This window comes from Sminthopsis crassicaudata, chromosome 3 (genome assembly GCF_048593235.1).
Source record: "Sminthopsis crassicaudata isolate SCR6 chromosome 3, ASM4859323v1, whole genome shotgun sequence".
NCBI classification, from domain to species: Eukaryota; Metazoa; Chordata; class Mammalia; order Dasyuromorphia; family Dasyuridae; genus Sminthopsis; species Sminthopsis crassicaudata.
Genome location: NC_133619.1, coordinates 503,635,497 through 503,707,585, shown reverse-complemented (window position 1 = coordinate 503,707,585; position 72,089 = coordinate 503,635,497). Strand labels below are relative to the sequence as shown.

The following is a 72,089-nucleotide window of genomic DNA, read 5'->3' as shown; positions in this document are numbered from 1 at the left end:
CTGTTATGCTTGCCCTTATTTGTAACCCTAATATTTAACACAGTGCCCAGGACATAATAAGGACAATATTTTCCATTTATTCATTCATAATAAATCTTGGCTATGATCACTATCCTAGCACTAATTATATGTGATCTTGGGTAGATCATAGTTTCTCCATTTGCAAAATGAATAGATTGCTTTCAGGTCTAAATCTGTTATTATATGAAATTAAAATCCATATATTGTATATAATAAAAATGCATATAGATAAATGTTTCCATTTTGTCTGGAAAAATAAAGGACATTAAGAATAGATTTACAGAAGCTATATTTACAAAACAATGAAGAAACTATATTTTCCTACCATGATGCATTTACAAAAATTTTAGTTCAATTCTATTAGATTAATGGAAGGGAAAAGGTATACAAAGTTGCTAAATTGCTCAATAGGGAAGGGTATAAGAATAGATGGAACAGCCTATTTCACACACACACACACACACACACACACACACACACACACACACACACACACCCCAATGAATTTCAAGTATATCCAGAATTTGAGACTATGACTATAAATCTTTGGTAACTGACAGCCATAATGGCAACTCCTTCTAAATTCTAAAAATTCAAATAACAGTATGACAAGTACAATAAATGGGGGACAAAGCTAGTACCAAATAGATGACAAACTACAAAATTATCATATTAGCTCATATTCCAAGTAAAATGTAAATCAACATTTGTACAAACTATTATAAGCATCTGGCATTTTTAGAAAAGGCATCCAACTAAAGTTAATGTAATTAATGGAAATGTCAGCCTTTGGAAGAAAAATTCTCTCTGAACTCTTAAGTACTTCCAAAGTTCTGCCTGACAGGTTTGAGTTGCTTTTGGCTATAAATCAAACAAGTTTTTAGCTTTTGGGGCACTTTTAATCTTTCACCAACATATTTATTTATAAATACATTAAGTGCAAATTTTGAACAATTTAATAGAAAGTTTAATTTATAATGAAGTAATGCATATTTTTATTGCTAGTACATGGATCTAAAGATCGAATCCATGATTTCTGAGTTCTAAAATATTAGTTATAGCCTTGCACATAAAAGGCACCTAATAAATATTTATTCAATTTAATTTTTAATTGAAGTTTTGTTGAAATTAGTCTTTTTCAATGCAGTTCAAACTAAGGTGACATCATTAAACTTACCCTTTAATCAGTTATCAAAAAATATTTAACAAAAAGTTGAGTGTCAGAGAATAGACACATAGTATGAGAATTAAAATAAAGAAAGGAAGTGCAAAATCTCAAGTCAGGGTAGAACAAGGGGAAGAAAAGAGGACTTTTGGAACTAAAACAGACTAAGTTCAATTAGACATTAGCAGTTTTAGGCAAATTTTTTTCACCATTTTTTTTATAAAGAGAAGATTTGAGGATAAAGGAGAAGAGAAAAAAAGTACAAAAGTACTCAAGATGTAGGGAATTAGTAGTCAATAATCATAATCTTTAAAAATGGGATTTATTCACAATAAAATTGAAGTGAATAATAGAATGGATTTGAAAACAAAAATCTAACAGTTTATTGTTTACAAAAAACAATGTAAAGTTTCACACAGTTAAAATAAGACATTAAAGCAAAATATGGTTCAAGTAACATAAAAAAAAAAAAAAAAAAACCCAGGGTAGTAATAACAATCTCAAATTCAAAGAAAGACATATAATAAAGTAATAAACAAGGAAGTTTTGTTGCTTTAAGATAACATCAAAATCAATTTTACATATGTTTATATGTATATGTGTGTGTATCTTTATGAAATGGGAGAAGAGATGAGGGAATATGTATTCATTTTATATGTGGTTATAGATATGTATGCCAAGTAGCTTAAGTGAGAGAAACTCAACATACCTCATTTCAGATCTAGATAAATCTAATAAAAAAGATTAGTACTGAAGAAATTAAAGTCAGAAAAGACTTGAGGAAACAATAGAAATGGTAGATGTTTGATAGTTTACTGAGTAGGAACGGAAGAGCTTCAATATATCATATGGGCATGGAATCTTTGCAAAATTGATCAGTTATTAAATCATTAAAAACCTCACAAACAAGTACAGGAAGAAAAAATGTTAAACACATTTTATTGACCAAAATGCAATAAAAATGATGTTCAATAAACAAGCTTTTAAGAAAGACCTAAAAATTAATTGTAGACTAAATAACTTAATCCTTTTAAAAAAAATAGTGGGTCAAAAACAAATAATGGAAACAATAGAAAGTTTGTATCAAAGAAAATGACAATAATGAAACAACATACCAAAACCTACCGAATACAGCTGAAACAATCCTTAAGAGAAAGTATATTCTTCTAAATGTTTTCATCATCAAGGAAGAGAGAGAAAGAGACAGAGGATCAGAGAGAAAAAGACACAGAGAAAGAGAGACAAAGAGAGATACAGAGACAGAGAGAAGTCAATGAAATAAAAAGGCAATAAATAAATTATGAAACTTAAATGCCAAAATAGACACTCTGAAAATTTAAACAGATATTATCAAAACTAAAAGCAATCACTGAACCAATAAATCAAACTGGAAAGTGAGATGTTTTATTATTTATATACTAAAAAGATATTCCAATTTAAAAGAAAGAAAAAAATCAAAATATTTTTCAATCAGGATTGAAAAAATTAAATTACAAAAATTGAATATGAAATAAATGAAATAATTAGAAATCATTTTGCCCAATTAATCTATAGTTAATCTCATTTATCTATATTGAGAAGAAGAAGACAAGTGGTTAAATTAATAAATTGTGTTATTGACAGATTTGAGCTTAGGTCTTAATAACTCCAAATCTTACACTATCACCCATCATATCACTTAGTTGTCTAATCACTCAATTTCACCTTCCAATCGAACAGCAGGGGCCTGAAAGATGTCCTTATGACCCTAGAATGAGAAAATACTCAGTGATGGACCACAGAAATCAGAGTGCTATAGCACTAACACCAGTCACGGAAAGTTCCTACAATACAGTTCCTGTAACCTTAGAGGAGAAATCATAAATTATGCCTAGGGCCCAGAATAAGGCTTCAATATTATCCTGACCCAAAGAGGAAAATGCAAGTTCTGACCCCTTCAAAGAACTGATATGAGCAAGTAGTAAAGTTGCTCTGAACCTGTTGAAATTTTTACATTTTTAAATAGTTTATTTTTTATGAAGTACATATAAAATATTTTAACATTCACTTTTTTAAACTTGAATTTCAAATTCAATTTCTCTATCTCCTCTCTCTTCCCTGAGATGATAAACAATCTGATATAGATTATACAATTGTAATCATGCAAAACATATTCCATGTTGGTCAGTTTATGAGAGGAAGAAACAAAAAAAGAAAGAGCAAGAAGAGTGAGAGGGGAAGGAGGGAAGAAAAAAATGAAAAATTGTTTTGGTCTGCATTCAGACTTCATCAATTCTTTATGTGGAGGCAGATGATATTTTTCATCTTGAGTCCTTTGGGATTATCAAAGATCTTTGTATTGCTGGGAAGAGTTAAGTCTATCGTAATTAATCATATACAATATTCTAGTTTTGCTCACTTTACTCTGTATCAGTTCATATAAGTCTTTCCAAGGTTTTCTTCTGAAATTATCTGTTTGTCATTTCTTATAGCATATTAATCTTCCATTAAAAATCATATACCACACCTTGTTCATCCATTCCTCAATTGATAAGTATTTCCTCAATTTCTAATTCTTTTACCTGTGTGCTGTAATTCTAGCAAGATTACAAACCGAAGCTCCACCAGGAGTAAGGTTCAACTTTGTTGGCTAGACCCAATGCAGGATCTAGAGCCTAGAAAGCTCAGGAGGTCAGTGATCATAACATGTCTTTCATCAGACTATTTTTAACTGAAATTGGTACAAAATTATATGTATATACAAATAAAAACATACATGCATACATATATACATATATAAACATTATAGACTAAAGAAAGAATTTTTCTCAAAACATGATTATTTCAATAATTGTATAAAAAGATTATGACAAAATACAACCACCATTTCTGTTTAAAAAAATACTAGAAAAGATACAAATAAATGGATCTATTCTTAACATTGTAAATAGAATTTAGCAAAAATATAAGCATTTTATGTAATGGGGATAAAAAATAGCTCTTTTCCAATAAGATCATAACTAACACAAGAATGACCATTGTCACTATTATTATCTAGCTAAGATAAAAAAAAGAAATTGAGAGAACAACCATAAACAAAAAAACAAAAAAAAACATAAACATAAAAACAAAACTACTGCTGTTTATAGAGAATATTATAGGATATTAAAAGAGCCATAGAGAGGCAACTAAAATTAATTGAATCAATTAATTACTTCAATAAAGTTGCAGGATATAAAATAAATCCTCATAAATCATCAACACATGTATATTACTAAAAGAACTAAATAAGAACAGATACAAAGAGAAATAATATTCAAAATAAGCATAAAATAATTAGAACTATGTCTAACAAGATACATAAAAAAAACTACAAAATATATTTAGAAAAATAGAGGCCCAAATAATTTGAGAAATAGAAATTGATGATGGATAGCAAAGACAATATAATAAAAAATTAAAATATTATCTAATACTACCTATTATTCTACTTCTTCTATTTATTGCCATACTAATCAAAATACCAAAAATATTATTTTATACACCTAGGAAAAAATGATAACAAAATTCATGTGAAAAAACAAAATTCACTGAGTTTCACACCAGTGCCCCAAAGAATTACTTTTTTAAACTATTAAATAGAAAAAGGTCCTATAAGTACAAAAAAAATATTAATAGTCCCAATTTTTTTTGTAGTAGCAAAGAATTATAAACTAAGAGACTTTCATCGATTAACGAATGATTAAACAAATTATGGTATATAAATGTAATGGAATTCTATTGTGCTGTTTAAAAAAATTTGAAAGGGACAATTTCAGAGAAATTTAGGAAGACATATGAAATAATGCAGTGTAAAGTGAGAAGGAAAAGACCAATTTATAGTATACTAATATCATTGTAAACATGAACAATTTTGAAAGATTTAAAAATTCTTATCCAGGAGGCAGAATCAATATGATACAGCATAAAAAGCAGTAAAGCCAGAGCTTTCCTCCACAAAACTCCTCTATAGAGAATAGGAAAATGCATCAGAATGAATTCTGATGGGGAAATCCAAAAAAAAAGTCACAGTGAACAAAGAGATCTACAGACACTGGGATTAGATCAGTTCAGGAGTATGCTATATATTAAATAATCCAATGCCCAGAGAAAGCCTGAGAACCAAAGTAAGAGGTCACAGACCCATAGCAATACATTTTCATAGGGATGCCAACTTTTCCACTACCCAGGCCTGGGGTCCAGATCCAAATGAGCCATGGTTGATTTCTCCATTTTGAGAGGCTCTAGACTGTGAAGGTAGTTTAGAAACAAGCAGCAGCTGTGTAGCTGGGACTCTAGGAGTAGATCAGGGTCTCTATTTCAATATCTAGCCCAATTTGCAGTAGAATAAGAAGGGAGAAACAGCCAAACCACAGGAGAGCCTACAATTCTGTCACTCTGAATTAACTAATATTCTCCTAATAGAAGCTTACTCCAACAGTATTCTGATTTTGTTCAGACTAAACCCAAATCAGGAATTTGCAAAGATCAGAATGTTGCATGATGGGAAGTGAGAGAGCAGCAAACAGACTTTGCCTTGGATGAGACCATTTGGGGAATACTGAAAACTTTCAAGTTCCCAACTTGTCCCTTAGTTCCTAGAATTACAACATATTCAGTTCTCCCAGAAACAAGACAAAGACAATAACAAGACCAGCCCAGACATCCTTTTCAAAAGGAGTCCAATCCTAACATCAAGTCCAAACTAAGGAAATAGCCTGGAGTATTGAGCAAACAAACAGAAAAGAAAATCACAGCCAAGAAAACAGCCACATGATAAATGCAGCAATGTAAGTAGAAAGAACTATATGCTCCAAGAAATAAAGAGTGAATATATAAATGTATAAAAAATGTTAGCTATCTTTCTCTGATGTGTCAGTTAGAAGGAATACCAATCTATCCAGGGGTTCTCAAACTACAGCCTGAGGGCCAGATGCAGCCACTGAGGGGGGTTATGGCAAATGGGCTGGAGGTGGAGACAAGAATGTGAGGTTTTGTTTTTACTGTAGTCCGGCCCTCCAACTGTCTGAGGGACAGTGAACTGGCCCCCTATTTAAAAAGTTTGAGGACCACTGAATTCTATACTTTTATTTAAGACATTGAAAAAATGTTTTGCATACAACCCTGAAACTGTATTTTTGGAGATTTCTTTCTGGCATCAAGCTATTAATAAGTATTTCTTGAGTATGGACTTCTGGTTTTGAATCCATATGATTTTATCATCAAATCCATATTCCTCTTTTCTTCACATTAAATTATGAGGTTCTACAGCAAAAGCTTAGATAAAATCTAAATAATCTAAATATAATCTAATCTAAATAATTAACCTAATTCCCTTTGTCTACTACTTTTTAGCAATCTTGATCAAAAATAAATAAAAGGAAATAAGAATAGTCTGGCATGACCTATTCTTAAAGCCTTGCTGGCTCGTTGTAATTACTACTTCCTTTTATGGTTCACCAACCATCTCTTTAATTATCTGTTTTAATTATCCCCTTTTTGAAAATGTGAACAGTATTTGGCCTTCTCCACTCTTGTGATACTTCTCATTTCTCCATAATATTTCAAAATCTCTGATAGGGGCAGGTCACAAAGATGTAGTTCTTCTGGGTCAGGTGTTTTGAATTCATTTGGGACAACTAGGTGTTCTCTTACCAACTCCTTACTTATCTGGCACACATTCCTTTTCTTTCCTTTTTATTTGTTTATTTACAATGTACAGATTATTTTCCTTGGCAGAGAAAACACAAAAAATAATTTAACAGCTATTCATTCCTTTATTGTCAATAATGATCTTCCTTATACTCACCAGCCTAAGTTCTATTCTTTCTTTGATCTTATTTTGTCTCTCAATAGAAATAAGGAAAAAAAAGAAAAGAAAAGAAAAGAAAAGAAAGATCCTAGGTTTTCATATCTTCCTTGTTCAGGGATTTTCTCAGAACATACTTCCTGCCAGAAGTCATCATTTTTGGACTAGTTAAAAAGCTTGTGGATTCTATTAAGTCTATTTGGCCTTGAGTAATGAAGTTTAGTGGTATCAATAAGTTGTGATATAGCTTTTTCATCTTTCTTCCCATTAACCAAGTTGAGGACACTCAGTTTTGCATCTGCAATACACCCCCTAAAATATTTACATTTTCTTTCTCTCATTCTTCTAGAGCAAGAATGACTCTTACTGAGCAGCAGGCAGAGACATTCATAAGCCAAAATACTCTACTTGTAAGGAAAACCTTGTTTGTTGCTTCCAACAATAATACAGATGATATAACACTTTCATTCTTCACCTAGAACATGAGGAGAAATTTCAGTAGATCCTAAAAGAAGGCTGTAATGCTAGAGAAACTGAGGCAAGATAGAGCTTAGAGCGGATTTAATAATGGATCTATGGTTTGGTCCCAGGGCTGAATGAGACTATAGGTCTCCAAGAATCCAGCAAACAATGTGCCCTATATAAGGGGGCAGCTAGGTGGTGCAGTGGATAGAGGATAGCCCTGAATTCAGGAGGACCTGAGTTCAAATCTTATCTCAGACACTTAACACTTCCTAACTGTGTGACCCTGGGCAAGTCACTTAACCCCAGCCTCAGGGGAAAAAAAAAAAAATGACCTCTATATACATGGCTCAGACTCAGGGAGTAGAGTGAGGCAGGGGCAGAGTCAAGGTGCTGAGAGCTGGAGATGGACTCTGACAGGGTGGGGTGAGCTTCCTGAGATGGGGAGAGGTATCTTGATAAGATGTTATCTGACATTCTGATAACTTGGGGTGGGGAGAGACATTCTGATATTCTAAAACATAAGATCTTTTATCCTTATCAAATATTCTGATAAAGAAGGAGGGGAGGGTTTGCAAGACTGAGCTTTGAGCTGATAATTACAGACTAAAGCAGAGAAACTAAGTCAGGACTGGATCAGGATAATTAGGAAAATTGATTCCGGACAATAAAAGAGAACTGTAACATAACAGGGTCCTATAATTAGCATCTGATGATCCCCCTTTTTTTGAACCAAAAGCATAGATGCATTTCTTTGAAGAATCAGCAATCCCAGAAGAAGGAGAAAGAATCAACAAAAGGTTTTGAACTTTTGGCTAAAAGAATAAAGGAGGCCAAAGGAAAACAATACAAACTGATTAATAAAAATATAGACAATCTTATCATGCCTCTAAATATAAATGTATTAAAAATAAGTAACTATGGTTAATTTTTAAAATTAGAGTTTTTTTAAGGAAAAATGTGATTGATACTTTAAAAATTAAGATGACAAATCTGTAAGGCAACTATTGTGATTTTTAGAACTCCCTTTTATCATTTTTAATTTTTTTAAAGTTTGCCATTCATCAGCTTATGAAAAGCTATGCGTATCCTTCTGAGATGTGACTAGCTTGAACTATGTCTTTATTTGTGGTTGTATAGGAAGCAAGGGGCAGCTGCAATATTTTTATTTGATGCCAGTCATTAGAAACTATTGTAAAAAAGGCAAGAACTTCAGGTAATATTGTTTATTTTATTGTTGATTTTAATTTTCTTTTTCATTCATCTATTATATATTGATTTATGCCAGCATATTTCACAAAGCACAGTTTTTTGTTTTTTTTTTAAATCATTTGGTATAATTTTCCACCTACAGGAAATTATACACTAGGCCTGAAGTCAGGAAGATTTAATCTTCCTGAATTCAAATCTGACTCCAAAATATTTACTAGTTGTGCAACTTTTAGAAAGTCACTTAACCCTGCTTGGCTCAGTTTCCTTATCTGTAAAATTAGCTGGAGAAGGAAGTAGCAAATCACTTCAGTATCTTTGCCAAGAAAATGCCAAATGGGATCACAAAGAGTCAGGCACAATAGAAACATCAGAAGAATGACCACACAGATTTTTAAAGAATGATACACAAAAAAGATACTCTATTTACCTCAGTTCCTGTCTTCATGTATTTGGAACCAAATCATCACACATTAAGGAATCAAAGCATATTGCCATGAGAGCCACCCTATTAAGAGTACACACACACACCATGCTCTTCCATATACTTGCTAGCATTTTTCTTGTAAGGTGACTAATGTAGAAATAAATGCCAGTTAAAGGAAGGAGCTGACTGAAATTAAAGCTTTTTTGTGTTGGTTAAGAATTGAAAATCAAAGAGATATTAGGGAATATGTAAACAAGCTGTGGTATATTATTCTAATGGAATATTATTGTGCTATAAGAAATGATGAGCAGGATGACTTCAGAAACATATGAAAAGATTTGCCTAGTGAAATGAGCAAGACCAGGAAAATGGTATAAACAGTAATAACAATATTGTTCGATTAAAAAATTGTGAATAATTTAGCTATTCTCAGCAATACAATGATTTAAGACAATTCCAAAGGACTAATGATGAAGCATACTATCTACTTCCAGAGTAAGAACTGATGTTGATTGAATACAGACTGAGCATATTATTTTTCACTTTCATTTTTTCTTTTATTCAAGTCTTATACAAAATGATAACATGGAAATACTTTACATAATTGCACATGTATGATCTACATCTGATTGCTTGCCATTTCAGGGGAAAAGAGAAAATGAGAATTTGGAACTGAAAACTTTAAGTAAAAATGTTTAAAAATTTGAAAAAAGACAAAAAAGTAAAACTTCATTTTATTAATAGAGAACCATCTCAAGGATGTGAGCTATTTTATTGTTATTCACACTGATTAAAAGACTACAGAGCACCTTCAGATTGTTCAACAGTTCAATCAGCTATGATGGACATTATTTTTCAATAGGTTCAACTTCATTCTGTCTTCACAAACATTGCAATCTTCAAGCAGGTGCTCTGTCATGTATAACTGCCAGATCAATCTTCTTGGCAGGTCTGTTTGTGCAATCATCAAATCTTAACTAGAGATATTATTAAAGTCAATCTTCATCAACACATGCAAGACACCTTTACCCAGATTTATTTGTTCTCTCTCCTAATGGATATAATGTACTCACTCAAGTAAGCTAAGTTTTTAGATAAATTTCTGTACCTCTCTACCAAACCATATAACCCTCCTAATGAGAGAGTAACAATCTCTACTATAATTTTCTAGTTGCAGACCATGGGGAATTCTCTAAAATGTTAAATACAATCACTCAGATTTTAATGGTTATAGTTATGATATAGCTTCAGTGTTAACAACTGCCACTAATTGTGAATAGATAAGAAAAAAAAAAACAAAAAACATTGTTCAGATGTATTAAGTTAAGTGAGAAAAATCTTACTTCATATTTTATACAAAAATTCAAAGCCATTCATCATGAATTCTTTTTTTTCTCCTCTTAGCTTTAACTTTTGCCTTTTGCCTTTTTCTCCTTCTTTACCCCTATCTCACATGATGAAGTAGTCACTCCTTACCAAGACTAACCCCTCTACCTGATCAAATGATTAGGCTCCATCCTTTCTTTACCAACAGATCGTCATCTCTATAATTCCAAATCTTCCACTTATTTTCAATCTCTCCATTTTTACTAGTTCAATTCCTATTGCCTACAAATATATCTATGTCTCCCCTGTACCGAAAAACTCTCTTGGCCTTTCCATTCTTGATAACAATTATTCTATATCCTTTCTGACTTTTGTTGTTAAATTCCTTCAAAAGGCCATCTGGAATAATTACCTACACTTTCTCTTCTCTCACTCCCTTCTTCAAAGGTTCTCTCCAAAGTTATGATCAAATTAAAGTTTGTCAAATTCAATGGCCTCTTCTCAACTTTCATTCACCTCAATCTTTTTGCAGCTTTTGACACTATTGATCATAATTATTTTCCCTGATATTCTCTTCTCTACATTTTCAGGATATTATTTCTCCTGGTTCTCTATTTGTCTGCTCCCTCTCTGTCTCTTTGCTGAGTCTTCACTCACTCTAATCAAAGGTGTCCCTCAGGGTTCTTTCCTGGCTCCCCTCTTCTTCTCCTTGCATAATACTTCATTTAATGATCTCACAGATTCCTATGGATTTAATTACTGTTTTTATGTTTATGATTCTCAAATATATCTATCCCTCCTCAGTCTGTGTGATGACTTTCAATCTTGCATTTCCAAAACTGCCTTTCACATATCTCAAACTGGATGTCCAATACACATCTTAAGCTCAGTAAGTCCAAAATTGAATTCACTGTGGATATGCTTGCATTTTATTTTCTTGCTTATTTTTTTTTCCTTTTTGATCTGATTTTTCTTGTGTACCATGACAGTTGTGAAAATATACATAGAAGAATTGAACATGTTTGAATATATTGGATTACTTGCCATCTAGGGGATATGGTGGGGGAAGGAAAAGAAAAAAAATTTTTTGGAACACAAGGTTTTGCAAAGGTGAATGTTAAAAATTATCTATGCATATGTTTTAACAACTTTTAAAAAATAAATAAAAAATAAAAATTACATCCAGAAGACTAAATTAGAAGTTTAAAAAATTGAACTCATTATTTTTCTCCCTAAACTCTTCCCAACTTTCCCTTTCTTATTATTATAAAAGGTAACACCATCCTATCAGTCCTTCAGGTTCACAATCTAGGAAGCATCTTCAATTCCCCAATATCTTTCACCCTCATTCCAATCCAAGCTGTTAGCAAGGCTTGTTTATTTTACCCATGCAATATGTCTCAAATGTACCCCCCCTCTTTTCTGATACACCACTGCAATAGGATTTTATCACTTCACATCTGGACTAATTAAATAGTTTGCTAATGTGTAACGAGCTGTCGTCTCTAGAAGCTGCCGGATTACTCTCTGGGAAGAGATCTGCTGTGTCTACTCAAATCTCGCAGACAGATTCTTCTTCCTGTAGCGAACCGTTGTCTCCAGGCAGTTGCTGTTAACTCTTGTCCTTAGAAGTGACTTCCCTTCCTGCAGAGAGCCCCGTCAGGCCTGATGTAATGCAGAGACCCTCTTCTTGAATCCTGGCTCTGAATCTCCTCCAGCTCTTATCCTTCTCCAGGCCGATCTGCTCTCTGCGCCCAGTGCTGTCTCTTTTTATCCTCCCAGAGAATGGGCGTGGGATAATGCAAGGGCTTCTGGGAAGAACCACCCCAGCCAATGAGCTTGCCCCCTCTATCAAGTCAACCTGAGTTCTCACCTTGTAATTGTCCAGAAAACCTGAATTCTCACCTTGTCACCATCCAGACAACCTGAGTTCTCACTTAGTAATCCTAACATCTCCCCCTTTCTTTTGATTTAGAACATAGGACAGTCATGACCTTGAAACATAAATCCATCAATATGGGAAGTATTACAGATAATTACATAAATGACCTTGAAACATAAATCCATCAATATGGGAAGTATTACAGATAATTACATGAATTACGTAAGCACATAGTAACATAGTAACATAACACATGCTAGAAGTATATAACATAATCATAAATTGAAAATTTATAAATGTCCATAAGTCCATTGTCCATTAGTCTCATCTTGTGTGAGGAAGTCCAATGATTCCTGCTGGTTTTTAAAGTTCTTTAACAGTCTTCTTATTATCCATGCTCTTTCAGTGTCAGATGTTTCTTAGATCTTCTCCTTTATTTTGAGATCTTTCTCTTTTTCTGTCTCTCTCTGATGGACAAGGCGAATATGACTCGTTGGCACCCATCTGATTCCTTCTCCTGCTGAAGAAATACAAGCAAACCCTCTCTCCCAGGCAGTTAACCGCTTTCTAAATCTCTTCTCATCATCTGACAATTACATTGGAGTTGTTTGCACTGGGCACAGCCCTGTTGGTTTAAAAGGCCTGTATTCTCCCCAAGTGTAATCCATTTTTGCAATCTGATTGCCTTTTGACTGATTGATCGTGTCTTAAAATTCTCTGGATGTAACCTCGGCTGCCATCATGCCCCACTTGGGGGGCTGAAGCTGGGCCCCACCTGTCATTTCCCTGTGTCAATCTACATTCGGAGGCCCAGTGGAGGCCCTTGTGACATTTTGGACATGGAGTTTTAGGTCTTCTCTCACCCTGTCTTCTCACTGTATCTCCATATCTACACTGAGCTCTTAGATGCCCAATTTTTCCACATTGAAAACATCGCCGAGTTTCTCTAGAAGGCCCTTGCCATGAGGGACCCTGTCTTTCCACATTCATCATTGTCCGGGTGTAAAAAGCATTTGTTCCCACTGTAGCACAGCGTCTTATGATCTCCTCTAAAGGAGCATCTTTGTCTAATCCCCATATAATTCTTTTGCAAATCTCATTGGCATTTTCCTTAGCCAGATGTCTGGTCATTATTTCTGTAGCTGAATTTTCTCCAATAGTTCTTTTGACAGCAGTTTGCAAACGTCCCACAAAATCTGCAAAAGGTTCATTGGGACCTTGCTGTATTTTAGTGAAAGCCTCTCCACGATCTTTCTGTCCAGGAAGGACACCCCAAGCTTTTATTGCAGCCTTAGCAATTTGCTCATATATTGTCATGGTATAATTAATCTGTTCCGAATTCTCTCCATACTGACCTTCACCAGCTAAGTGCTCAAAAGTGAATTGTGTGTTAACTCCTATTTCCAAATTGCATCTGACTTGAATTTTACATAATTCATGAAATTCCGCAAGCCATAATAAATTTTCTCCAGGTTCCAGACATGTCCTTGCTATGGATTTCCAATCATTCGGGGTTAGGACTTCATAAGACAAACCATCTAGTAACATTTTGACATAAGCTGATGTAGCCCCATAAAGGGTACAACCTTTTTTCAAATCCTTAATTTTATTCAAATCTAAAGGTGCATATCTTCTCCTTTTTTTACCTACAGAGTCAGTATTTTCAATCACAGGATATGCATGTATAAAATCACTTATATCCTGTCCTTCTCTCTTAGCTTTAACCAATGCTTTTTCTAATCTTGTCATAGGCTTAGGCTGCTTCACAGGCAATTCTGTTTGTGTTTCTGCCTCTTCCTCTCCTCCTTCTTGCTCCACCCATGAAGGGTTAATTGAGGGAGGAGATGGGAGGTGCTCCTGTTGCTCAGAATTGTACTTAACTTCATTGTTATCTGATTCATCCTTTTCACCTAGTTTAGTTGACACTTCCCCATTTTGCTCCTTCATCTCTTCCTTTAGAATAACATTGTTTAAAGCCAATTGGATTACATTGTATATATGAATTGTATCTTTGGAAATTGAGTTTGGCCTGGAATTGTAGTGTTCACCTAATTGCTTTCCTACTAATTCCCATTCATCTGGATCCAATTCTTCTTCCAGAGAAAAAGAAGGACATATAACCTTCACAGTTCTTAAAAGTTCAGTAATCTCCTCTAAAATTATAATCAATCCTTGGCTTTTCATAACCTTGATGATGCTCTCTAAACATTTTCCTTGAACAGAAGGTGTTTGCCCCATTTCAGCTATAAGAGATTCCTGGTTTAGTCCTTAACAAGTTCCTTATTTATCTATTAGCACACTCACTTAATCTTTAACAAAGTTTCCTCGTTACTCACGGTTCTGGGTCAGAGAGACTGAGATCTGGATGGGAGGCTTTTCCACTGGAATCAGGACCGTGTCTGTCCCTGTTCGGGCGCCAAATTGCGAAGGTCTGGTCTAGCTCCTTTTGTCAGGATAAGCAAAAGTCCTTGCCCCACGTGTGGACGCCAAGTGTAACGAGCTGTCGTCTCTAGAAGCTGCCGGATTACTCTCTGGGAAGAGATCTGCTGTGTCTACTCAAATCTCGCAGACAGATTCTTCTTCCTGTAGCGAACCGTTGTCTCCAGGCAGTTGCTGTTAACTCTTGTCCTTAGAAGTGACTTCCCTTCCTGCAGAGAGCCCCGTCAGGCCTGATGTAATGCAGAGACCCTCTTCTTGAATCCTGGCTCTGAATCTCCTCCAGCTCTTATCCTTCTCCAGGCCGATCTGCTCTCTGCGCCCAGTGCTGTCTCTTTTTATCCTCCCAGAGAATGGGCGTGGGATAATGCAAGGGCTTCTGGGAAGAACCACCCCAGCCAATGAGCTTGCCCCCTCTATCAAGTCAACCTGAGTTCTCACCTTGTAATTGTCCAGAAAACCTGAATTCTCACCTTGTCACCATCCAGACAACCTGAGTTCTCACTTAGTAATCCTAACACTAATGAATCTTCCTGCCTTAAATCTCTCCCTACTTCAATACATCCTCCATTCAATGACTAAAAAATGATTTTTTTCCTAAAAAGGAATTTTTACTCCTATACTCTTACAAAAGAGTATGGTTTTACAGCTGTGTATATAATGTATACATATTTTAAAGGAAGCTTTATTGAGACCTTTTGTTTCTATATCTCAGGCATTTCTGAGTATAGCATCCCCTCTCTCCCACCATCAGCTGTGAACTCTACTTGTAACAGTTAAGTATCAACAGATACAATGACTGAATGTGACAGTATCTGCAACATTCTGTGGGAAAATGGGGGAGGATATGCCTCATTATCTATTCTCCCAGGACAAGATTGATTATTACAGAAACTCAGCTTTTGCTATTCCAGACTTACCTCTAATTTCTTCTACCCATAGTCTGATCCAATGACACTGGCCTTCTGGTTGTTCCACAAACAAGATCCTCCCTTTCTTGGTTCTGAGCATTTTCTCTGGTGATCTCCCATAACTGGAACATTGTCCCTCCTCTGCTGTGAGTATTACTTTCCTAGCTTTTTTTGAGTCTGAATACAATTTTACCTTCTACAGGAAATCTCTCCTAACTCCTTATAATTCCAGCACCTTCCCTCTCTTAATTATCTTTTATTTATTTGACATATAGCTTATTTTATCTATGTTTACATATTGCCTCCCCCATTAGATTGTTAGTCCCTTGTGGGCAGAGATTAGCCTTTGCCACTTTTTATATTTCTAGAACTTGGCACACTATCTGGAACACAGTAGGCACTTAATAAATGCTGATTGATTGATTAGACTAGCAAGAGTATAGACCAGAGGATAGGACATAAAAACAAGCACATAATCCCTAAACTCAGAAATAGTAAAGATCTTTCATCAGTAGCATCCCATGAAATTACTGATTCAAGGTCTAGGTATGAATTCTGAGGAAAATATGGAATTAGAATTTGTGTATAATGAATACACTTCAGTCTGGAGAAAGAATAGAAAATTCTGCCCCATTCATTTCACATGTTGGTAAAGAGAATGGTGGTGAGGTGGGTTGCTTTACAGTCAGAAATAATTGTCAAAAGACCTGAGTTTAGCGTGTACAGGTTGAATCAAATATTTCAATTAACATTCCTTAAAGTATTTCATCTCCTTTTCTTATTTTAATTCTCCTGGTTTAATGTCTGCTTCTGAAACCAGTTTCCTGCTCATCTCAATTATTTTTTAATTATTATTTCAACATTTTGTTGAAATTTAATACAAACTTGGACTGGTTTTCCATTTAGACTCTATTTCTTATACTTATAGATGTGGGTTTTAAATATCCAGACATTTAAAGAATTCTTTCTTTTTTTGTCCTCTGTCCAAACAAGGGTCCATCTTATTCTACTTTTTTCTTTAAAGGATAAAAAAATAAAAGATGAATGTTTATATAACAAATGGAAGAAATGAAAATAATGGAACATTTTGGGAGAAATGACTGTTCTATATTATAATTTGTGAAATTATAGAGGAGGAAAGTACAAGGGTATCTTAAAATTAGAAGTAAATTTAAGGAAAACTAAGATGAGGGAATCTTTGCAATAAGTTTCTATTATAAAATTCTCACATCTATGACCTATAGGAAACTGAGTCAAATTTATAAGAAGATCCATTACCCAGTTGGTAAATTGTTAAAGGATATAAATAGGAAGTTTTCAAAGGAGAAATTCAAGTTATCAATAGAAATGTGAAAAATGATCTTAACCACTAATAATACCCATACCCAGTTATACTCATAACCAACAGATTGACTAATGGATGGAGGGATTATAGGAAAATAGATAAATTAATTCATTGTGGAGCTATGGATTTGTAGTATTTGTAATTAAGCCAAAAAAGCTACCCTTTGGCCAAGAGACACTTCTGGTAGATCCAAACCTACAAAGTGATCAAAGAAAAGGGATCCATATGAACAAAAGTATTAGAATATTTCTTTTTGTATTGTCAAAGAATTGGAAACTGAAGAGACCTGTCAACTGGAGAATGGCTAACAAATAATAACATATGAACATCATAGAATATTGTTTTACTAAAGAAATAATGAAGAAGGTAGTTTAAAAAAAAATCAATAACCTGAATGGTTAAAAAATATCCACAATCTGGGAAGACTTGCATAAACTGGTGAAAAGTGAAGTGAATAGAAGCAGAAGAACAATTTACACAGTAACAGCAATATTGTAAAGATAATAAACTTTGAAAGACTTAGTAATTTTGATCAATTAAATGACTAACTACAATTACAAAGAACTGATGATCAACTATGCTATCTATGTCCAGACAGAAAGTTGATAGGCTCAGAGAATACAATGAGGTATATTTTCTCTCTTTCTTTTTTTGAACATGACTAATTCAGAAATTTTTTTTGCATGGATATATGTATATATATATGTATATATATATATATATATATATATATATATATATATATATATATATATATATATATATATATATATATATATATATATATATATATATATATATATATATATATATATATAATAAGTTTTGTTTTCTGGCCTTCTCAATGAGAAGGGGAAAAAATAATTGAAAATGAAATAGAATTTTTAAAAGCAACAAAGATTTTCCAGATTTCAAAAGGTTCAAAGAAAATCCATATAGGATTATATGGCTAGATCACTATCACCATATAAACAATATCACCAGGAAAGTCATCATCATGCAGAATGCTTCAACTTCGCCATTCACACCTCAACAGTATTTTAGTTGCTTCTGCCTCTCTGATTGAAGACCTACCAAGTGAGGTAAAAAATACATTCCATAACCTCTCTTTAGAGAGGGGCTAAAAATCCCAGCCAATTCTTCATTGTCATCAACTTCTCTATTTGATTTGGACTCCATCATCTATATCATGCCCCTTACTGGGGTATCTTCTGTCACTCTCCTCCCAAATCTCACCCCCCATTCCAATCTTTTCACTTTCCTTTTGTGTATTGTCTTATTCCATTAGATTATAAATGTCTTGATAAGGATTGTCCTTTTTTTAAAATTTGTAAGCCCACTTAATAATGTTTATCATATTTCCTATCATTTCACATCGTGCATAGCCTAAATTTATTTTTAATAGCTTATTATTTTTTACTTTTCAAGTAATAAGTATTTAAAAAAATTATTCACTTCCTTTTCCCACTTCTACAGAGTAAAGCTGTTAGTTTTTTAATCCCTCAATATACAACTTTCTGATCTATTGAAACAAATTCCTACATTAAAATGGTCTGAAAGTCTTCAGAAATCATCAAAGTGGAGATGGAAAGTTCTCAAAAATAAATAATTTTGAAACAAGAGGAAAGAATTCTGAAGAAAAAGAAAAAAGAAATTGTTTTTAAAGACTACTGTGTATGCAAAGGAAATTTAACTAGCACATATTTAAAAGATACCAACTGAAAATGAAAGTAAAACAAAAATGTATGTAAAATCATTATACATTTTTAAAAGAAATTTTCGCTTTTAAGTCATTTTCAGTTGTATCCAATTCTTTTGTGTTTCCAGTTGGAGTTTTCTTGGCAAAGATACTAGAGTGATTTGCTATTTCATTCTCCAGCTCATTTTATAGATAAGGAAATTGAGGCAAATGGGATTAAGCAATTTGCCCAGGGTTACACAGCTAGTAAATATCTGTAGCTGGATTTGAACTCCAGAAGCTGGCAGATTTGAACTCAAGGAGATAAGCCCTTTGCATTATCTAATTGTGTCACTTAACTACTCATTTTGAAAAATGTCAAGAATACTAAGGAAAAGAATGAATTAAGATTGGTTTAAAAAAATGCTATAAACAAAGGAACGAGGCTTTTATTATCTTCCCCCCAAAAAAAAAATTGTATCAGTGATTTCATTAACATAGCGAGCTCTTAGCAATATAGATAATCACTTTGCAAATTAAAGTACTGAAGTACTAATAGGTAAAATGATTTGGCCAGGGTTACACAGTCAATTTATGTCAAAGATGGGTCATGAATTCAGTTCCTCCTGACTTTAAGGTTTATCCTCTATGATCCATGCTCTTTGTTTCCTTTACCACTGTAAAGATCATCTGGAATTGTACTCAACAATTTCTAAGGTCCCTTCCAATCTGTGATCCTGAGTTAAATTAAGTAAACAAGAACTGGACTAAGATAGGGATGTTTGAGTAGAAAGATAATAGTGAGGGTCAGAATTCAAGAGGAACTATGGTTATTGAAAGTTCATAATGAAAGATAAAAGAGAACAAACTCAGTGATTTAGGTCTGGGTTGTATTTGGGGAAGAAGGAAAAGAGAACAAAAGAGAGATAACATAGATGTCTTATAAGTAGTTCACAATCAATATGTCCAAAACAGAACTCACTTTTTTTTCTACAAACTCTCTATCTTCCTAACATTCTTATATTTTCTATTACCCTTTTCATAATAACTACATAAACAACCTGCTAGTTTCTTCTCTCTCTCTCATTCACCCTCCAATTCCAATCAGTAGCCAAGTTTCTTCAATCCTACCTTTACATCTCTTGCATTCAGTACCTTTCCTCTATTCATATTTCAGTTAAGCTCTGTAAGGTCCGGACTAGCTTTCTGGATGATCTCTGGATGGAGAAGTTAAGACTGTTTTTGTGTTTATTTTAATATATAATAACAAATTGAGAGTAGGCTAGAAAGGAGACAGGTGGTAATGAGTTTTTTTTTTCCACTTTTTTAAATGTCTGAATCTATGAGTACCATGGTAAATGACCAGAAAAAGTGATACAACAAAAAGAAAGGAACTCTGAGTCACAGAAAAAGAATAGATTTTTCTATTTTAATAATTAATATGATCAATATTTCACTTATCTCCTAAAATAAATAAGAAATTAACCATCAAGGAATTAAAAGTTAAAGCTGTTTCTTATGTTTTAAAAAAAGAATAAAGGCAGCAAAATGGCTCACTAAATAAAGTGCTATATCTGGAGTAAGGAAGACCTGAGTTCAAATAGGGCCTCAACTCACTAGATATATGATCTTAAGCACATACATGTTTATCTAATCCCCTTGGGAAGAAAATGGAAAATAGAGGTCACAAGGAATCAGACACTACTGAGCAACAATAATGTATGCTAAAATAACATGGCTTATTCAGCCTTGCTAGTAAATGACGAGATAGCATAACCAGAAAATGAGCTGGTGCAAGTGGATCAAGTGCCAGGTCTGGAGTCAGGAAAACAAGATTTTTCAAATCTAAGCTTCCTAATAATTGTGAAGTACTTAGCACAATGCCTAGCATATAGTAAATGCTACATAAATGTTAGCTGTTATAAAGTATGGAACAGTCATTCAGAGTCAGCATTCTTTTCTGGTCGTAACTTGATCTGTAGCAACAAATAATGCTACTCACCTGTGACAATTGTCTTGTTGATGCATATCTCTCCCCATGAGGAACAAACCCAAAAGATTTGGCCCCTCCCCAGAAAATTTAATCCATTTATCTTTGGAACTACCACTGGAGTAGAGCTGCATAGAATGAATGAATTAATCCTCATTTTAGCCCCCTATATATACTTTTCTCTAGATCTCCAGACTGTATTTATATTTCATCCAGTTATTCACCAGGACACCAGGACCTAGGCAATTTGCATCTTGCTAAATAACCTGATGCCCTCCCCACTCTCCATACACATTTCATCTCTTGCTCAGTAAACAAAAATCAATCAATATTACTATTATTATAAGAAAAGAAATGGTAATCAATTGTTCTAGGGCTCTACTCACAATCTCTATGATTACCTCATTCAGAGCTACCCTTCTTATCATATAGTTACCAGTCCACACGTGTTATATCTCTCTACCAAAATGTAAGCTTCATTAGGGCAGGAATTATCTTTTATTTTATATCCCAGAACCTAGCAGAGTTGTCTGGCACCTACTAGTTGCTTTCTAAGTAATTGATTGATCATTAGTCATGAGAAGTGTTAGTAGGACTGAAGAATAGAACATCATTTGTCAACACATATTTATTAAGTACTTACTGTGCACCAGGCACTCTGCTAAATGCAGCAGAAAGACAAAAAACAGCTCTTCCTTAAAGGAGTTTACATTTTAATAGAAGTAACATGTAAATAACAACATATAAGATATATACAGAGTAGAAGGAAGTCTAGGGGAGGGAGGAAAAGCCTTCTGAAAACAGATGGGATCACTCTTTGAAGATGACATGATGGTGTACTTAGAGAACCCCAGAGACTCTGCTAAAAAGCTATTAGAAATAACTCAGAACTTTAGCAAACTTGCAGGATACAAAATAAATCCACATAAATCCTCAGCATTTTTATACATCACCAACAAAATCCAACAGCAAGAGATACAAAGAGAAATTCCATTCAAAATAATGGTCGCTAGTATAAAATATTTGGGAATATATCTACCAAAGGAAAGTCAGGAATTATATGAGCAAAATTACAAAACACTTGCCATAAAAATAAAGTCAGATTTAAATAATTAGAAAGACATTGAGTGCTCTTGAATAGGCTGAGAGAATGTAATCAAGATGGCGATACTCCCTAAACTAATCTATTTATTTAGTGCTATGCCAATCAGACTCCCAAGAAACTATTTTAATGACCTAGAAAAAATAACAACAAAATTCATATGGAAGAACATAAGGTCGAGAATTTCAAGGGAAGTAATGAAAAAAAAAATTAAATGAAGGTGGTCTAGCTGTACCTGATCTAGAACTATATTATAAAGCAGCAGTCACCAAAACCATTTGGTATTGGCTAAGAAATAGACTAGTTGATCAGTGGAATAGGTTAGGATCACAGGGCAAGATAGTGAATAAAAATAGCAATCTAGTGTTTGACAAACCCAAAGAATCCCAACTTTTGGGGTAAGAATTCATCATTTGACAAAAACTGCTGGGAAAACTGGAAATTAATATGGCAGAAACTAGGCATGGACCCACACTTAACACCACATACTAAGATAAAATCAAAATGGGTCCATGATTTAGGCATAAAGAATGAAATCATAAATAAATTAGAGGAACATGGGATAGTTTACCTCTCAGACTTATGGAGGAGGAAGGAATTTGTGACCAAATAAGAACTAGAGCTCATTATTGATCACAAAATAGAAACTTTTGATTACATCAAATTAAAAAGCTTTTGTACAAATAAAACTAATGCAAACAAGATTAGAAGGGAAGTAACAAATTGGGAAAACATTTTTACAGTTAAAGGTTCTGATAAAGGCCTCATCTCCAAAATATACAGAGAATTGACTCTAATTTATAAGAAATCAAGCCATTCTCCAATTGATAAATGGCCAAAGGATATGAACAGACAATTTTCAGATGATGAAATTGAAACTATTTCCACTCATATGAAAGAGTATTCCAAATCACTATTGATCAGAGAAATGGAAATTAAGATAACTCTGAGATACCACTACACACCTGTCAGATTGACTAAGATCACAGGAACAAATAATGATGGATGTTGGAGGGGATGTGGGAAAACTGGGACACTGATGCATTGTTGGTGGAGTTGTGAAAGAATCCAACCATTCTGGAGAGCAATCTGGAATTATGCCCAAAAAGTTATCAAACTGTGCATACCCTTTGATCCAGCAGTGCTACTACTGGGCTTATATCTCAAGGAAATACTAAAGAAGGGAAAGAGACCTGTATGTGCCAGAATGTTTGTGGCAGCCCTTTTTATAGTGGCTAGAAACTGGAAAATGAATGGATGTCCATCAATTGGAGAATGGTTGGGTAAATTATGGTATATGAATATTATGGAATATTATTGTTCTGTAAGAAATGACCAACAGAATGAATACAGAGAGGCTTGGAGAGACTTACATGAACTGATGCTGAGTGAAATGAGCAGAATTAGGAGATCATTATACACTTCAACAATGATACTGTATGAGGATGTATTCTGATGGAAGTGGATATCTTCAACATAGAGAAGAGCTAATCCAATTCCAATTGATCAGCTACACCCAGAAAAGGAACACTGGGAAATGAGTGTAAACTGTTAGCATTTTTTTGTTTTTCTCCCCAGGTTATTTTTAACTTCTGAATCCAATTCTTCCTTTGCAACAACAACAAAAACAACAAAATTTGCTTCTGCACATATCTATTGTACCTAGGATATACTATAACATATTTAATATGTATGGAAATGCCTGCCATCTAGGGGAGGGGATGGAGGGAAGGAGGGGAAAAATTTGGAACAGAAGGGAGTACAAGGGATAATGTTGTAAAAAAAAAAAAAATTACCTATGCATATGTACTGTCAAAAAATGTTATAATTATAAAATTAATAAAAAAAGAAGAAGATGAAAGTCATGGTCGTTGTTTTTGTGTGCCACCAAAGAGCTTTCAAACATCAAATTTTGTTGAGACATAGAATCAATGAAAAGAAAATTGGAAAGCAGCCAAATGATAAAATTAAAAAAAAAAAAATCATGTTAGGAACAGGGTTCTGCAATGATGAATGCTGAAAGGTAACTGCATGTATTTGAAAAAAAAATAAAACACCACTTTAAAAAAGGAAAAAAAAAATTAAAATTTAACAAAAGAAAATAAAAACATGTTGGGAGCTAACTTCTACAAATATAGGAATGGTAGCCAGAGGAGAATGGAAGGCAAAGAAGTCAGTGCTAATTGACAAATAATAGGAAATAATAAGACCACAGAATTAAAACTGAAAGAAATAATAGAGGCTATTAAAACGGACTCTTTCATGGATACAAATGAAAAAACTAAAGCATATATATATATATATATATATATATATATATATATATATATATATATTTATTTATTTATTTATTTTTTTCCTGAGGCTGGGGTTAAGTGATTTGCCCAGGATCACACAGCTAGGAAGTGTTAAGTGTCTGAGACCAAATTTGAACACAAGTCCTCCTGAATTCAGGTCTGGTGCTCTATCCACTGCGCCACCTACCTGCCACTAAAGCATATATGTTAAGTGACTAGTCCAGGGTCATATAGCTAGATGTGTATGAGGTGGGATTTGAACCAAGATTTCTAACTATTTTGTGCTGCCCAATTGATCAATGATGTCTAATAAAGGAAATTGGAGAGTAAAAAAAAAAAAAAACAAAAACAAACAAACAAAAAAAAACAGATGGGATTTGAATTAAATCTTAAAAGATGACAGGGCAGAGGTGAGGAGGAAAATCATTCTAGGCCTCAGGAACAGCCAGTGTAATGGCACAGAAACAAAAGATGGAATGTCCTCTTTGAGGAGATGAAAGTAGGCTAATATAGCTGGTATTGTACAGATTTTGTGAAATGGACAAAATTTAAGAAGTCTAAAAGGTGGAAAGGGGTTAGGTTATAAAAAATTTTAAATGCTCCATAAAGGAACTTAGATTTGATCATACAAGAAACGTCATTGGAGTTCATTAAGCAAGAGGGTGAACATAGACCTAAGCTTTAGAAAAATCACTTTGGCAAATGAGTCAAAGAGGATGGATTGGAATGGGGAGAGAAGTGTCAGAGACCAGTTAGTAGGTTATTGCTCTAGTCCAGATAAAAGGTGATAAGGACTTAAAACAGGGTGGTGATTGTTAATGGAGAACAGGTGAAATTTATGAGAAATTGTGAAAGTAGAAAGGACAAGATTTGGCAGTGAATTGGACACATCCACATGTGGAGTTAAAAATGAGAAATACAAGCTAACAGAGTACAGAATGAGTATGAACTTTGATGGATTGATGTTAGGACAACTGTAAAATGCTGGATCAGGGTGACTAGTAGAATCATACTATCATTGCAAAATGACTCCCAAATTTTTTCACTTATTTATCCTCAAAAACTATTATCATTTTTCCAATGCCCTGCTAAACATCTTCACCTAAATACCCTGCTGGCACTTCAAATTCTACATATTAAAAAGTAAACCTAAATTATCCCCTCTTAGTCATGGATCTTCAAACTGCATCATCTTTGATTTTTTCCCTTCACTTTTTTTAAAAGCTTTTTTATTTTCAAAACATATACATAGATAATTTTCAACATTCACCCTTGCAAAACCTTGTATTCCAAATTTTCCCTCCCTTCCCCATACCCTTCCCTAGACAGCAAGTAATCCAATATATGTTAAATATGTGTGATTCTTCTTTATATATTTCCACAATTAATGTGCAGCTCAAAAAGGAAAAAATTAAAGAAAATACAAACAAACAACAAAAAAGTAAAAATACTATGTTGGGATTCACACTCAGTCCCCACAGTCTGCTCTTTGAGTACAGATGGCTCTCTTTATCACAAGACTATTAGAACTGGCCTGAATAACTTTATTGTTGAAAAGAGTCACGTGCATCAAATTAATCATTGTTTAATCTTGCTATTGCTGTGTACAATGTTCTCCTGGTTCCACTCACTTCACTTAGCATCAGTTCATTTAAATCTCTCCAGGCCTCTCTAAAATCATCCTGCTGATCATTTCTTATAAAATAATAATATTCTATAATATTCATATATCATAACTTATTCCAGCCATTCTTCAAATGGTATGTATCCACTCAGTTCCCAGTTCCTTGTCACTACAAAAAATGCCTGCTACGAACATTTTTGCATATGTGGATCCTTTTCCCTTTTTTATGATCTCTTTGGGAGACACTAGTAGAGTGTCTAGTAGAGACAATGATGGATCAAAGGGTATACACAGTTTGATAGCCCTTTGGTCATAGTTCCATATTGCTCTCCAGAATAGTTGGATCAGTTCACAACTCCACCAACAATGTATCAGTGTCCCAGTTTTCCCATGTTGCCTCCAACATTCATCATTAACATTTACTGTCATCTTAGCCAATCTGAGACTTTTTACCTCTTGTCTATTTCCTCTTCATTCCTTCACATTATTGTGTGAAAATGGCATTCAAAGTCTTCCATAAACAGGCTTCAAGCTATTTTCTAAGACATCTCTCTTATTCAAAGTTACAGCTCAACTGGACCCTCATTTTGATTTGACCTTTTCTTGTTTCTGTGCTTTCGTTCACAATGCTTCAGTGTCTGGAATGGATCCTTGTTCACTGAAGTTTTTTTCTTCCTGTAAAGATCAACTCAGTTGCTACTGCTTTTATGGTCTTTCTTGATTGTTCCCAAAATTTAACTCAAGGCATTGTTCCTTTTAACTTCCCACCATCTAAAAGTGATCTGTCTTCCTCAAATTGCTGACTAAATCACTTCATTGCAGGTATAACATTCTATATTGTTTCTTAGTTATTTGTATGTTTTATCAATCTCATTCAATCTTCAGATTGAATTGAGACTAGATTGTTTTTTTATGTACCTTTATTTTACCATTACTTTCTAATAGAGCCTTTCTTAGAACCATTGTTAAATGTTTGTCTAATTAAAGGGAGAACAGGTTTTAATTGAAATGTGAGTTTTAGCCAAGTTGAACCTGAGGTAGAAATGGTCTATTTGTGTAGAAATTTTCAATACAATTTTCAAGTGAATCCACCCTATTATTATCCAAATTAGGGAAATGAAAAGATAATATAAAAACTAAACCACTGAGGAGTAAGAGAAATAAAAATTAATTTCAATATTGTTTATATACAGTATTCTGAAAATTTAAGTGAAGTTTTAAGCTTTCATATCTATATTTCCATTCTCAAATGTAACTCTAGAACATTAAAGCTAGAAAGTTCCTTAGCCCATGTAGTCTTACTCCCTTGTTTTAGTGTCATGTTAATTACTAATGTAGTAAATGAGCACTGAACTTGTTTACAAGGTCAAGATTCTAATGTTGACTACTAAGAACTTGTGTGAACTTTGGCAAGATACCCTGTTTCCCAATTTATATAGAAAGTTGGACTAGATAATCTCTAAAGTTCCTTTTAGCTTTAATAAGATGTTATTTCCTCAATTTTAAAACGAGGAACCCAGGCTAGATTATCTCTGAGGTCTTGTCCAGCTCCAGATTTAATGATTCTGTTAAAAATAATGGGGGGGAGGTGAAATTAGCTTTTGACAGTGGATCTATGAACTGGTACAACCACTAGAAAACAATATGAAATTATGCTAGAAAAAAGTCACTTCATTTAATGTATCCCCTGACCCATTAATGTATGACAGGAATAAACCAGTCTTTCTCTTTCTTCTCACCTGCCACTTGGCCACCTTGTGAAACAACCTCTCAGGGCCCTAACCATCTTTTGGGAAAGGAGTACAGCCATGTCTCACCTCACTTAAGTTTAGACTCTCTAGCCTATTACCTTTTTCTCCTAATCTGCCAATATACACCTCTCTAACACCCCTCTTCCCCTCCCGCCCACATCCCTGAGTTATTTTTCCATTTTAGGATGTATTACAGAGAGGCTTTATTTAGTAAAATATTCTGTGGTATTATCACATATATATATAATATATAAGTATATAATATACCACATATTTTGTGGTAGTAAAGAACTCAGAAAAAATAGTATGTGCCCACCAATTAGCGAGTGGCCCAACAAACTGCAGGATATAACTTTGTATTTTTATTTTATTCTTTATATAAAACAAAATAAAAGACCAATGTGATCAAATCAGTGCAACTTTTCAAATCGGAATATTATAGAAGATGAATCAAGCAGATCTGTATGGTATTCATTTATAAAACTCCTTGAAGGTAAAAGCAGTTTCTATATCCCCAGAATTTAGCACAGTATCGGAACATATAAAAATTTCATTCATTCAATCAACATTAAGTACAGGTGCTGTGGTAAGTTGTGTGTGTGTGTGTGTGTGAGTGTGTGTGTGTATGGGTGTATGTGTGAGTGTGGTGTGTGGTGTGTGTGGTATGTATGTGTGTGTTTGTGTGGTGTGTGTGTGTGTGAGTGTGTGGTGTGGATGTGGGTGTGTGGTATGTGTGAGTATGTGTGTGGGGTGTGTGTGAGTGTGTGTGTGGTGTGTGTGTGTGTGTGTAGGATGGGTTAGAGGCTTCCTAAGGAAGGTGGGATTTTACTTGAAAATGAAAAGAAACACAGTAAATGCCTTTTTCAATCATCCATGCCCAAAACGTTTTATTTCTTTTGCTTAATTGTTCCACTGAGGACAAGAGTTTTATTTCTTCGATGAGAGCCGCAGGTGTCAGCCCCCGAGTTTTAATAATAATAATAATAATAATAATAATAATAATTATATATATATATATTTAACACTGCCTCCAATCAGTATTTTGTCGGTCTTTTCCCTAGTAGTCAAAGCAGCCCGTGCTCTAAGTGTCGGTCTGTAACACTCTCCGGGGCATTAGTGCGGTATCAGGTGACACGGTAGGCTACAGTGAGCGTTACACGGACACTTCCAGCGTCTAAAATCAAATGACTGGCCCCACATAAGTAGCCAAAACCCACAGCTTTCCTTTTCATTCCACTCCATCCAACAGCTTTTCCTGGGGGAACTGCCCCGGTTCTGACGCAGCCTCTACCACCGACGACGGTTGTGGCTGTTGAGCCCCCGGCCGCAGACGCAGAGCGCGCCGCCACGCTGCCCCACCTCCCCTTCCGCCCCCCGGACCTCTACTGCGCTTGCGCGCGACCGGAAAGTTCGCGAAGGTTCCCGAAGCGGAACCGGCCGTTTCCGGAAACTGACTGTAGCCGGAGAAGTCAGACAGCAGATTGCGGTTGAAGAGTCCCCGCAGCCAGCACTGCGGTCCGGCTTCTGTCAGTTGCTCATCGCGGCAGAGAGAAACATGTCCTTATTGTGCTACAATAGAGGCTGCGGCCAGCGCTTTGATCCTGAAACCAACACGGATGGTAAGGAGCCCATTCCTTCAGTCCCCCGCCGGCGCCTCCCTCTTCACTTTCGTCCCCCTGGTCGGGGCTTTTAGGGTGGCCCAGTCTCCCCTCCCCCATCGGGAAAAGAGAGCTCGCCAGTGAGGATGGCCCGGCCACCCCAGAGCCCAGGCCGGGTTCGCTGATCCCCAGGTCCCTGCAGGATCCGTAGCCATCGGCCATCCTCAGTCCGATTTGACCACTTACCGAGGCCATCGCCCCGGCCCCATCCCGAGCCCCGGAGTCGTGATGCGGCTCCCGCTCTACCTGCACTCCCCGAACCGCCTCCCTTCCTTCTCTCTTCCGCACTAGCCCCTCTGACTCCTCATTCCCCCCTGCTCCCCGCTTCCCGCTCCCAAATAAGGACATTCACAACCCCCGGCCCCACGTGTTTGCCCAGTCACCCGCATCTCTGCTGTTCTCATTTCTACTCTTCTGTCAACTTTACTCTTTCTTACTAAGGAACACTTGGGGACATAATTAAAGAAAACATCATAACCTTTGCTTCCCATCCCAAAGAGTAACATGGGGCCCTATTACTGTTTAGGGGCAGGAAGGGCTTTCCAGTTACGGTGCTCAATGTTCGGAGAGATCTGGTAGACAAGGCAAAAAATCCAGAATTGTATCCTCCCTCTGTTGTAAAACTTTAAAAAATTAATTTACTATATCTCTAAAGATTACTGCAACGCTTGCTGAATTGTCTGCATTGTTCTGGATTTTGTCTGTTATAAAGCGTCAGTTTTGACATTTTCCTTACCCTCCCTCACTTGTGGTAGAATGAGGAGTTCCAGGACCTGTCCAGCTTTTCTAGTCAGCTCTCTAGGCCCCAGTCTCCCTTACATCTGACTCTGAGTGGCGTCTGACTTTTAGGTATGACTACGTACAAAACGTATGGGTACCGCCGGAGGTAGTGTTTTATGTCTTATTTATACATGTTATGGTGTAGAATCACAACTCATTGGAAATAATGGATTTTGGCCCGCTGCCCTTACATTTGTGGCACCTGATGAATATTTGGAGAATGAATGAATGTTGTGAGTTCAGATCGAATACTGTGTTACCTTTAGGAACGTGTGGGAATATGTTTTTAAGAAAAACCAGGTAGAATATGTAAAAAATTTGGGGAAAGTGGCTATTTAGGTTTAGGATAAAAGATTGTTTTTAGATAAAATAGCCTAAAACTTTTAAGATAGAATTGGAGTAAAAAGTAGCCTTTTGTTATAGGGTGTTGAGGAATTGTAAGGATTTTAATAACATCTTGAATTAGTTGTGGAATGGCAAATTTTGCCAACTCTTTAAAATTCTGTGAAATATTTATCTTGAGCCAGAAGTGATTTGATGAAATAAGGACATTTGGAGTAAAGGACTTTTTAGAATAAATGTGACATCTAATCTTTATTATTTTTTTTTTTGCTTAATTTAAATGTGGGAATCATGAGGATGTAGATGTAAAGTATAATTGGGGGAGGAAAAAAAAATAGGATCAAGTAAAAGCTGAGATTATCCTATACCAAGATAGTGAGTAAAACCATGTTTTGATTGCATGGAAGAATATGAATCAACTTGAAAATAGTTTAAGACAAGTTTACATAAAGTAAAAGTTTTTAAACTTTTTTGATTTATAGATTCCTCTGACATTATGGTGAAGTCTATGGACCCCTTCTCAGCAAATATATGTTTAAATGCATTTGGCAAAATGACAAGATTACAAAGGAAAGCATTTATAATGAAATGCAATTATCAAAATATTTTTTAAAGTTCATGGACCCCTGCAGAGAGTAGAGTCATCTTATGTAACAAATAATATTTTTTAAAGAAAAAAGAAAGAGGAAAAAATTAAGCAAGACTGATTACATCAAAAAAGTCTGAAAATATGTGCATTTTCTCACTTCTGTGGACCTCTGCAAAAGAGTGGGTTGGGAGATGCCTTTTCCCATCTCTTCTTTGGGATTATAATTGTTTTTTATAATATCACAACATTATGTTCTTTCCACTTACATTATTATAGGCATTATGCTTGTAGTTAATTGTGTAAATCTTTTCATGTTTCTCTATTCATCAAATTTTATTATATATTCTATAATTTGTTTAGTCATTCCCCCAACTGATGGTCATATACTTTCTTTCAAAGTTGTTTTGTAGCTGTTTTAGTCTTAATGGGGACTTTGTTATCAGTGATCTCCTTGAGGGATTTGTCTAGTAGTGAAATGGCTGGGTAAAAGGAAGTAGACATTTAGCATTTAGTCAGTTAATTTGTACAATTCCAAATTATTTTCTAAAATAGTTAATATTGATCCCAAACTCTGTCAATGCTGTAGAATGTTCCCTCTCTTTCTACAATCCATTTCTAAGATACTGCCCATTCCAATCTTTTGTCATATTTGTCAATTTTTTGATTTTGAGGTGAAACTCAAGGGTTGTTTTGATTAGGACTTCTTTTAGTATTGGTGATTGGGAATACTCCTTCATATTATTGTTAATTGTTTGTGATTCTTTCAAGAATTATTCATGTTCTTTTACCTATTATTTATTGGGAAATGGTTTTTGGTTATATACAAGAAATTGAGTTAGGAGGCTCCTGGACTGAGTGCTGGTCCTGAAGTCTGAGGTCAGATTTGAATTCACAAAAATAAATTTTTTCCATGATGCCTATAAACAAGTCCAGATTTCTCAAAATACTCACTAGACTTTACCATTCCTTTAAGTTATTATTATCTTTTATCTCTTTCCTTTTTCAGCTAAACTCATAGAAAAAAATTTTTTTTCTGTATTTGTTACCTATACTTCATATGCTCTTCTTATGCCTTTTAATTTCTAATCTCACTACTCTTAAGTGCTAAATCTGATTGTCTTTTGTCATTTTTTTTGACCTCTGGGCAACTGATATTGTTGATTCTCTTTTTTTCTGGATACTCTTTTCCTTGGGGTTAACCTTTTTGGATAATTCTGCTTTCTTAGCTCTCCTAGTTTGATCACATCTTCTTGATTTTCTATACTAGCTGGTCATACTCCCAACTATGGTTGCACCATGGCTTAGTCCTTTTCCTCTTATTTCCCTATACTTTCTTGGTGACTCCACCAGTTTTCATTGCTTTATCATCACCATGCAAATGCCACATTTGTATTTCCAGTTCTGTATAAACATCTATATAATAGACATCTTAAATTGAGCTTGTTGAAAGCAGCTTGACATAGTTAACATAAAACTTAACCCTATTCCAAATTGTATTATTAGTGAGAGCATCACCATCCTTCTAGACAACTTTTGAGTTCATTCTATAACTTCACTCTCCCTCATGCAAGTAGTTGCCAAATCTCAGTTTTTCTACCATAGTATGACTCACTCTTCTCTCCTTTCTCTACTCAACAGCTCTTACCTTAGTTCTAACCTTCATCACCTCTTACCTAGACTTTGGTTTAACCTCTTAATTGATCTCCCTGTTTCATACCCCTCCTGCTCTAATTCATCTTCTACATAGCTGGCAAAAGGATTTTCCCAGAGCTCTGGTTGGACCTTGTCACTCTCCTATACAGTGAACTCATTGGGCTCCCTATTACTTTAGAATCAAGTAAACACTTAAGGCTTTCAAAGTTTTTCTTAGTTCCAACTTACTTTTTTGTCATTATACTCACTATAACTTCATCTCTCAAAATCCCTTATTTTCAAGTACTACTTTCTATGTGAAGCCTCTCCTGATTGCCTCAGCAGCAAGTGCCTCTTCTCAGACCCTACTAAAATAACTTTGTAACTAGTTTGAATGTAGTTATATGTTGTCTTTCCTGGCTAGATTGTAAGCTCCTTTAGGGCAAGGATTTTTTGGTGTGTTTTTCTTTGTATTCTCACCATAGTACCTGGTACTTAGAGTTTAATAAATGATTGTTGATTATTAATTGTTTACATCCTTATGCAGTGATTTGTTTCATTCTAATTTTGAAGTCTACCAGAATACTCATTTTTCTTTCATAGAAAGTGTTGTCTTTTTATGCCTTTTTCATTTTATATTTGTGATTGTGATATTTTGAAGCCAAACATAGATTTCTCCCTGTTAAATTTTATCTTCATTGATTTGACCTGTTATTCTAGGCTGACAAGATCTTGGATTCTGATATCACCCAGTATTTTAGATGTCATTATCAGCATTCTGATATTTGTAGATTTATAAGACTCTTGTCATCTCTGCTTTTATAGCAAATATATATAAAACATCCATTATGTGTGCTGAGCTCTGGGCTATGGACTGGTGACAAAAACAAAACAAAACAAAAAAAAAAAAAAAACAGTCCTCAAGGAGTTTTCATTTTAATACCCAAATAATTGATTTAAGAAAAAAAAAAAAAATTGAGCATCATAGTATTAGGGAAACACAAGGGTGACTCCGAAAATTGATACTGGCCTGTTAATGATTACTCTTTGGGTTCAGTCATTCTTGAGTTCTGAATGTATCTATTGGTATCATCTTTAGTTTGCCTGTTCTACATCTTGTCCACAAGGATCAAGTGAGAGATATTAGTGAGTGCCTACCTGTAATCCTAAGTGTAATAAGCTTATAACATGCATTCCCTGAATTTTTAAATTTATAATCCTGTGAAATAAATAAATTAATCTAGATGATCTATTCCTCTTTCCTACAAATTGTATTTGGCTCTTACAGTTTGCTATTTCCTTTCATAGTTGCTAATATTATCTCTATTATAGAATATTTCCAGAAATTGAAGTTAACATCAGAACAGCATTTGCCCTTCAGTGCTAGGACATTTTTCCTGTATGCCATGATCTTTCAAAGATCAGTGACAGCTGCTCAATGCTGACATCTGCCTGTTCTGTCAGAAGCCTGGAATGTAGATGTCCAAGCTTTGTGCCTTAAACAAGTGCTTACAGTTGGATATTATAGCTATCTTCTGATTTACCTCGTGTTTCTCATCATGAACTAATTTTTCTTCTCTCTGCAGAAATTTAGTGAAAATGGGCTGAATTTGCAATTTAGAGAATCTTTAAGTTTGAATCCTGATTCTGCTTTTTACTTCCTATGGAGTCTCAAGAAAGTTATTTAATTTCTGTGGACCTTTCAGCTTCATCTGTAAAATGAAATATTTGGACTAGATAATCTCCAAGGTTCTTTCCTGCATATAATCAATAATCCATTGATCCCTGCTAGTGGAACCAGAAGTAAAAATTAGAATTGAATTTTCTCTTTTCTGTTGTCTGTTTACATCCATCCCAAAGTAGTAGTTACTATGCCTTCTTGGGTCTTCCTCTTGCTTTAACAAAGCTTTAAAAATAAATTTTTTTTTTTTGTTATTTTTAATATTAGCTATGGTGTCCTTTCCTCTTAAGTTTAAGTTGTTTTGCTCTTGATCTTACCTGTTCCACTTCCATGTGTCTTAGCAAAATTATAAACCAAAGTTGATTGATGAATTCCCACTGTATCATTATTGGTCTTTTTAGATGACTTCACTTTTTATTTGTTGAAATTCTTTGTCTTCAAAAATTTCAATCTTGACATCCTCCCATCCTTCTAAGGTTTCTTTGTCCTGTAATTTTTTTTTTTTTTCCTCTTTCTCCTCCTAAATGTTCTTTTAGGGTTAGGGTTAGCTCCCTTCTCCCTCCTCTCCTACCTTTTTTTTTTTTTTTTTTCCCCTGGTTCTTGCATTTCGTTATGTATCTGCATCTTAAATAATATACATTGTTGCTCTGCCCCTATTTCATTCCATTTGAATAATACCATGTTTATAGCTTTCTATAGCCATATTATATTCGTAAGTTACATTTTATCATAATTCAATGATGGTTATGGTTTCCTTACTTTAATATGGCTTTTCTTGCTGGCATTCTTTTTGACTATATCCTGCGAATTATTGGCCTTCCACTGTTTTTCTATGTTGAAGAAATAGATTGTTGTGGAAAGATCACTGGATTTGGAGTCAGAGATCCTTGGTACAAAGTCTGTTTTGCCATGTATAACTTTTGTGCTGTTGAGTAAATTAAAATATGGGCAATTAATGTCCTTACTAGATGTAAATACATACATATATACACACATAATCTTAAAGTTCTTTTAATTGAATTAACAGGACTCTTGAATAAATTTGTTTTTACTATTTCTTCTGCCCTGTTCTTCACCAGGAAGGAACCTATCATTTTTGGTTCAACTTACTTTATTGTTTGTTTGGACAGATCTGCCCAAGTTTCTGAATTTTTACTTGTCATTTCTTAGAAGGCATTAATATTTAGTTACAGTCATGTAACATTCTTTAGCCATTCCCAAATTAAAGGGTATCTATATTGTTTCTATTTATTAGCTACCAATATCCTAATATATGTGGAACCTGTCTAATACACTGGTTGGATTAATTCATAGCTCCATCAGCAGTGATTTGGTGTGCTTCTGTTACCACAAATATCTCAAGCGTTTACTGTTTTGGTCTTTTGATATCCTTGTTGGTCTTAGGGATTTAAAGTGAAACCTAAGTGTTTTAATAATTTGCATTTCTTTTTTCATGATTTGGAACATTTCTTTCATTTGATTGTTGGTAACCTGCATTTCTCTTTTAGTAAATCGCCAGGTCATCGTGTCCTTTGCTGTTCATTTATTTCTGTCAGATCTGATGTTTTGTATGACCCCATTTGCATTTTTATTGATAAAGATACTGAAATGGTTTGCTATTTCCTCCTACTACTTATTTTACAGATAAAGAAACAGACAACCAAGGTTAAGTGAGTGACTTGGCCAGGTCACACAACTGTTAAGTGTCTGAGGCTGGATTTGAACTCAGCACTTTGTGACTATGCAGTGTGTCCTCTATATCTAGTGTCATTTGACCATTTAACTATTGGCTTGTTTTTACATATGTCTCTCTTCAAATATCTTGGATATCAGACCTCTGTCAAACAGGGTACCACAAATTCTTTCAGAATTAGTTGCTTCTCTTACTCTAGAGATATTAATTTTTTTCATGCAAAAAATTTTTTTAGTTTTATGTAATTAAAATTATCTTTTATATTTGACTTTATCCCTTATTTAATTAAGAATTCTTTCCTAGTCAAAAAGATGAAGATTGAAAAAAGATCAAAAGATATGAAGTTTTCGAAGGAATCAGAGCTATCTTCAATCATATGAAAGCATTCTTTAAATAACTATTGATTAGAGAAATGTAGTAAGACAATTCTGAGCGTACCACCTTACCTTTAAAGTTGTTGAGATAATATAGAAAACACAGAGAACAATGGTGAAAAACTGAGCATTAGAGACTTTGTTTAGGAGGCTGTAGGGGAATCCAGAGAAAGAAAACCAGTAGTTAATACAATGATTATCAATTGAAATAGGTAACTTGGGAGGAGGTAGTCAGTAGTGTTTAGTGTTACATGGATTGTTCTTTTGCTTTTTTCTTTTTCTTTTCTTTTTTTTTTTTTTTTTCCTGAGGCATTGGGGTTAAGTGACTTGCTCAGTGTCACACAGCTGGGAAGTGTTAAGTGTCTGAGGACAAATTTGAATTCAGGTCTTCCTAACTTTGGAGCTGGTGCTCTATCCACTGCGCCACCTAGTTGCCCCTAATGGATTATTCTTTAGTGCTAGTTTGAAAAGCAAGCAAGATTTGAAAGATTTTTTTCTTATAATTATGTATAAACATATTTGTATGTGGGGGGGAACATCTATAATACTGCTTTGAACTAGCCAGGATAAATATATTCACTTTAAAAATGAAACAAATTTGGCTTCTGTGGATTACATTGAAGGAAACTAAGATAAATGATAAGTCATCTATTCTTGACCTTAGTAAAATCAAATTCATCAGCTGAATGGCATTCTGGTTTGGAACTTGAGTGGATAAGAAATATAATATAATTTGCTGGCTGTATGCCAAGTTAGCCTCATTTCAGATTTTGACAGTTACTTGACCAACATTCAAGAAAATGTTATTGGTGGGGTTTTATCTAGATTTTAGCAAGGAATTTGTAGGAAAGTTGGTAAGAGTTAGGTTAAATGATAGTATAGCCAAATGGCTTTAGAATTAAATGAGTTAAGAATAGTAATTAAGGGGCAGCTAGGTGGCACAATGGATAAGAGCACTAGTCATGAAGTCAGGAGGACCTGAGTTCAAATGTGGCCTCAGACACTTAACACTTCCTAGGTATGTGACTCTGGGCAAGTCACTTAACCCCAAATGCCTCAGCAAAAAAAAAAAAAAAAAAAGTCAATAATTAAGTTGTCAGCATGGAAGAAAGTCTCTAGTGAATTAGTGAATGCTTCAAGAATTTGTTCTTGATCCTGGAATGTTTTAACTATATCAATGACTTAACTAAAGCAGCAGTATTATTGTTAACAGATTTATAAATCATGTAAAACCATTTAAGAATAGTTAATTTGTTGGATGTTAGAGTATAAAGAACCCCATAGACTTACATAAACTGGTGCTAAGAGAAGTGAATAGAACCAAGAAAACATTATACAGAGCAACAAGATTATGCAAATATCAATTCTGATGGATATGACTCTTTTCATCAATGAGGTGATTCAGGCCAATTCCAATAGACTTGTGATAGAAAGCCATCTGCATCCAGAAAGAGGACCATGGGGACTGAATGTGGATTACAATATAGTTTTTCCACCTTTTTTGATTTTTCATTTCCTTTTTACTCTATTTTTTTTTTCCTGCAGCATGGTAATTGTAGAAATATGTATAGAAGAATTACACATATTTAGTATATATTGGCTTACCTGTCTAAAGGAGGGAAAAAATTTGGAATACAAGGTTTTGCAAGGATGAATGTTGAAAACTATGCATAGATTTTGAAAAGAAAAAGTTTTCTAATAGAAATGGGAGATTTCTTTCTTTTTTTTAAATTAATTTTATAATTATACATTTTTTGACATATATATGCATGAGTAATTTTTTTTTTTATGACATTATCCCTTGTATTCATTTTTCCAGATTTTCCCCTCCCTCCTCTACTCCCTCCCCTAGATGATAGGCAATCTCATACATTTTACATGTGTTACAGTATAACCTAGATATAATATATGTGTGTAAATTCAATTTTCTTGTTGCACGTTAAGTATTGGATTCCAAAGGTATAAGTAACCTGGGTAGATAGACAGTAGTGCTAATATTTTACATTCAATTCCCAGTGTTCCTTCTCTGGGTATAGTTGTTTCTGTCCATCATTGATCAGCTGGAAGTGAGTTGGATCTTCTTTATGTTTAAGATATCCACTTCCATCAGAATACATCTTCATACAGTATTATTGTTGAAGTGTATAGTGATCTTCTGGTTCTGCTCATTTCACTCAGCATCAGTTCATGCAAGTCTCTCCAAGCCTTTCTGAATTTATCCTGCTTGTCATTTCTTACAGAGAAATAATATTCCATAGCCTTCAGATACCATAATTTACCCAACCATTCTTCAATTGATGGACATCCATTCATCTTCCAGTTTCTAGCCACTATGAAAAGAGCTGATACAAACATTTTGGCACACATAGGTCGAAATGGGAGATTTCTGGCAGAGCAACTAAGAGTTGTTTTATTTATTAAAAAATAAAATAAAATTATCTCCATAGAATAATAGAGTAGCTTAGTTGGACTGAATCTAATAGGATGGAAATTAATAGGCTTAACTGTAAAGTCTCATGCTTGGTTCAAGAAGTCAATTTTAGAAGCATGAGGTGAGATAGTTTTTTGAACAAGGGAGGTGATAATCCTGATGGATTATTAACCTGATCACACTATATTTGGAATTTAGGGTTTAATTTTTGTTACTACAGCTAAAGAAAGACAAAACAAGATGAAAGGTCTTAAGATATTACATGTGAAGATTAGATGAAAAGAATCATTTACAAAAGTACTCTTAAATCATTAGTAGACATATGCAAATTAAAATTATTACTGTTCCATCTTGTATCTATTAGATTGGAAAAGAAAGTAAAGTGACCAAAAAAAGAAAAAAGTCAATTACTGAAACAGAAAAAGAACTGACACTCATAGTGTAAGTTGAACTATGAATTGTTCAGTAATTCTGGAAAGCATTTTGGAAGGATCACAATCAACAAGCATTTATTTATTAAGCTTTATATACCAGGTTAGTAGTTAGTGCATACATATACTCACAGAAACCTTGAATTCTGATTGGAGAGATAGCTAATGCATACATGTATGTAATATTTGCAGCATAAATATTAAGTAAATATATGCAAAGTACTTAAGTATAGCAAAGTTTTAGAGGAATAGTACTCTTTACAGGAACATAAAACAAGCTTCATGTAGACATTGGTGCTTGAGTTTGATATTAAAGAGAAATTCTATAAGGTGTAAGTGAGAGTTGAGTTCATTAAAGGAACATAGCAAAGTATGGGTGAAATGTCAGACTCAACAAATAGGTTTAGGTCAGATTATGAGAAACAGTTAACGAATATGGCTAGGCAGTAGGAAGTTGCTAAAGTTGATTGGGTAGGGGCGACTCAGATCTATACTTAAGTGAATTAACTTTAGTAGAAGTAGAGGAATGAACTAGAGGGATGAAAGTTTTTTGGTTTTTTTTTTTGTTTGTTTTGTTTTTTTTTTGTTTTTGTTTTTTTAATGCAGAAAAATTAGGAAGTTGTTGCAGTTATTCAGGCAAGGATAGAGAGCCTTTAAACTAAGGGAGCTGAAGAGAGAGAATGGGTTAGAAACCAAAAATAGACAGCAAAATGCATACTATTTAATCAGATAATAGACATATACTCCAAAGAAATCATAAAAAATATTCAAAGCTGCATTTTGTGTTTTATTAAAGAACTAGGAAAAAAGTGAGTATGCAACAGTTGGGGAATGCTGAATAAAATCTGAAAGTAGTTACGATACTATTGTGCCATAAGAAATGACAAAGGGAAAGAAGTGGATGAACTGATGATTGAAGTGAGCAGAGAATAATTTATGTGATTACACTGATTACATTAATGTAAGGGAAGACAACTTTGTTTGAAAGACAAAAGAATCAGACTTGATAAGACTGATGATGAAGCATGCATTCCATCTCTTGGCAAAAAAGTGATGAACTAGAAGTACAAAATGAGACATTTTATTAGACATGGCCAGTGGATTAATTTGACTTGTTTGAGTGTATTTATTGCAAAACATAATGTTTGGAACTTATATTCACAGCATTTGGCACATAATGAGTACTTTATAAATTTCTAATTGACTGACAAAGGATGGCTTTTATTTGAGGGGTGAAGGTATGTTGAGGTGAATGGAAAAGGTGGATAGTGATGAGTCAAAAAAAAAAGCGTTTCAAGGAAACAGCAAAAAAAAAGAATGTTCAGAAGGAGATATAGACAAGTAGATGAATGTTGATACTATCATATTAGGTTTTCTATTTTCATAGTTTCATATTCAGTCTCTTTTGATATAGAAATGTTTCCTAATATTTAGTTTAATTTTTTTTTTTTTTTGTAATTTTGAGTTACCCTGATTTTTTTAAGGAATTGAATGCATATGGAAAGGGTGATAAGAAAAGGTGATGGTGGTTTTAAAAAATGTTGTCTTTTTGTTTTTGCCAGATTCTTGCACATATCATCCAGGAGTTCCAGTCTTTCATGATGCTTTAAAGGTAGGCATGGTAAAATATAGATATGTGGATGAGTGCAATATACTTTATCTTGTTTTTTTGTTTTTTGTTTTTTTTTAATTGTTTCCTTTCTTAGCAAATAATTGATGACTTGTTTTTTCTGCTTCCTTAATTAGGATCTTTTTTTAAAGGCTTTGATGGAGGCTAAAATAGAAAAGTTTAAAAAAAAATGTCATGCCCATACTTGTGATTCTATTTTATGTTATTTTAACATTTTAACAAGAAAAAATATATATCATTTTAAAAATTCTTCACATAAGCTGAAACATTGTCCTCCCATTTTTCATTGCATCCATACAAAAGCAACCTCTTACTATTGTAGCATATATTTTAAATATATTAAATTTCTTTTTTTTTTTTTTTTTTTTTTTTTTGACAATCAGTAAACATTAAGTATCTACTCTATCAGGCACTGTGCTAAATCTTGTGTTTTGCTTGGTTTCTACTTTTAAGATTATTATGATATCCCTAATCCCCCAGACCTTAGAAGAAGCTCCTCATCAGGAAAGTTATCATCTTGGAGATTGTTTCAACTTTGGAACTCAGACCTCATCTATACCCGCATTTTCTTCTGTTTCTCTAAATAGAAGGCAGAACAAAAACCTCCCATGTAGCCTCTTCAAAAAGGACTCAAAAACCCAACCATCTTACCATGTGCTTTGCTTAGCTGTGAATCTTAACATCACCATTATGTTCCTGAGCAATGGACCCTCTGGGAGTACTTCTACCCCATTCTTTTGTATATCCCTTTCCCCTAATAGATTGTAAACTCAATGAGGGCAATAACTATCTTTTTTTTTTTTTTTTTTTTTTTTTTTTTTTCCTTATTTGTATCCCCAGTGCTTAGCATAGTGCCTAAAATATAGTAAGTACTTAATAATTGGTTTATTATGTCCTTGCTGATAAAGTGCAAAAAATAGTCCCTGATTTCAAGGAGTTAGTGGTCTAATATGGGAGACAATATGCAAACGTTTTTTGCAAGTTTGTTATTTTGGGTTTTTTGGAACAGTTTTGTGGGGTGTGACATGTTTTGTATGTACAGAATCAATTGGAAATAATCAACAGAGGGAGGGCACAAACATTAAGGGGGATGAGGAAAGATTTTCTGTAGAAAATGGGGTTTTAACTGGAATTTGAACTAGAGATATGGAGGGAGAATGTTCTGAGTATGGGGAAAAGCCACTGAAATTGCCCAAAGTTTGGTATATGGTATGTTTTGTTCAGGGATAGCAAGGACAAATATCAGAGTATTTGTAGGGGAAAGTAATAAGATATAAGACGATTGAAAGGGTTGGGAGGTGGGAATTAAGGAAGGGCTTTGAACTGGAAGGTTTTGTTTTTGTTTTTTTTTTTTGAGTAGGAAGATTAAACAAAAGAGAGAGCAAATTAGGCAGGAGGAGAATTTGTAAAGTACTGTCACCTGAATTTCCTTTATTTTTTAAATTATGTCAAGTCAACATTTATTAGGTGCTTTTTCTGTGCCAACAACTGTGCTAAGATCTGGGAATACAAATAAAAGCAGAAAGATAATCTTTTCCCTCAATAATCAGAGAAATGAGGTGAGGGTCTTAGACCAACAATCCCTGTTAAAAATTCATGTCACTTCTTGGCCTACTAAACAGACTTACTCATATTGCTGTATTTGGCTTTCAGAACTACCTATAATCTGGCCCACCCTACCAGTCTGTCTTATACTTATGAAGAAGTATAATTTTGTGGGAGACCATAATGATTCAATTTGATGTGAAACAATTATATCAGGCATCGATCACAGGTTACAAAGATTTGCCATTTGTTGCATGAAATTTATCGTGGACTTAGCCAAATATGTTTAAGCAAAGCAGAATCATAAAGTAATACCCTTCCAAGTTCCAGGATCTTTAAAGTCTCAAGGAAGAGGGAGGAGAAAGGGAAGGGTCTGAAGAGTAGGGAAAGAAGTGTGGGAGGAGTTAGGGAAAGGCCTAGTAGAGGACAAACTCTAGTGACTAGATATGTATAATAAGGTTAAGATAGTCTGGGAAAACTGACTTCCTTTTGTAGGTGATTCTGAATGAGTTCATTTTAGCATTTCCTGACGAGGACAGAATGAGCTGGTTTAGAATTCACATCACTTATATTTCTCCTCGGTACCTTTTCCTTATTGTCTTGTGGCTATATCATGTTTATTTATTTTTTGTAACACATGTTGCTTTCCCCTCCAGGTGACTCATATAAGTTACTGGTTGCTAGGAGATATTGTAGTTGAAACAGTGTTACAGAGATGCAGTTAGTTGCTTAGGAACTAAAATTTATAATAGAAAAGATTAAAATAGGTCTCTATAGAAAGCCGAGAGTAGGCTTTGTCATGGTAAAATCAGTTTTCTCATTCCCTAATACTTCTACTCACTTCCATATCCCTTACCCTGCCCCCCCATATGGAAATATACCTCATGTCTATGCATTCTTCCATTGTAACTATTGATTGTTATAAACTAACCCAAGTAGTTGCTAACTGTGACCCACTGTAGGTGACTCCTCAATTGTAAAATGAGAAAGTTGGAAGAGAAGGCCTTTGAAGGTCCTTTCTTTTTCTAAATATATGAGCCTATGTTTTTGGCTTGACCCCCTAGGGCATAAATTGATGCAATAAATAGAAGTTTCCAAGGAATCATTAGACTTGCTGTCTGGGCAATCTTTTTTAATTTGGTATTCTCCAAAAGAAAAATCCACGGGAAGGATTCTGGGAAGATGATGGAGTAGGTCAGAAAATTTCAAGTTCTCCAGATTTCCTCCACAGTGGTAAATCAAATATTAGGAAAATTAGGTATGATAGATCTTTGGAGAAAACTGAATGGTGATAGAAAGGAGTATACTATCTTCTCAGCAGTTCATGGAACCTATACAAAAATTGACCATATATTAGGACATAAAGATCTCAAAATTAAGTGCAGGAAGGCAGAAATAATAAAGACTTTCTTTTCAGATCACGATGCAATAAAAACTACATTTAACAAAAAGTTAGAGGTAAATAGAGAAAAAGTAATTGGAAACTAAATAATCTCATCTTAAAGAATGATTGGGTGAAACAGCAAATTATAGATACAATTAATAATTTCACTCAAGATAATGACAACAATGAGGCATCATACCAAAATTTGTGGGATGCGGCTAAAGTGGTAATAAGGGGAAGTTTTATATCTTTGGAGGCTTACTTAAAGAAAATAGAGAAAGAGAAGATCAATGAATTGGGCTTGCTACAAGGAATAAATGAACTTTTCCTAAAATAATCAGTAGCATTTATTTAAAACCATCAATAAGCATCATATGTAATGGGGAAAGATTGCAACCATTCCCATTAAGATCAGGGGTGAAACAAAGTTGTCTACTATCACCATTACTATTCAATATTGTATTAGAAATGCTACCTTTGGTAATAAGTGTGGAGAAAGAGATTAAAGGAATTAGAGTAGGTAATGAGGAAGCCAAATTATCATTCTTTGCTGATATGATAATTCTACACCTTTAGCAAAGTTGCAGGATACAAAATAAACCCACATAAATCATCAGAATTCATATATGTCACTAACAAAATCCAACAGTTAGAGTTACAGAGAGAAATTCCATATAAAGTAACTACTGATAGTATAAAATATTTAGGAATCTATGTGCCAAGGGAAAATCAGAAACTATATGAGCAAAACTACAAAACACTTTCCACACAAATTAAGTCTGATCTAATCAATTGGAAAAAATATTAAATGCTCTTGGATAGGGCAAGCAAATATAATAAAGATGGCAATACTACCTAAACTAATCTATTTATTTAGCGCTATACCAATCAGACTCCCAAAAAAATATTTTAATGACCTAGAAAAAGTAACAAAGTTCATATGGAAAAATAAAAGGTCAAGAATTTCAAGGGAATTAATGAAAAAAAAAAATCAAATGAAGGTGACCAGATATAAAATTATATTATAAAGCAGCGATTACCAAAACCATTTGGTATTGGCTAAGAAATAGACTAGATGATCAGTGGAATAGGTTAAGCCCAAAGGATAAAATAATCAATAACTCTAATAACCTAGTGTTTGACAAACCCAAGGATCCCAGCCTTTAAGATAAGAACAATGTTTGATAAAAATTGCTGGGAAAATTGGAAATTAATATGGCAGAAACTAGGCACTGACCTACACTTAACAACGTACACCAAAATCAGATCCAAATGGGTTCATGACCTAGGCATAAAGAATGAGATTAAAATAAATTAGAGGAACATAGGATAGTTTACCTCTCAGAGCTGTGGAAGAGGAATGAATTTATGTCCAAAGAAGAACTAGAGATCATTATTGATCACAAAGTAGAAAACTTTGATTATATCAAACTGAAAAGTTTTTGTACAAACAAAACTAATGCAGATAAGATTAGAAGGGAAGCAATAAACTGGGAAAACATTTTTACAGTCAAGGGTTCAGATAAAGGTCTCATTTACAAAATATATAGATAATTGACTCTATAAGAAATCAAGCCAATCTCCAATTGATAAATGGTCAAAGGATATAAACAGACAATTCTCGGATAAAGAAATTGAAACTATTTCTAGTCATGTGAAAAGATGCTCCAAATCATTATTAATCAGAGAAATGCAAATTAAGACAACTCAGATACCACTACACACCTGTCAGATTGGCTAGAATGACAGGGAAAGGTAATGCATAATGTTGGAGGGGATGTGGGAAAACAGGGACACTGATACCTTGTTGGTGGAATTGTGAATACATCCAGCCATTCTGGAAAGCAATTTGGAACTAAGCTCAAAAAGTTATCAAACTGTGCATATCCTTTGACCCAGCAATGTTACTACTGGGTTGGTATCCCAAAGAGATCTTAAAGTAGGGAAAGGGACCTGTTTGTGCAAGAATGTTTGTGGCAGCCCTCTTTGTGGTGGCCAGAAACTGGAAACTATGTGGATGCCCATCAATTGGAGGTTGGCTGAATAAATTGTGGTATATGAATATTATGGAATATTATTGTTCTGTAAGAAATGCCCCACAGGATGATTTCAGAAAGGCCTGGAGAGACTTACATGAACTGATGCTGAGTGAAATGAGAACTAGGAAATCGTATATTTCAACAACAATACTATATGATGATCAATTCTGATGGACACGGCCATTTTCAACAATGAGATGAACCAAATCAATTCCAATAGAGCAGTAATGAACTGAACCAGCTACACCCAGCAAAAGAACTCTAGGAGATGATTATGAACCACTACATAAATTCCCAATCCCTCTAATTTTGTCCGCCTGCATTTTGGATTTCCTCCATAGGCTAATTGTACACTATTTCAAAGTCCAATTCTTTTTGTACAGCAAAACAACTGTTTGGTCATGTATACATATATTGTATTTAATTTGTACTTTAACATATTTAACATGTATTGGTCAACCTGCCATGTGGGGGGAAGGAAAAGAGGGGAAAAATTAGAACAAAAGGTTTGGCAATTGTCAGTGTTGTAAAATTACCCGTGCATATATCTGGTAAATAAATACTATTAAAATATTAAAAAAAAAAAAAAAAAAAGAAAGAAAGAAAAAGAAATGATCAGCAGGATGATTTCAGAAAGGCTTAGAGAGATTGCATGAACTGATTAAGTGAAGTGAGTAAAACCAAGAGAACATTATACACAGCAGCAATGAAATTATATGACAATTCTAATGAATGTTACTCTTTTCAACAATGAAGTGAGTGCTTCAGGACAATTCCAATAGACTTGTGATGGAGAGAGCCATCTGCATCCAGAAAGAGGGCTGTGGGGACTGAATGTGGATCACAACATAGTATTTTCATCTTTTTTTGTTGTAGTTTGCTTCCTTTTTATTTTCTTTCTCATTTTTTCACTGTTTGAGCTGATTTTTTTGTGCTGTGTGATAATTTTGAAAATATTTATAGAAGAATTGCACGTTTAACATATATTGAATTACCTGCTGTCTAGGAGAGTGAGAAAAAAATTTGAATACAAAGTTTTATAAGGGTGAACGTTGAAAAGATATATTTTTGAAATATATTTTGCATACATTTGGAAAATAAAAAGTTATTATTTAAAAGAAAAAAGTTATCCTGGAGTAATAGAATATGAAGGAATACTAGAAATAGAAAAAATCCACAGATCACTATCTTACACCCAGATCAAAGAGAAATTTTTGCAAGAAACACAAAAACAAAAACAACTGCACAAACCAAATAATGCTGGAACTACACCTAGAATTGTAATTATCAGCCACCTGGTCCTAGAATATATACTGGAAGTCAAAAAAAAAAACTAGTCCTGCAATCAAAAATATATCTTACAAAATTATCCATAATATTGAATGAAAAAAATGTACATTCAATGTACCTGGAGATTTTCAGGACTTTGTCTTGACAGAACTTAAATTTAATAGAGAATTTAACATATAACAGCCATTACCAAAGGTCATTTTCAGGGAACTTAACGTGGACAAATCATGTTTTTAATATGGAAATATATATCTTATGTTTGAGATTGACATTAGTAATTTCATAACTCAAAAAAAAGATTGGAAAGAACAGAGTTGAGTATGCTTTTTTTTTTTTTTTTAGCATATCTTTTTTTTTTTAATTATATATTTTTTATTTACAAGATATATGCATGGGTAATTTTTCAGCATTGACAATTGCAAAACCTTTTGTTCCAATTTTCCCCCTCTTTCCCCCCCCACCCTTTCCCCCGGATGGCAGGTTGACCAATACATGTTAAATATGTTAAAGTGTATAAGTTAAATACAATATATATATACTTGTCCATATAGTTATTTTGCTGTACAAAAAGAATTGGACTTTGAAAGAGCGTACAAGTAGCCTGAGGAAATCAAAAATGCAGGCAGACAAAAATAGCGAAATTGGGAATTCTATGTAGTGATAGTCATCTTCCAGAGTTCTTTTGCTGGGTGTAGCTGGTTCAGTTCATTACTGCTCTATTGGAACTGATTTGCTTCATCTCATTGTTGAAGAGGGCCACATCCCTCAGAATTGATCTTCATATAGTATTGTTATTGAAGTATGTAATCATCTCCTGGTCCTGCTCATTTCACTCAGCATCAGTTCATGTAAGTCTCTCCAGGCCTTTCTGAAATCATTCTGTTGGTCATTTCTTACAGAACAATAATATTCCATAATATTCATGGGTATGCTTTTTTCTTAAAACTGTCTAGGAAAAGGTAAAAATAGTAATTATGATATACAAATGAGGTGGAGAAGAACTGACAGAGGCATTAGAGGGGGAAAGAGATCTAACAAGAAGTGTTTTGAAACATTCAAAAATGTATAAAGAAATCCGGGGGAGGGAATATGACAACGTGAGGTATAGAAGGATATATATATATATATATATATGTATATATATATATATATATATATATATATATGTGGCACTAGGACAAGGTTTGTAGATTAATGGGCAAGAGATAAAGGATAAGGTGGGACATAAAAGAGTGTATAGAGTTATGGTAGTGAGACAAGGCATGCAGATTAATAGGAAAAGGATAAAGGGGGAGAAAGTGTGTCACAGGATAAGGTGGAATACAAAAGATTGTTTAGATTTATAGGAGTGAAATAAAGTGTGTAGATTAATGACAATGGGATAAAGAGGAAAGAAAAAAGTGGGAAGAGAAGATTAGGGAGGGATCCATGAATGAGGGAAGGTTAAGTAATTGTGTGGCAAGTTAAGGAACAGAATTAAAGTAGAAGAGTTAGCAGGAATAAAAAGAGATTTGCACAAACACTGTAACAAGGATCAGGAGTAGAATATATCAGGGAAAAAATGTGGAGGTTGTAATTATTGATTTTAGATAAAGTCAAACAAAGATTCAATGGAGAAAAATCTACATTCTATGTGAGTCATATTAATAGTATTTTAGATTCATGTTTACTTACATATGGATAAATGCATATGTAAACATCTGAGTAGATGTATATGTGTGTGTAATCATATGTATATGTGGAGGAGTAAATATATAGATAATCTCTTGGGAAATGGGGGAGAGGGGATGGTGAAAGGGGAAAAAAAATAAAGTAAAAAGTACACAGCAGAGAACAAATGAATAACCTTCAAGGAAGCAAAAAGAAGATGAACACTCATGAATATAATATCTTCTATTATGATATATGCTTTCTAAAACTGGTAATTCTTACATATTTTGAATCCTCCCTGATGTTCTGCTGGGCACAATTTCCCCTCTTCCCTCCCCCCCAAAAAGGGAAAAAAACACATCTTTGGACAGATCTTGAATTTCCTTTTATTGTGAGGCAGATTTAAGTACATGTTGGATTTTTATTTATTTAAAGAAGTCTTGTTTATGCTGGACTAGATGCAAAACAATGAAAGATTGGATATCTTAGTAAAACAAAAGCTAAATTTAAGTCCTGTCTTAATGATTTACTATTTATGTGACCTTGAGCAATTTGCTTCCCCTTTCTGGCCTTCAAGGGTTAGAGTAGGTCACAGTTTCAAAATCAAATGTCTTCAGCCATTTAGTTCATTTAGTACAACTTAGAACTGAAAAATAATTTCCTCTTCACAATACTTGATCAAGTTGTTTTGTAGACTTGGGTTGAAAACTTCTAATGAGAGTACAACTACTGCCACCTACTATACTCTGTTGTAGTCTTCAGAAAGCTCTAATAATTAGGAAACATTTGCTAATATCAAATCCAGTATGCCTTTTGGTAACGGCTACTCCATTACTCTAGTTTTTCTTGGGGCTAAGCAAATCAGGTCTGATTTCTCTTCCACCTGACAGCTATTCAGTTACTTGAGGAGAGGTACAGAATAGTGTGCCTCCTGAGTCTTGTCTTCTATTCTTGGTTTCCTCATGTGATTCTCCTGTGGCATAAACTAAAAGTCTTTACTATTCTGTTTGTACTCCTGTTTGTTCTTAACAGCATCAACATAGCAGTGCTCTCCAAGGCAGAGGGAGGACTTTCACTTCCTTATTGCCAGATGCTGTGCCTCTTCTAATGTAGCCTGCATTACCTTAAAAGATTTTACTAACATGCAGTCACATTGAGTATTCTCTTTTAACTCTAAATTTCTTATCTAAATATTGGATAAATTTATTTGATATATATGAAAACAATGATTAATATGTATGTATATAATCCTGAATTTCTGGTAATTTAAATACATCTCTGTTTTTGTTGCTGTGGTATAATAATTTTTCATCTGTGTATGTATACATACATATGTACAGATACACACATGCATAAAATAATCATTTTAATAACATTTTAAATTTTATTAAAATACTTTTTCTCATGGACCTCACAGAAATGATCATTTTCTACATAGAATACAAAGAAAAGGGACTCCATATGAAAGAAATCATGACTGTTCACTATGTACAAGTTTTTCCTTAAAGTTTATTTCAAATGTAACTCCAAAAGTACCTTGGCTTGTCTTTGTACTCTTCTGTGTTTCAACTCTTATTCTATGCATTTTTAAAAGTAATTCATTTGATATTCTTTTAGGGGGAATTGTATCAAATATAGTCAAGTGTCCTTACATTTGACCATTTGTCCAATGTCTCATTCTGTGAACTCCTAAATCCATCAATTCCTTGCCATCATTACTATTCTAGAAGTTGTGAATATTCATCAGTCATATTGATCATAAATTGTTTTTGTTAAAATGTTGTAATCATTCTATAGTTTGTCTTCTTAGTTCTCCCTTCACTGTACACTGGTTCCATATTAAAATTTACAAAGCATTTTAGGATAGAAGTATATACAGTTCAGAATAATTATATACAAGTGTTCAAGGTAATTTTAAATAACAAAACCTAGTAATTTTAATTTTTTCAGTAGATATTTTGAGTAGGGTTCTTTATTGCATTGATATTTGATTTTACAATGCCATTCCCTTAAATTTATAATTTTGGATATTGGGAATAATTTAAGAAGGAAATTAATTATTAATTGATGGTAAACTAGTTACTGATTATAATATAAGCCTTGTAGAGGTAGAACAAAAAATTATATTGAACCTAATTTTTTTTTTTTTTTTACCATTACTCTTGAAATTTTGTATGTCATTTTGAACTATTTCTGGATTGTATGTATTAAAATATATTTTTGATGTATTTGAAATAAGTAGTCTAAAAAGCTATTTTTACTTAAAAGTAGTTTTTTAAGAATTAATTCACAATTCATAGATATAACCAGGATTAACTGAATATGGAAAGTATCTGTTACACAATTTAGGTTTTTCATACATTTATCTAAGCATTACGAAAGTACACATAGCTTCAAAGATAGAGATATTCCAATAAAATTAATTTTTTAAAAAAATTGGATAGCATTTGGAATGTGGTTCTCATAAAAACTGCCATTCATATTTTTTTCTTCTTCATTTCATAGGGTTGGTCTTGCTGTAAGAGAAGAACAACAGATTTTTCTGACTTTTTGAGCATTGTAGTAAGTAATTCATATTTATTGTAATGTTTATTTCATATAAATTAATAATAGACTCTAATTTTCCTCTATGTTGCTTTAAGATTATTTAATAAAACTTATAATATGGGAAAAAAACTTCTATATTGGAGAATTTAGATTTGAATATTTACTATAAACACTGACAGTCCCATCTCAAAGTCTTCTTGATACCAGCTTATAAAAAGGAACCTTGGCCTTCTCTTCCTTTGTTAAGTGCCAGTTGGAAGGTTATTAAATTTTATTAGCTATTAATTGAAATTTGTTCTCTATTGTAATCCTAAAGAAAAACTGGAAAAAATGTTAGTTTTGGAAAAAACATGATTTTTTAAAATCCCTTTTTGTTCTTATCACTGTGAATTCTTCATTGCCCTTTATCTCTCCAAATCAGGAACATAGACTTAACTATCAGTGAGGAAATATATCTTTGTAAAATAGAATTCAAGTAAGTCGTTTTTATAGAATAAAGGATATGACTTAAGGAATTTAAGAACTCATAAAAACTAATACTTTGGGGGGTACATGTAACAGATTTTGATTGAATATGGCACTATAATACTAAAGTAAGCATTTTTATTAATAGGGCTGCACAAAGGGTAAGCACAATGATGAGAAACCCCCAGAGCCTGTCAAACCTGAAGTTAAGACTACCTCTGAGAAGAAGGAGTTGTCTGAATTGAAACCTAAATTTCAAGAACACATTATCCAAGCTCCTAAACCAGTAGAAGCAATAAAAAGGCCAAGGTATATACCCCATTAACAGTTGTGTTTTGTTGACATGCTTAAACAATAGCATTTGCTCCTAGTATTTTCTTTCATTTCCTTAGATTATTGTATAATAATATTGAAAAGATGTTTATGGACATAGAAAGTTTTCTCAAAATTTTTAATAGGTCGTAACAGTTTTTTGAATGAATACTTGCCTTTGTTGAATCATGCACATGTCTCTTGGATTTAAGTATATTCATTTGGGCTACAAATAAATAAATTTTAAAATTTGATAACTATAGTGTTCAAAAATTCTCTAGCCCAGATGAACCAATGACAAACTTGGAGTTGAAAATAGCTGCTTCACTAAAACAAGCACTGGATAAACTTAAACTGTCATCTGAGAATGAAGTAGATAAAAAGGGTAAGAATTTTATCATCTTGCTCTGTAAATTAATGGGGTTCTAGAAGAGAAGGAAGCTAGTAAAAGTTTACTGCATGTAAACTATGAAAGTTACTAGAGAAACAGGACATATGGCTGAGGCAGTTCATTCAAACAGTTGAAAATTTAATGAAAAAGTACAATCTATTAATAACTACTAAGAATTGCATAAAGGATGTGAAATTCTAGAACCATTATTGAAAAATGTATTTTTCTTATGAGTTATTAGTGGCTAATATAGTTTTTAAATCCTTTTAAAAATCAATTATTTTGTTAAGTATTATTATTCTTTCATCCTTTGTAATGTACTATATGTATTTTCTCTTTTTAATTTCCCTCTTAAGATAGTATTGAGTATAATACTGCATATTTCCACAGTAACAAATATATCTTTTAAAATTTGTTGGTAAAACTTATTTAAAAAGTCCAATTTTTGAGTTAAGTTTTGGCCACCTAATAACTTAGTTTAATGCTATGATACGTAGGTTTTAATTTTTAACATAAATTTTAGGAAAAAATCTAATATGATTGAACCTTGATGAAGATAGACATTTTCTAAGATGGGGCTGAAAGATAAAAATGTTAGTAGATTAAAATGCTTTTTCTTCAGTATACTTAAAAAGATCCCTTCATATTTCAGACGAGGACAGTGATGAAATTAAGATTGGGACTTCATGTAAAAACGGTGGCTGTGTAAAGGTAAATTACTTTTTTGTAAAATTTAGAATGGAAGTCACGAGGATTTAAAATTACACATTTGTAGAGGTGAATTGTTTTTTTTTGTTGTTGTTGTTGTTGTTTGTTTATTTGTTCATTGCAATTTCCAAAATTAATATATCATCTTCATCAGTCTTTTTTCTCACTTGTTCAGAAAGTTTGCAAAGGAACTTGTTTTGGATTTGGAAAGCTAGGAAAGCTAGATTATTGGTCAGATCGACATTTAATGAGCCATAGTTTTGCAGGACCAGCCTTGAGAAATTAAACAGATTTGTCTATATGTCAACCTGGTAAATAAGACACAGATGTGATGTGGTCTTAAAAGAAAGTCACTTAACCCCTGTAGCTGTAGATTTAAGGATTGTTCACATGCTTTGGCTTGTCATAAATCTCATTTAAACATGTTCTGCCCTCTGAGACATTCAAACTTAAAACACCTTTATTCAGATTCAAAAATTATTTTATCAACTTGTTGATAGCAGTTTTGTATATTCTATATATAATAAACAGCATCTACAAATTTGTCTTGCATAGAGAATTATAGAAAATTATATTTAAAAATATTTAAAATTATATTTAAATTGAAGATAAATATTAGTTTCAAGTATGTTTTTAAATATGAAAAGGCATAACTTTTTTCTTACATTATGAATACACTAGACATGTTACTGAAAGCATCCTTCATTTTGTGTGCATTATTAATAGCCTTACTCAGCTTCCTAAGTTATTCCCAGACCCTGAAAGAGTTTTATTCCTTCTTTCTCCTTGAACCCCCACATAACCTTGCCCATGTTCCTTCACATTAATCATTGTTCTACCTAAAGCCCAGAATTGCAATCTCAATATGTTACTTTCTTCAGACTTGTGTGATCCTTAAACAAACTAAGGTGACTGATTTTGTTGTGTTAGGATTAATCTAGTTAGGATAGACCATCATCAGGTTGATCATGGTTCTGAATTTTGGGGAGCCATTGCAGCTCATAAAAAACATCTAGTAAGTTAGGATTTTTGTTAATTGAGGAGAATTTGCACTGATGGGAAACTTTGAATCCTTAAAGTAATAAAAAGATATTGTAGCATTTTTACTTGATGACAGGATTGCAAAAAATTCTCATCATCTTATTTTTGTGTAACATGGTCTATATTTTCCTCTCTGTATCATTTATTATTGATTATTTTAATGAAGCCAGCAAACATCACCTTATATAATATTTTTAAGGCTTCCAGTAGGAGAAATGGGCAGTCATTTTAGGACTTCTGGGTTAATTTGGAGACATAAGTATCACATTATGTTTCCTAATTTTATGAATGTATCCAGAACATTCTGTAATTTTTTTTTTAATTACTAAGTTTAGTCCTGATTTCTTAGAATTAAAAAATAAATGTTTAATAATTTTAAATATTTATGGTGTTCAATTTTGAGTATCTTCTATTCCTAATAATAGATTTTTATATTTTTCATATTTTAAAATGTTATATTTACCTAGTATTGTCACTTTGAACTCCTTTTTTTTTGTCCTTCCCCATCTCCAAAGACATACCAAGGTCCACAGAGTATAGAAGAAGTTTGTATTTTTCATTCTGGAGTCCCTATTTTCCATGAAGGGTAAGTATGACAAAACTTAAGCACTGTACAAATGAAGTGCCACTTTAAAAATTATCTGTTGTCTTTTTATTGTTCTTCAAAAATTTCTAAAAGTGTACTGTCATTTATTTTCATTCTACTTTTTTTTTCATTATCTGCTTGCTGCTAGTACTTTGCTCACTTTAGTAATGTAAGATTTAGCTGTTTTTTGATAATTCCCTATTGTAATAGGCATTGTTTAAGTGGTCAGTATTAGACTTTGTGATATGAAGGAAAAAAATCTAAGGGGTACTATATTGTAATGCCCATGCTTAGCAGTTTTCAAAAGAAATTAGTACAGAAGCCAGATAGAATTTTCTCATTGCTTGCAGTAAGATCTTCTTTATCTATCTTATGTTCTAATGGGATCTCTCACCAGTATTAAAAAATTAAAGTTAAGCAGGAAAAAAACAAAAAAGAATCTAGTTCACTTTGTACAAAATGATTTTTAACACTGAAACTCCTTGTTGGTTTTATATTAGAGATTTTTTTAATGGGCTGTTTAGATAGTGTTGTATATATGAAATTCATATATATGTATCCCAATATAAATAAGATTTTTAAATGGTGACTTAAAAATAGATAAATTTAAGATAAATATCTTTTGAAATATGTGATACATTAACATATGATTATCATTACCTTATTCTTGCTAAACTTTCAGTAAGTCTTTGAGAAAATAGTTAAGTCTAAGTGATATTTAGTTGTAATATCGTATATGTAAATTTGGGATTTTGATCATTCAAAGGATGAAATATTGGAGCTGTTGCAGGAGAAAAACTTCCGATTTTAATACATTTTTGGCCCAAGAAGGATGTACAACAGGGAAGCATTTGTGGACAAAAAAAGATGCTGTAAGTAGATGTTGATTTCATGTCTTTCAAGATCAGAGTAGTTTTAAGTAAAATAGCCTGGTATGACTAACAGTTACAGCACATGTATTATTGAAGTTTATAGTAGGTATATCTTTACTTGATTTCTTGTGTTCAGTGTTTAGGCCTTGGTCAAGACTAGAACTTCCACCTACATCTCAAAAGGATAGCTCATCTAGTATTTTCTTCTGAAAAGTCCTTTGTGGCAAAACTGTTTTATTTTCCAAAGGCTAAAATAAAAACTAAGCAAGTAATGCTATATTTTCATCTAATGTATTCAGTAATTTCTTAAAATATACAAATTATATTCCCAAGGCAAATGAGAATTGATTTCATTAGGATAGAATTTAAATCAAATGCTACATAAATAATTTGAAAGCTTACATAAAAATGTTTTCCTAGAAAGAAATTTAAAATACACCTTGAAAATCTTTCTGGAAACTTAGCCAAAGTTAATGTGTTTTATCTAAAAAAAGGGGAAGGATTAAGGGAATGAGCATTTAACTAGCACCTATTATGTGCTAAGCATTCTGCTAAGCTATTTTTAAAAATATCATTTCATGTTTTCTTCACAATAACTCTTGAGAGGTAGATTCTATTTTATCTCCATTTTACAATTGAGATAATTGAGGCAAAACAGAGGTTAAATGATTTGCCCAGGATCATAGAGCTAATAAGTGCCTGAGGCCAAATCTGAACCCAGGTTTTCCTAATTCCAGGCCTACTGCCTTGTTCATTGTATCTCCCGCTGCCTCTTGATTTTATTTTAAAATTTAATAATTTTTCTTCTTGTACTCATAAATTATCTTTAGGAATTAATTTTCCTTTCTCTTTTTTTCCTGGATTTTCTGAAATATTAGCATATAAAGATATTTAATAAAATTGTTTCAGATGTCTTATGTAATGTGTTTTGAAAATGCTTTGCGAAACTTAAAAGCACTATGGAAATAACAACTATTATATGAAGGTAGTAATTAATCCTGGGCTCTTGAAAACTGTTAATAGTAGAAACAATATTAGCCCTTCCAAATTCAACTAAAGTGGAAAGATTTTGAGTATGGGCATGGTGACTGATTTTGTTGTGTTAGGATTAATCTAGTTAGGATGGACGATCACCAGGTTGATCATGGTGCTGAATTTTGGGGAGCCATGGCAGCTCATAAAAAACATCTAGTAAGTTAGGATTTTTGTTGATTAAGGAGAATTTACATTGATGGGAAACTTTGAATCCTTAAAATAATAAAAAATTATTGTAGCATTATTTTAGCATTTTTACTTGATGACAGGATTGCAAAAAATTCTCATCTTATTTTTGCATAAAATGGTCTATATTTTCCTCTTTGTATTGTTTACTTATATTTTTTTTTCATACTGTGAGAAAATCCTTCTTTGTGGATTCTATTACACCCACAGTCATCGTCATAAGGCATTCAGTTGGTAGTTGTATGTGGCACTGTGTCCAAAATATTCTAAGTTTCTTTTTTTCTTTTTTTTTTTTTTTTTTTAATCTTACTACAGGGGAAAAAAGTTGTTCCATGTAGACATGACTGGCATCAGACAGGAGGTCAAGTTACTATTTCGGTATATGCTAAAAATTCACTTCCAGAGCTTAGTCATGTAAAAGCAAATAGTACAGTGGTGAGTATAGTAATATGTTTTGGTAAATTATTACATTTTGCTCTTACTGTCTTTATACCTGGTGTTTTTCTAAATCTAAAAAGAGGAATAAAATTGACCTGAAGTTACATCTTCAGCAATATAAGTAAATAAGATTTTTATCTTAAATCTTTAAAATTATGATTTTTATTTAAGTCTTTTTGATGTGATATTTGAAAAATTATTTAAAAATTTTTACACACTCAGTGTATTTGGAATCTGCTAAAAAATTTCTGAAATAATCATGATCTAACTACCTTATTTGTATGTAATCTTCATCAAGTACAATGGTGCTTGTTTAATATTCGATAATTCACTTAAAATGTTCCTTGTGTTTTCTGATAATTTTTTTAAAACCAGAAGTTTTTCATTAGTGTTTTCCTAAAATAGATTTGCTTAATAGCATTCTGAGTGGTTTCAGTTTTGTTTATTTCAGGAAATCACAGATCATTTCATAAGTTTAAATATTTTTGTTTTCTTTTATATTAGAAATTATTGTTTAATATTTTCCTACTTTATTTCAGTTAAATATCCACATTGTATTTGAAGGAGAAAAGGAATTTCATCAAAATGTCAAATTATGGGGAGTAAGTATTCATTTTTCAGATTTTTTTTTTTTTTTTGGCCAGCTTACGATTTACAATTCTGAAGTAAAAGAATTACTTAAGTATCAATATGACATAGCTTAAGAAGTTTGAATTATCACCATAAATTGGAAATAATATCTTTTCCCTGACTTTTTTTTTTTTAATCTCAAAAATTATTCCACTTTACTACTTTTTTTATTTGTTTCAGGTTATTGATGTGAAGAGGAGTTTTGTAAATATGACAGCCACAAAAATTGAGATCACAATGAGAAAAGCTGAGCCTATGCAATGGGCAAGGCTTGAACTACCTTCACCTAAAATACAAGATGAAAAAAAAGAAGATATAGCAGATTGAGAGCAAAGTTGTGGGGGGGAGGGATGGGATATTAGCTATTACTTGTTTTGAGATTACTTATACTGTGTGGTGAAGTGGTGACTTGCTATTGTAATCATATAGACACATATATATGTATGTGTACACATACATGTTATTAATATGGCATTCCAGACCTAGTTGAAAATAAGATTCCTAGAAACCAAATCTTTTCTTATTTTCCCAGATTCCTTTGGACTAAATGGGGAGTGTTCTTTTTTTCTAAATATAGAACTTAATAGAATTGAATTCCTGAGTCAAAAAAAAGCTTTGTCCCTTTAACATCATTCAGTACTCCTCAGTATCATAGTCATGTTAATGGGAGAAACAGGAAAGGGGCATTTCCCGTGTTTACTCATCTCACTTTCTCTGTATTCCATATCACTATAGTTCTATGGGATATTAGAGTTTTGTTCAATTCTTTTTAGGTGTTTGGGCATCGTAGTTTTAGGTGGGGGGAAGGGCTACACAGAAGAAAAACATTTTTTTTTTTTTTTTTTCCTTTTTTAAGTTACCTGAGTCACATATTACATGGTGTAAGTAAATTAGGCCATTTAAATAGGGTGGACAGTTTTTTTTGTTTGTTTTAAGGAGGATATCCTTAGAAGTGATAATAGTAATGAAAGGAGAGCCTTAATTTGTCAAAAAAAAAAAATAATAACTGCAGCTAGCTTCCATGTACTAATTCCATTTCTTGACAAGCAGCCTGATTGTTACTGCTAAGATTCATTGGGAATGGATGGGGAAAGAGTTAATATACAATCTGAAAGTATCAATTTGGTCCTGATTTATTATTTTATATAAAAAATTATGTTAAATTACTTTCTTGTGTGATTATTTAAAGATCTCAGTTCTTTTAATTTGTGTGTGTTATAGCTACACTATTAACTTATTTACATCATATGAATTCACCACTCAGATTGGTGAATTTTATTGGAAACTATTTTGAAAGATATGGAAATTTTTAAAGAGGACTTAAGGGAAAATGATAGCTGCCTTCAGATATTTGAAGGACTATCATGTAGAAGGCAGCAGCAGTTTGTGTCTTTTCTCTGTGACTCCAGAGGGCAGAACTTGTTACAAAGTAGATCTACTTAGAATTTAAAAAAAAAAAAAAATTACTGAGTTTATTCAGAAATGAAATGGACTGCCTTGTGAAATGTAATGATTTTTGTAATAGTTGGATGTGTTCACAGTAAATGACTGTTAGAGATGTTAAATGGGGAATTTATTTATACATATGAAATATTTGCTTGGGTTAGTCTATGACCTCTATAAGGTCCCTTTCATCTTTGAAATTCTGTTTTTAAAGTATGGCTCCACTAGCTATGTGACCCTGGGCAAGTCACTTAACCCCAGTTGCCTCAGCAAAAAAAAAAACAAAAAAAAAAAACATATATATAGCTCCACTCATTAAAGCACTGAAAATAACATTAGTTCAATACAAAGTGAAAATGGATTTCACCTTAATAATAATCTAAACTTTTAGGTAGATTATTTTAATCTGGCAAAAACCACTTAAGGCAAATGATAAAATATAGCTTATGTTTTCTTTATAATTTTTTTTTCCTTTTTTTTTTTTTTTTTTTTTTTTTTTTTTACTATTTTAATAAGAAATTATGTTTTGGGATCTTTTGCTTACACTTCATTAAGAGTTAAGCAGTGTGAGTTAGTATATGTTTAGTGAGATTTTAAATGCTAATTAGGGTATCCATTATAACATTTTCCATCATGTTATGCAAGCATATTTGAGGAAGTTTTTATTTTTTAACAATCTTACTTGCAAAGTAGACTTGAAAATTTCGGGTTGAATATTACAGTTAAAAATGCTACAATTGGATCATTATCATAAATCTTTAGATTCTTTGTTGCTAATATCTTTTATCACAGTACAATTTCGAAAAATGGTTAGCAAATAGATGAGGATTTAACATGTCTAGGAGTGATCTTTATAAGCATATCCCAAGATAATAGGGCCTTGAATGACATTTTTGAAATCAAAGCCATCATAATTTAGAGCTTGAGCTCTAATTGCCTCATCAATCACTGTTTCTGTGGAACTAACTAATCCCTATAAAGTCATTTCACTAACACATCATGTTTTCAAAGAAACAGTCAACAATATTAGGTAGGGCATGCCTATGTTATACTTTTTCCTTTATCATGTACAATGCAAATATTTCAGTAAATAAGGCGGCTTGAGATTATATGCATAGGCTTTGGTAACAAGTGATGAATGTTCAGAACATGAGGTCATTTAAATTGATAAAACATAGATTTTTTATTTTTAAATCTGCCAAGCTACAAAACAATTTCCTAGAGTTGTATCATCACAGATGACAGTAGTAACATCAAACATATGGCTTATTGTTTTGCAATTTTAATAAATATTTTTTAAATTTTTCCATACCTTAGTTTCTTTGTGGTTACGATTCTGTGCTGATTTACAATTCTGAAATCCTCCACCTTGTATAGAGTTGAGACCATCAGTAATCAAGAAATTAATATGATACAAATATACTGCAAATGAATTTTTCAAGTTAATGTTTTGTTAAAATCTGGCTTTACTGATGCTGTTCACCTTAGAAATTGCATTTTGATGGATATTAATTCACAAATTTGCACAAAGAGCCCTGCTAAAGGCAGAAGTTGAAATTCATAAGATGGTGGGTGATTTAAGGAAATCATTCTAAACCAAATTATAGTTAAATATTTGTGTATTTTACAATTTGTTTCTTGTTATTGATCCTGGACATAAAAAAATCAAAATGTTGCTATGCTTTACACTAAGTAAATTTGTGTAAGCAAATAATCGTCCTTTTGGTGACCCCAACCATTTTTCTAATTTTTGTTTGTTTCTGTCCCTGCTCTGCCATCCATCCTATTCCAAAAGGAAATAAGAAAACTTCACTAACTTCTGACTAAAACTATACTTCTGAAGTTTATCTTGTACTACCTATTTTGTGCTATATCGGTCACAGTAACAGGCTTAAACAAAACAAAGAATACATTTAACTTAAGCCAGATTTGTAGCTTTATCTAGAATCATTAGCCAAACTCACTATTTTATGGTGAAAGATGAAACATTTTTAAACTTTCTGTTCTTCACTAATTCTTTCTAAAAAAATTTGATTTCCTTTTGTCACCACATCATTGATAAAGCTTTCAAATGGAGATATCTTGGGAAAGTTTAGTTAAAGGCAATTTTATCAGCATGGTTCCTTTTTCTGTAATGAATTTGTAAATATTTGTAAAAAATGTAAACCAAAATCAACTATAAATGGCCATTAAGTCATGTAATCTTGTCAATCCTATCTTGTTACTGTTGAAAGACCTGTTTATCTAGTCTGTTCAAATTTGTTACATTTTTATAGTGGCATACATAGAACTGTAATACTACTTCAGTATTTATATATTGTGTCTGAGATTTTAATTCCCTTTTTTGGCTATGAGCTTATTTGGTTTCAGAGATTTCCTTAAGGGAAATCAGTATTCAGGCTCATTTTTTTCTCCTGAAATAAATGTTTTCTGTGGTCTGGCATCATTTTGAATATAAGTAATTTTCTTTTATTGTAGTAAGAGTTGGTTACTTATTTTCCACAGTTTGTGATTTAAAAATCTTTTAAGTTTTACCTTTGGAGTTAGGGCACTTACGTTACCAAGTCACCATTTCAGCAATTTCTTGGTTTTATTACAAAAATTGTCAATTAGCACAGTATTGGCAGTTACCATATCTGTGGCCTAGAATAATAAATGCTAAGTATAAGTTAAGTATAATGCCTTCCTTTTATTCCCTATCCAAAGATAATTTTAAGTAAAACAGCTTCAGCTTTTTACAGTTAATATTTGTGAGTGTCTGGAACACTTTTGTGTGACCATTATGCCATCATCTACAACAAAAGCCTTTTCAATGCTGGTTTGTTTTTTTTTTAATTATGCATGTTTGTCTAATTCTCTGCATGAGGGGAGATCATGAAATATTTTTTTTTAAAGAATTAAGTTATTTGTTAATTTTTTAGGTTTTCATTTTCAACAACCACCACCTTTATTGTCTGTGTTGAAGCAATATAATAAAAAATTGTGCTCCTGATTTGTGATATTTCTCTAATCATTACAATAGAATGGTTTTAATAGCCTGACTCTTGAAGAGGCAGCATAATTTGGCAGAGAGCCAGGCTCAGTCCAGGAAGAATCTGGCCCCTTCCAACTCTATAGTTTCTTTCATTCTTTGATGGATTGATCTTGTCCATCACCACAATAATGTGTACTGCATTGAATAAAATTGAATTTGGCTTGCCAATTGGCAAACACAAGTCAATATACAATTACATAAGGATTAAGTTAGTGAGAAAACTGCAGCTTTTTACTCTGGAGAGCTCTATGGACAGGTGATAGTTATCTTCACATATTTGAAAGACCCACATTGAAGTAGAATGTTACTTGTGATTCTAGACAGCAGGATATAGAACTAGAGGAAGACATGATGGTTTGGTGTAAGGGAGAACTTTCTTAACTGTCTCATGGAGGATGCTTTTAAAGTGAAGTAAACATATGTTTTGTTTTCATTACTTAGTTTTACAATTAGAAATACTTAAAAGAACCCCAGAGAAACTATGTCTAATAAGTTACCTACTTTATGTATAAAGGCCATGAGTTTAAATGATTTAAGGTGAATAATTTCCTAAGAGAAGGGTGGACGATAATATAAATTGTTCCAGAATTTGATTTAAAATTTTTGACATTTTTTTTTAATTCATCTTTCCATGAAACTCTGATTGGTTGGTGACCTTTGTTTCCAAAGAGGACCAAAATGACCACGTTATGTTGAAGTCAAGGTACAATGTGTCCGACTATGACTAATAGGACCATTATGAGTTCTGAAGTCACTACAAGAAGGGCACAGATAATCTATATGTAAATTTGGATTGGAGATGTCTTGTTTGTACATCTCGGGTTTCTTTTGAGCAGCCTAATGGCTCCTACACTTTCAGAGTTTCCAAAATACTGAGATAGCTATGGCAATGCACATATTGGCTTCATAATCTATGTGTACATCCTTGAAAAGTATATTGCCAAAGTAAGTGAACTTATCTACAACTTTGAAATTTTGTCCATTTATTGTAAACACATTGAACACTAGATAAAATGATTCTGTGTTCTAGGCATTCTTCTGAGGACTGGAAAACATATAAAAAAGCAAGACAGTCCCTGTTCTCAAGGAATTTATATTTTAATAAGAGAAGAGTGAAGGAGGTGGCATAATAGCATGATAATAGTTGACATTTAATACTTTATGGTTTAGAAAGTATATTTCATCTGAACATCACTATAACCTTGTGAATCATACTCCATGTCAGAGATAATTGTCTATAAATTTTACTGATGAGGAAACTGAAGCTTGAGTTAAATAGCACAAGAAGGTTCAGAGACAATATTTGGACCCCCTTCTGGTTTCAAATCTAGTGTTCTATATATATAAAGACAACATACACCTTATATGTGTTGGTATATGTGTGTATATATATATATATACACATATATATATGTACGTAGATTACATATTTAGAAGTAAATATCAGTGAATCTTTACACATGTGCAGCTACAAGTAGAAATATATATGCATACATCTCCTTATTAAACTCATTGTGTGGATAATACTTTGGAAAATTTTTTGTTATATATTCTAAATTACTCTGTCAAATCCCTTATTCGCTTATTTCATTATGAGTATAATATCTTTAAATTTCTTTTTTTGAATCATCCTGGGATTTTCTTTTTTTGGTCAATTTTTCCTATAGCTTTATGATTTCTGTCAAATCTCCAGAATACTTCCTTCCTCCCAACCTCCACCTCTTTTCATGGGATACTTTTGTTTCATTTTGCTTTAAAGTGTAATATTCATTGTGCTGTGGTCTTTTATGACACTTGTTCAGTTTCCTTTTTGTCTTTATTTGGTAACTAGTCTCATGCCCATTCTTTCTCATTTTTCTTTTTGTCTTTCTACACTCTTATTTCTAGTAGTATGTAGCAAACTTTCCTTCATATTTTTATACATAGTTTTTGATACAAAGCTCCAAGCCAGAATAGCTTAAGCAGGGGTATATTGGCAAATACTTAACAAAGAGCTTTATGGAAAAAAATGTACATAGGACACTTTTCCATTTAAACTGCATAGTTAACATTTTCATTTTCATCAATTTTGTTGAAAATTTTAACAATTGGTTCTCTTGAGAGCTGGTTCTAACTAGCTCCAGCATACTCCTAAAATTCCAGCCACGGGTAAAAACCTTTTCAGGAAAAGGCTAACTAGAAAAATATTTCTTGGCTTCCTTTCTTTGAGCAATGTAGCCAGCTATGTTATTCTCCTCCTGCTCCCATCCCTACCATTACTTCTTCAGTCACATACAGTCCCTTTACTGAAAGATGGTCAAGACTAATGCTTTCCTCTCAGAAGTTTTTCCCTTTTGTGAAGGCATTTTGTTTTCTACCCTTGCTGATACAGATTTATTTTAGATTTTTCACTTCTTATGAGACTTTTTGAAGTAAAAAAGTTAAACCAGCTCCACAATTTGCCTTTATTCTTGTGGCAGTTAGATTGGCATAATGAATAGAGCATCAGACCTGGAGTCAGGAAGACTTGAGTTCAAATCCAGCCTCAAGATATTAGTAGTTTAGTCCTGGTCAAGTCACCTGTTTGTCTCAGTTTCCCCATCTGTAAAATGGGGATTATAACAGCACCTACTTCCAGAGATATTGTGAAGATAAAATGAGATTATAAAGTACCTGGCACATATAGTAAAACACTATGTAAAAATTTACTACTATTATTGAATATATTCATGAGGATTAGATGAATAGAAGCATAACTTAAGCCTTCTGAGTAAACTCTTTTGAACTATTTATTATTTTATAGTTTTCATCCTCATTATGGCCTAACTTTTCTGCCCTAAGAATAGAAGTCATTTAACACTTAATTTTGTGCACAAATAAAACAAGCTATGATCTCCCAAGAAATAAATTTTACACAGAAACTATTACCTGAAGTTCATGATTTTTAAGTTACAGATTGTCATCTGTCCAACTGGAGTCTGGGAAAAACAGTGATGTCCATCTCAGAGTCCAAGCAGCCATCTCTCGTGCAGAAGGACCTCATTCGCTCAAAAAAAAGTTGGAGAGTCTGAGATCAGCACCACAGAACACCCTTCTCCTGGGCTACTTTGCTTCTAGGTGGGATCACTAGAAAGTATTAGTTGGCACTACTGTGTTAAAATCAAACAGCTGTCGTCAGGGCCCCAGGGTGCATATTGTCTCTGGTCCATGCTTTTCTCTCTTTAGCAAGTATCTTAGCAGAATGTAAATGATTGAGCATAGTCCCAGGGAGCCATAGTCATGGAGAGATGTTTCCCTTTAAGACCAATATGCTCAACTTTTCAATGAAATTGTATTACATATCCCTTGTGTCAAAAGTTTCCATCCTGCAGGAAAGCCAGATTAATGGAGATTGCCTCACTGCTACATCTAAATGCACCCCAAAAACTTTGATATCTAATACTTCTCAAGGATAAGGCAAACACTTCCACTTATGAATATTTGGTATTATTAAGGCTTCAAATAAAAGGGTTTTATTTACTTTATAAAATATTCCACAAATATAACTGAAGAATTTGTAATCAAAAGCTGGGCCACTCCTTCCTAAAGACCTATATATTTACACTTTTCATTGCTTACCATACCTCAATGAGTGATGCCCCACAAGGGGAAATGCGGAGTTCTCCCTTCTATAAGCCATTGTTCCACTGCAACTATCCTAGGCTCCTGGCCAGTGTTATGTGCTATATCACAATTATCTGCTCAACACAAATATTATGATACTTTTTGGGGCTGTTGCTCAATTTGTCTCAAAATTGCTGCTGCTTGTTATTTAGCTCTAGTCAGAAGATGGTGCTCATTGCCTGCTCTAAAGCAATTGGCCCATGAAGTGAATACTCAGACCTTTGCTTGACTACACTCCTGTTCTGCTCTTTCACATATCTCAGGGTGCTTCTACCCTCATTATTGGTGGTGGTGGTCCTTATTTCTTAAAGATGGGAATCAATGACATCATGAAAGTGATGTTTTCTGACTTTGCTCATAACTTGGATGTAAGTTATTTACCTCATTCTCATTAGCAGATATTTAATGTATTTGTATAAACAGTATTTCTCACTGGGTCTTCTGAGGGAAGAGTAATGCTCTTTTGTTTTTACTTTTCTAAGACAGCTGGGGTGAGATTTGTAAATTATACATTGTTATATAAAAGTCTACAAGGGGACGTTATGGGAAGTACAGATCATTCCTGTCATCTAGTCTTATGCCAGTGACTCCATTTAATTTGCAAAATTTAAATTATTAAAAGTTTCTTCCCCCTCCTCCTGACTTTCCTCTTAATGCTTTCTTTAGCCACAGTATTCTTACATTTACTTATGTTCACCATGAATGCCACAAGATAAATAAGTAGTCCATGAAATAATTGTTTTCTTTTTTTTTTGCTTATATGATAATGCCTTGCCTGAGAACTTATTTATTCTCTGAGTGTAGGTGGGCCATTCCATAAATTCATTATGCATTCTGTTTTCACTTTTGGTAAGAATGTGCATCTGGATATAGTTAACTCTCTTAACAGTGTAGTATGCTTTCTAGAGCCCCCAAATTGGGGTGCCAAAATGTACTATCTAGAGCCGCCATGCTGGGGTGACAAAATATACCATCCAGACTAGCGCTCTGGAGATTCTCAGGACCAGGCCAAGTCTTTGGTCTTAGTGGAGGAGTGAAAAAGGCAGGAGACCTATGAGGCTGGTCAAAGATGGAGTCTGTTTATTTCAAGTCCTCTCAGCCCCTAAATACCTTAGTAAAATTATGTCACAACACGACACTGAGCATGTGCCAACTATAGAACCATTACATCACCACAGCACACTGTTCAAGCTATATAAATGCCTCTCTCTACATTAAGTAACCCTTGACTTCTCAAGAAGGATGAGATGCCCCAAGGGGAGATGGGGAGCTGAACTAGACATTGTCAACAAATTCCCTCTGGGCTGAAGGGTCTTATACCTTACCCAGAGTTCCCCCACAATCTGCAGAGTGTACACTTATTCTTCATTGCATAAAAATTGTACATTGAGAGTACCAAATAGTTAATGTCCTTAGACTAAGTCATGGCTTTGTTTGGTTGCTATAGTTTAAAAAAAATAAAAATATTATATAGAACAGGAAAGCGTCAAACCAACCTTCGATGATGAGTCTATTAGTCCTTAACTATTCTGATTCTCTCAAAAACAGGCACAACCTGAAATTGCACTATTATTCAAACCTTTTGCAATTTGGTAGCACCTATTAGAATTTTATCTCTACAATGTAACCTTTGAAAATACTATGATGAAATATCATGCCAGATTTTAGTAGCCAGATTATGATTGTTTTAGTTGGAGGCTAGACATTTATTGAAAACTGACAGAGGGAAAAAGAGGCTTAATGACATTTTTTAAAAATCACAAGCCCACCTCAGGATTATAGACATTTTACTCAAAAACAATGTGAAGCAGCTAGGAGTGTGTGGTAGTCTTAGTGGTATTAAAAAAAAAAAAAAAAAAAAAAAAACAGTTTGCATAGAATTAATCAAAGGAGGAAAGTATCACATCTTATCTCTCTAGTTCCATGAACATAGATATATATAATGTCTAGATTATCTGTTCATAAGAAACAGAGTTGCCCTTTGGTAAGAGGAAAAGCCATTAGACAAATTAGGTTTAGGGTATCATGATACAGGGTGAAGATTTTGAAAATATTATTTCTAATAATTCATAGTTAAGAATTCTAAATACCCCTTTGTGATCATACAAATACTATCACTGGAGCAAGCTTTTAGAAATAACATCCTGCCCTAAGTGTACAAAATGTAAGACCTTTAAACGTGCTTTCAACAATTCACCTTATAATAGGAGATGGCTGTGAAAAATGTTGATGGTAACAACCCATAAAGGAGTGGGGTCAATGACCAAACCTGTGCAAACAACCTGAGCTTAATAAATACTTCTTTCCATACTTTCAATACTTCTTTGAAATGACTCCAAATCTCATTGATTTTATAATCTGATAGGAGGAATGGGAAGAGTTCTGGAAAATTCTGCAGCATCTCTACATCATTTCACCAACTTGGAAATCCATATTCTGGTTCAGAGAACATAAATTTCTATTATGGCAATGAAATGACAGCAGATTTAACTTCAACCACATAAGAGACTAAACTTACCCTTGGTCCCATGTGTTTGCCTAGTTTTCATTTCAAGGACATAAAATTCTTATTCAGTGAAAGTTAAACAAAAAGTTCTACAGAATGGTAAGAAAAAAGGTATTAAAAACTTTTTTTTAAAAAGCCAAATATTGACTAATAATTACATATCAAATATGAATTAGCAGTGTAATCAATGTCAAAATAACAAGCCATCAACTGTAATGCACTTCTTTCCAGGAAAAAATTCTAGTCTAGGTGGATAGTGCTAGCATTTCCTATAGTTCTTATTCCTTTGGCAATGTTACTTAATAATCCTCCCTTTCTGCCAAAAATTGTAAAGACCAAATTGGTCTCAATTTTTCTAATTTCCTGAATAACCTAACAGGACCATTTTGAGAAGATACAGTTTTCCACAGAAGAATTAAAGAGAAAACTTAAAAATTGATATAGATATTAAAATGATGGCAAAAATAATCTCATTGGACAGCTAGATGGTACAGTGGATAAAGCACCTAGGCTAGAGTCAGGAAGACTCTTTTTTCTTCTCCTCTTCCTTCTCCTTTCTCTATCTCTGCTCACATAGTAGTTGCCTCTGCCACTGATTTAGAATCCACATCAAACTCCCTTCACTATGAAGGATTAAGCCTGACAAAAACTGCTGGAGCTGAAGGACACTGCCTACTGGCTGCATATTCAATGAGATTGATTGGATGAAGTATTTCTCAGTATTGAGTCACATGATCCCTGTTCTCAGAGCTGGGACCCTGGGGGAGGGGGGTGTCACATGATCTCTGGAGGGATAAACTTTGAATCCTAGGATGCAGGAAGTTAGTGAAGTTGCAGGAAGTGATATAATCTGTGGGAGGCAGACATTAGTGACCATTGGTCAAGGATGATTACGTTCTTTTAGTCTATCCCATGAGAAGTCTCAAGGCTTTTGCTTTTAAATCCTGGACAAGTTGGAAGCTAGTCAGTTTTCAGGAGCACATGGTGGGAGTTGGGATGACTCTGAGGTATGGCTGGGCCTCTCCCTGCAGGGATTAAATAAATGCTTTCTCTTTGTACCTGAAGACGTCTCTGATTAATTAATGTGGGAAAGAGGATCTTGTACCCCTCTTACACAATATCAACTTCATCCAAGCCACCCTACACCATGTAACAGTATGGCAGAGATCATGGCAGTCCTCTTCTACACCATGAAGTACAAACCCTAGTCCCGAGAGCTACTTGTGGACAAATACTTCAACAAAGTCAGCTGCTGCCATGTCTATTAAATCTTGGGCAATGGGGAACAGTTTGAGAGCTCCATGGCCTTCACAGAAATCTACAAGTTGGATAGTATGGTAGCCATCCTTGACATTACCATCTGGGCCAGAGAAACCCTGACCCATTACAGCACCAAGTGAAAGTATGCCAGAAATGATGAGAATCCTTTGGGTGGAATGCAATCATTCTGGATGGACACTGTGGGAGACCTCTGCAAGTCCTTTCATCAGGATAAGCACAAAGCACTGGCTGTCATTGCCAAGAAGTATAAGGGCAGGGGAATCTCAGGTGTGGAATATAAAAAATTTTAGCATGGGAAATTCCTTCTAAAAATCTGGCAGAATAGGTCATTGAAGAAATATAAGGCCAAATCCAAATCAAGAAGCTTCTAGCACCTTTTCCAAAGAGGACGCCTGCACAATTGACATCACCAATATCTGGGTGCTTTCTCCCTCAAATTATAAATTTGGAGACTAGACACCACAAAACCTATAATAAAGGACTAGTCAAACTGGGGCAAGTCAATAATCAGTGATTGCCCTGGATGGAGACATCAAGAATTTCCTTTTCAGAATTCTTCAAGGAGCACACACCGATCACTTCATCGAGTGTTTCATTGCATAACAGAATATGGTGATCATTGCTGTGAGCTGTGCCACATGGGACAAGACCATGTGACTACCTTTTTCACCAGGGACTTTGACCAGATCTGCATGGCACATTTCAGAACACCACCAACTTAAATGGCTCACACTGCAGGTTGTCCATTTGTGAAGATGGTCTTTCCCAGATGGCTCTTAAAGATCTTGCCATGGTCCAGAGCATTCCTATTGTGACAGTCTTTTACCTGAGTGATGCTGTGGCTACTGAGAAAGTAGTAGTTAGCTGCCAACATGAAGGGCATCTGTTTCATAAGGACCAGGCATCCAGAGAATGTAATAATCTACAATAACCATGAAAACTTGGCCAAGTTAAGGTGGTTCTTATGAGGTTACTGGCAGTTTAAAGATTGTGGGAATTCCCTTCTGGTCAGCGCAGATCCTTTGTGAAAGAATTCATGAACCTGAAATATTGAATGGCAAAAGGGAAGTTTGTTGTTGAATGAGAAGTCAGCTTTGCTAGGAGACTGGCTTCCTCAATGGCAGAGAAATAACAAAAGGTTTTTTGCTGGAAAAAAATGTCTTCACAGCAGACAGGAGTCCTGGCAGGCAGCTATGCTCCATTCTAGACTTCTATAAGGATCAGGAGTTTAGAAATATCCTTTAATAGGAGATCTGAGGCTCAGGTTTCAGGTTGAAAATAAAGCCAATCTCTCTCCCTCTTCCTCCCCCAGGCCTAGATACTCACTTTGGAGTTTTAGTCACTCAATATCAGGCTCAGATCTCCCAAGAGAATGGGGGGATGATTTGCCTTAAAAAGGCCCACCCTGAGAAATATGTTCTCTCATAGACTCTATGGAGCTTGGGAGACCAGGAATCTCCCTTCTTTTACAGATCAAAAGAGATCACATTTTCAGAGTGATAATTTTACAGATTAAAGGGAACACGGTTTCACACCCTTCTGAAGAGCAAAGATGACCAGGTGACTATGATCAGCACTGGAATAACCCTCCCTGAAGCCTTGGCACCTGCAGAACAGTTGAAGAAAGAAAAGATAATATCCAGGTGCCTGACCCTTTACAATTAAGATCCTGGATAAGAACTCATTCTTGAAAATGCTTATTCAACCCAAGGCTGCATATTGACTGGGTGATCATTACTATGAAAGTGGCAAAGGAGAAACTGTGGCTGCTGCCATGGTGGGTGAATCTGTCATCACCATTGTTCACCTAACAATTGCCAGCAACCCAAGAAGTGGGAGGCTGGCAGAACTGTTGATGTTTGGCACCAATAGCTCCCATGGCCGTCAAATTGGCCATGTCATAAACCTAAAATTTCTGCTGGTGATTCCAGACCAAAATAAGGGATGGGGAAGAGAGAAACATTTCTATAACTTTAAATACATTGAATAACTGAAAATAATAAAAGTGTTATGAGGGCTGCATGGAATAAACTGAGTGAAGATCTCTCATGGGAATATGGCCTTGAGTCTTTGAACTACAGCTCAAAAGTTGGGTTATAGCTAAAAAGCTGCAGGTGTTCCCCTGTCTTGGATGAATGTTTCCTTGCCTGTTTCCCACCACTTCTTAATTAGCATTTAAGTACTTTTTAAAGATAATGATGGCTTTGGAAATTCAGGTAAGAGAATTCTCTCATCCAAGACTATCTACTTGTATAGCAATTCTCTATTTAAGAGTTTATTATTTATTAATATTCTTTTGTTTCTGGGACAGACTTTCTTATTTAGAATATAAGCCTGGATTCCTCCAGACAATAGAAAAGGGGTGGGACT

General features: G+C 33.7%; 1 protein-coding gene and 1 pseudogene across 1 annotated transcript; both read left to right on the top strand.

Annotated features, from left to right (window-relative positions):
* Positions 1-28,850: 28,850 nt before the first annotated feature.
* Positions 28,851-58,820, top strand: CHORDC1 (cysteine and histidine rich domain containing 1). The gene is made up of 11 exons (XM_074303951.1): positions 28,851-29,072; positions 40,627-40,676; positions 51,108-51,164; positions 51,763-51,923; positions 52,208-52,311; positions 52,970-53,028; positions 54,582-54,652; positions 55,419-55,524; positions 57,061-57,180; positions 57,723-57,785; positions 57,994-58,820. The coding sequence occupies exons 1-11, from the start codon at positions 29,009-29,011 to the stop codon at positions 58,138-58,140; spliced, it is 1,002 nt and encodes a 333-aa protein (XP_074160052.1). The 5' UTR covers positions 28,851-29,008; the 3' UTR covers positions 58,141-58,820.
* Positions 58,821-67,877: 9,057 nt separating this feature from the next.
* LOC141563199 (transketolase-like) lies at positions 67,878-71,726 on the top strand (annotated as a pseudogene).
* The last annotated feature ends 363 nt before the right edge of the window (positions 71,727-72,089 follow it).

Bases quoted from the DNA above. Each gene is read 5' to 3' on its own strand.
- CHORDC1 (XM_074303951.1), top strand. From the start codon at position 29,009: ATGTCCTTATTGTGCTACAATAGAGGCTGCGGCCAGCGCTTTGATCCT. The intron at 51,924-52,207 runs GTATATACCCCA...AAAATTCTCTAG, and splicing joins GAAGCAATAAAAAGGCCAAG to CCCAGATGAACCAATGACAA. The intron at 54,653-55,418 runs GTAAGTATGACA...GATCATTCAAAG, and splicing joins GTCCCTATTTTCCATGAAGG to GATGAAATATTGGAGCTGTT.